This window comes from Salvelinus namaycush, chromosome 32 (genome assembly GCF_016432855.1).
Source record: "Salvelinus namaycush isolate Seneca chromosome 32, SaNama_1.0, whole genome shotgun sequence".
Classification (NCBI taxonomy): Eukaryota; Metazoa; Chordata; class Actinopteri; order Salmoniformes; family Salmonidae; genus Salvelinus; species Salvelinus namaycush.
The window spans coordinates 2,178,143-2,250,231 of NC_052338.1; the positions used below are offsets into that span (position 1 = coordinate 2,178,143).

General features: G+C 42.3%; 1 protein-coding gene and 1 non-coding gene across 2 annotated transcripts; one reads left to right on the forward strand and one right to left on the reverse strand.

The window, feature by feature from the left end:
* Positions 1-6,442: 6,442 nt before the first annotated feature.
* Positions 6,443-30,349, forward strand: LOC120026750 (ephrin-A3-like). The gene is made up of 5 exons (XM_038971470.1): positions 6,443-6,627; positions 15,926-16,236; positions 22,595-22,660; positions 25,694-25,768; positions 30,231-30,349. Exons 1-5 carry the CDS (start codon positions 6,443-6,445, stop codon positions 30,347-30,349), a joined length of 756 nt encoding a protein of 251 aa, XP_038827398.1.
* A 19,706-nt stretch (positions 30,350-50,055) lies between these two features.
* On the reverse strand, positions 50,056-50,124 carry trnaq-uug. The gene has a single exon. It is a non-coding gene; the product is annotated as a tRNA-Gln (tRNA).
* Positions 50,125-72,089: the final 21,965 nt, after the last annotated feature.

Below are 72,089 nucleotides of genomic sequence, written 5' to 3' on the forward strand. Positions count from 1 at the left end.
GTGTGTGTGTGCTCACTCACGTTTGCATGTGTGTTTTCCCCTTTGTCTCATTCTCACCTTGTCTTGTTTCCATAAACACCACCTTCACAGATGAAAACAACACCAGTTTTTAACCCAGAAGTGCAATATCAATCTGCAGTGTCTAAAAAAAATCCATATTTTTCTACTATGCTATGTTGTCCTTCGAAATATGTATGGTCCCATATTAGGCTACATTAAAGTGTTTATTCTGCCCATTGAAGGTGTTGATATAGTCTTACTGGTGTAGTCTTACTGGATGCATCCACTGTATGGTGGATTGAGAATGATGCCCTCAGCCACACCAAGCCCCTGACTGCATGGGGTGTTTTTGGTTAAGTGACTCTTTCAGCTGCACAGATTCAGAACCGAATCTAAGAAAAACTATATTAATTATGAAAAGGCACCAGCACATTGCTGAGCTGCAGTACCTACCACTCTGAGGAGAGGGGAGAGAGAGAGAGAGGGGAGAATGAGAAAGAGGGGGGAAGGGGGGTTGAGCGAGAGAGAGATGGGGAGGGAGGGAGTGGAAGAGAGACGGAGCTGGAGACACAGAAGGTGGGGGTGGGAGGGAGAGAGCTGTATCATCCCAAATATAGCCAGACAGATATGGCTATCCTATCTAAAGTGTTTGTGTTGTCTGGGCCACGGTACGCCAGGCCAGCACAGGTTGGGCCCCACAGCAAAGGCAGACGACACAGCCAAGGCTTTGTTGCAATTGTCTTCGATACCGAGGTGTGACAGCGCGCCAGGCAGGAATCTGCTGCCCACGACCATTCTAGCCACTTTCCAACAACTAGAGATGGGATGATACCTCTCTATCTCTGCTGGGCACTTGTCGTGGTCTATCATTTTTATCTTCTCTGTAATCTGCTGCTTCTCAGCTGATGTCACTAGGAATGTCTGAAATGGCAAAGCATACACATTCATTAATATGATCTCCATAGGCACAGGCTACACACTACAACATGGACTTAATACATTCAATTTTAAGATAGTACAAGATTATACATTGTGCTCTATGACCAGTGTTACAGGCTTTGGTTTTTCCATGTATGTTTTGAGGTTGGACTTTAGCACGTATAGCTCATTAGCACATAGGGCGCTCCTTGTTAGTCAGTATGTGCTCCACCTGTGTTGGTTTCCATCTCGTTAGTGGGAAGGTGTTTCACCTGTGCTGGCCCAGGTGATATTTAAGAGTGTCTGGCCCAATTTTTTATTTATTTTTTATTTAAACTTTATTTAGCCAGGTAGGCTAGTTGAGAACAAGTTCTCATTTGCAACTGCGACCTGGCCAAGATAAAGCAAAGCAGTTCGACACATACAACAACACAGAGTTACACATGGAATAAACAAACATACAGTCAATAATACAGTAGAAAAAGCCTATATACAGCATGTGCAAATGAGGTAGGATAAGGGAGGTAAGGCAATAAATAGGCTATGGTGGCGAAGTAATTACAATATACCAATTAAACACTGGAATGGTAGATGTGCAGAAGATAAATGTGCAAGTAGAGATACTGGGGTGCAAAGGAGCAAGATAAATAAATAAATACAGTATGGGGATGAGGTAGTTGGATGGGCTATTTACAGATGGGCTATGTACAGGTGCAGTGATCTGTGAGCTGCTCTGACAGCTGGTGCTTAAAGCTAGTGAGGGAGATATGAGTCTCCAGCTTCAGTGATTTTTGCAGTTCGTTCCAGTCATTGGCAGCGGAGAACTGGATGGAAAGGCGGCCAAAGGAGGAATTGGCTTTGGGGGTGACCAGTGAGATATACCTGCTGGAGCGCGTGCTACGGGTGGGTGCTGCTATGGTGACCAGTGAGCTGAGATAAGGCGGGGCTTTACCTAGCAGAGACTTGTAGATTATCTGGAGCCAGTGGGTTTGGCGACGAGTATGAAGCGAGGGGCAGCCAACGAGAGCGTACAGGTCCTGCTCCTGTTGTCTTGAGAGATGCGGATGGTCCACACCTTTAGTTGGCTCTCGCTAATTGATTTATAGAAAAACATCCATTTGTCTGATTTTCCCTGTTTTAGTTTTGCTAGACTTTTTGGTTTGCTTCCGGTCATTAAGTTTGGAACCCCTCCTATAACCCCACCTGTTTTGGTTGTTGTCAGTGACTCTTTGTTAGTTCCCCCTTCTGTTTGAGCGACATTATTTGGTTTTCTTGGTGGGGAACGTAACAACCAGTTCTGGAGTGGGATTTCAATGATGGTGGGTTCTGTGAATTTGGAAAGTATGAGATTGTTTATTATTATGCTGCACTTGGTTGAGCACACAAACTCAGCAAAAAAAGAAACGTCAACTGCGTTTATTTTCAGCAAACTTAACATGTGTAAACATTTGTATGAACATAACAAGATTCAACAACTGAGACATGAACTGAACAAGTTCCACAGACATGTGACTAACAGAAATTGAATAATGTGTCCCTGAACAAAGGGGGGTCAAAATCAAAATTAACAGTCAGTATATGGTGTGGCCACCAGCTGCATTAAGTACTGCAGTGCATCTCCTCCTCATGGACTACACCAGATTTGCCAGTTCTTGCTGTGAGATGTTACCCCACTCTTCCACCAAGGCACCTGCAAGTTCTCGGACATTTCTGGGGGGAATGGCCTTAGCCCTCACCCTCCGATGCAACAGGTCCGAGATGTGCTGAATGGGATTGAAATCCGGGCTCTTCGCTGGCCATGGCAGAACACTGACATTCCTGTCTTGCAGGAAATCACGCACCGAATGAGCAGTATGGCTGGTGGCATTGTCATGCTGGAGGGTCATGTCAGGATGAGCCTGCAGGAAGGGTACCACATGAGGGAGGAGGATGTCTTCCCTGTAACGCACAGCGTTAGTCCGATGATGCTGTGACACACCGCCCCAGACCATGACGGACCCTCCACCTACAAATCGATCCTGCTCCAGAGTACAGGCCTCAGGCTCATTCCTTAAGCGATAAACGCGAATCCGACCATCACCCCTGGTGAGACAAAACCGCGACTTTTCGGTGAAGAGCACTTTTGCCAGTCCTGTCTGGTCCAGCGACGTTGGGTTTGTGCCCATATGCGACGTTGTTGCCGGTGATGTCTGGTGAGGACCTGCCTTACAACAGGCCTACAAGCCCTCAGTCCAGTCTCTCTCAGCCTATTGCGGACAGTCTGAGCACTGATGGAGGAATTGCGCGTTCCTGGTGTAACTCGGGCAGTTGTTGTTGCCATCCTGTACCTGTCCCGCAGGTGTGATGTTCGGATGTACTGATCCTGTGCAGGTGTTGTTACATGTGGTCTGCCACTGCGAGGACGATCAGCTGTCCATCCTGTATCCCAGTAGCGCTGTCTTAGGCGTCTCACAGTACGGACATTGCAATTTATTGCCCTGGCCACATCTGCAGTCCTCATGCCTCCTTCCATCATGCCTAAGGCACGTTCACGCAGATGAGCAGGGACCCTGGGCATCTTTCTTTTGGGTTTTTTCAGAGTCAGTAGAATGGCCTCTTTGGTGTCCTACGTTTTCATAACTGTGACCTTAATTGCCCACTGTCTGTAAGCTGTTAGTGTCTTAACGACCGTTCCACAGGTGCATGTTCATTAATTGTTTATGGTTCATTGAACAAGCATGGGAAACAGAGTTTAAACTCTTTACAATGAAGGTCTGTGAAGTTATTTGGATTTGACAAATTATCTTTGAAAGAAAGGGTCCTGAAAAAGGGCTGTTTCTTTTTTTGCTGAGTTTACTTCCTCTGCCATGTAATTCCAGCTAATGCCCATCTTTGTCTTCTCAATATAGTTGGCAGTCCTTGACGAGCCAGCCAATGAACTGTTCATTGATTTTATTTGACAATTTAACATTTTTGGTTATTGTCTTGTCAAAACACGCTAATTTTAACACTTGTCAGGGATGACAGTCAATTACTTATTTACATTGTGGTCCCTTATTTACATTCATAAGAACCTTGAATCCATATTAGAAGAAAAATAGTCATCCTACAGCTTAAGTAAACTTGTAGACTGTCTTTGTCTGGGTATTACATAGACAGTCAGAATAAGGAACTTACTTTGGAGAAGAGCTTGACAAAGGTTCACTCACTTCAATGCTTTATCACAGAGAATACCTTGAACGTATGTATTCTCTCCTGTTAAGTAAGGTCTTTATGTACTTGCCGCCCAAGTCATGGCCCTGAGAGAGCCAGAGATAGAATAAACAGAGAGAGATACCAAATGTTCTTGTGCCAGTCAATTATTCAGGAAGCAAAATATGGTCCATCTTCCGCCGCTCTGCTCTTGCTGCTCTAAACCTGTATGGCACGGACTCACCTCATATCAGGATACAGATTTAGCCGATACTTGAATTTTCCTCAGCACTGCTCCAGTGTCCTCAGCACTGCTCCAGTGTCCACAGCACTGCTCCAGTGTCCACAGCACTGCTCCAGGCAGAAAGAGGCCTTCTCTGGAGCATACATAGTGTTTTTCTTTTCTGCTGTTTCTGTATGTGTATGTTGTAATTATTTTCACACGGTTTGCTTTATGGGATATACAGTGCCTTCAGAAAGTATTCACACCCCTGGCATACACACAATACCCCATAATGTCAAAGAGGAATTATGTTTTAAAAATGTTCTACAAGTTAATAGAAAATGAAAAGCTGAAATGTGTTCATTCAATAAGTATTCAACCCCTTTGTTATGGCAAAGGGTGTGATAGTGTATAACATGATTTTTGAATGACTACCTCATCTTGAAACCCCACATGTACAATTATCTGTAAGGGCCCTCAGTCCAGCAGTCAATTTCAAACACAGACTCAACCACAATGACCAAGGAGTTTTTCCAATGCCGCAAAGAAGGGCACCTATTGGTAGATGGGTCAAAATAAGACATTGAATATCCCTTTGAGCATGATGAAGTTATTAATTACATTTGATTGGTGTATCAATACACCCAGTCACTACAAAGATACAGACGTCCTTCCTAACTCAGTTGCCAGAGAGGAAGGAAACCGCTCTCAGGATTTCACCATTAAAACAGTTCCAGAGTTTAATGTCTGTGACAGGAGAAATCTGAGGATGGATCAAAAACATTGTAGTTACTCCACAATACTAACCTAATTGACAGAGTGAAAAGAAGGAAGCCTGTACAGAATACAAATATTCCAAAACATTCATCCTGTTTGTAACAAGGCACTAAAGTAATATTGCAAAGAAATGTACTTTATTTCCTGAATACAAAATGTTATGTTTGGGTCAAATCCAATACAACACATTACTGAGTACCACTCTCCATATATTCAAGCATAGTGGTGGCTGCATCATGTTATGGGTATGCTTGTAATTAAGGACTGGTGAGTTTCAGGACAAATATTAAACAAAATGGAGCTAAATTTGCATACCGTGGATTTGTGTGCGTGTGTGCGTGTGTGTGTGTGTGTGTGTGTGTGTGTGTGTGTGTGTGTGTGTGTGTGTGTGTGTGTGTGTGTGTGTGTGTGTGTACGTTTGCATAAATCACTGCAGTTACTCTGGCTCAGACATAAAAGTCCACCTTACTCTATTGGGCTTGCTGAGGTTGGCACTGTTGAAGGCCCAGACAATATGAGTAGCATTCTTTTCTCCTCTCTCTCTCCCTTTCTACTTCTCTCCAATTTCCTCTCTTCTGTTCTTTCCCTCTCTCTCTCTCTCTCTCTCTCTCTCTCTCTCTCTCTCTCTCTCTCTCTCTCTCTCTCTCTCTCTCTCTCTCTTCCTCTCTCCCTTTCTCTTGCTCTCTCATACTCTCTCTCATCATTCTCCCTCTCCATCCTCTCTCCCGCTCTCTGTGCGAACCCAAAGGAGAGGCTTAAAGAGTTAGGTTTGTGAAGCTAACACCCCACTGTAGCAGACTTCCTATGAGAGCTGCTGAGGCTCTCATACCCCACACTTCAAAGCTCAGACACTGCTCTTTGAAACCTTAGAAGTAGGTATGGTTCTGTTGTCTTATGGCTTCAGTGTGTTTCTTCCTGGGTTTACTTTTTTATTCCTCGGGCTGTTCGCTGGCAATCTTTGTTCTTCGATTTATGTGTTTGTCTGTTGACAATGTGTGTGTGTGTGTGTGTGTGTGTGTGTGTGTGTGTGTGTGTGTGTGTGTGTGTGTGTGTGTGTGTCTCACACAAGTCAAATGTAATGGAGTCTGTTGCACATGTTGTTAATGGTTGCCGTTCGTACAAGACCTGTACATAGCTAGACATGACTGCCTTGTCGACTTGATAGGTACTGAGGTGAGACCGGTAGCCTCACCGACAGCACACATTCACAGACATTCTCTTGTCATTGGAGGCTGGTTCGATGTTGACGATGATGTGTTTTCTTGTATACAAACTATGGCAGATATTGTTGTTGAGGCGGGACGCCAGAGGGAGGTGCTTATTTTGGAAGTGAGTTGCTCTTTTCACTCATACATGGAGCAGGCCTTTGCTGACAAGTTACTGAAATACCAGCCTCTCGTGTCACGCCTGAACAACCTCGGTTATCAGTGCAAGCTTGTGGTGCTGATATTCGGGAGTCTCGGCCATCTACATAGGCTGACGGTACATGGTCTTCAGATTGCAGTCCTGCATAAGACCGAGGCAAAGCAGTTAACAAGGTACTGCTCCGTGTCAGCAGTCATGGGCAGCCTAGCTCTGTGGAGAAGGAGGTGCTATCTGTATCCATAAGTGTCCAAATATCCGTGTCCTTAGAAATGTTGGAATCCTTCTCGAGTGTAATGTGATTTGTGGATTCAAGTAAAGTATTTCATATTTGTGTGTGTTTGCATGCGTGAGTGCTGCTAGAGTGCGTATGTGTGTCCTATTGTGCGCACGTGTCTGTGCGCGCATGCGTGTCCACATACCTCCTCCGGGAGTCCTCTTACTCCTTGGCTCTTCTACACCGTTGTCTCATCAATGTGGCCTGTAGCCTGAGAGGAGGCATGTCTACAAGATAAGCACTGTGTTCTCGTATGCCTTCGCCGCAACACATGTGCCTGACATTCCCACTGAGATGGGCACTGTGGAGAATTGACTGTGATGAGAGTCTCCATTCTCTGACAGAACCCATTTAGAGTGCGCTCTTTTTGTATTGGTATCAATACAGCTCTTCTGAGAGAACGAGGTATTAGATGAAGAAAGAGAGAGGGAGAATGAGATCTGCTTTTCATCAGGAGGCACTTTGAGAATGAATAAAGGTGAGCTGGAGGCCTTTTAATATCCACTCACAATTAGAGACTCACCTTCAGAGATGGGGTTGTGTCCCAAATGGCTCCCCATTCCTTACAGTGCACTACTTTTGACCAGAGCCCGGTTTCCCAAAGGCATCTTAAGGCTAAGTTCATTGTTAGAACATAGGATCCAATAGTGATGAACTTAGCCTTAAGATGCTTTTGGGAAACCGGGCCCTGGTCAAAAGTAGTGCACAGAATAGTGAATAGGGTGCCATTTGGGATGCTGGCACACTCTCATACTTCTGTTGATAGAACATAAGTTATTATAGGCTAGTAGTTCTGTACTTCTAAAGTACACTGTAAAGAATGTACTTCAAAGTCTGCCATTTATTTGTTGTTGTGTGACATCACCTGGTGGTCTTTCACTATCAGCTCTCCACCAATCAGAGAGCGGACAGTTTCCACCTGCTCCCTCTATTGGCTGTTTTGCCTGAGATAGACTGTCACATGCTGGAATCACTACAGTCATTGGACTGTATTCATTTAGTAGCTCCAATCTGCAGCCAGACCTTGCTCCACTATGGGGACCTGTTTCCCTAATGTGTGCAGTCAGACTGAATTACACAGACTGGTGGTGTGTGTGTGTGTGTGTGTGTGTGTGTGTAATGTGTAGAGTAGCACCCACCACCACTATTCTGAGTCATCTCTGAATCATCACTACAGTATACTCCAGTCAGATCCAGGGGTAATCCCAGACCTGAAAGGCTGTAGCATATAGCTCTTTTTTTCCCCCCACACCTCAGCATTTATTTTCAGCCTCCATTTTGGATCGGAACACTGTAAACCGTGCGCTAATTACAAGGCTAACCCAATCAGCGGAGGGAGGATTTGCTAGAGACTGTGTGTACTTTTACTTGGAGACGATGTAATGACTTTTGGTGCTAAGGTACGGGGAAAAGCAGCAGAGCCTGTCCCTGTCTCGTCCCGCAGCTAGAGGAGCCTGTCGGGCCTTTTATTAGTTAGACGATTGGAGAAATCAGAGGAAGAAACTGATTGTGCATCACTATGTTACCGGTACACTTATTCCATGATTGCACCTGTGTTTCAACTGTAAATCCTTAATGGTGACCTTGAGGGAGATGATTGAAGATGTCATGATGCTTGTATTGGGATTGAATGAAGGTTGTTTGATGGTCAGACTAAGAAACCAACCTGAATGTGAGCGGCATGTATTACTGAACAAAAATAGAAATGCAACATGCACCAATTTCAACGATTTTACTGAGTTACAGTTCATATAATAAAATCAGTCAATTGAAATAAATAAATAAATTAGGCCCTAATCTATGGATATCACAAGACTGGGAAGGGGCGCAGCCATGGGTGGGCCTGGGAGGGCATAGGCCCAGCCAATCAGAATTGAGTTTTTCCCCACAAAAGGCATTTATTACAGACAGAAATACTCCTCAGCTTCATCAGCTGTTCAGCTGTCCTGGTGGCTGGTCTCAGACGATCCCGCAGGTGAAGAAGCCGGATGTGGAGGTCCTGCGCTTGCACGGTTAGACGTGGTCAGCGGTTGTGAGGCTGTTTGGACTTATCATATTATCTTAATTTTCTTCAATATCTTGCAACATTTGCTCACTGCTGAATGCAAACCACACCAAAACATGGTCCTGTTCTGTTCTTTGATCATATTTTGGCAGGAATGGTATGGACGTACTGCCAAATTCTCTAAAAGGATGTTGGCTGCGGCTTATGGTAGAGAAATTAACATTAAATTCTCTGGCAACAGCTCTGGTGGACATTCCTGCTGTCAGCATGTCAACTGCACGCTCACTCAACTTGAGACATGTATGGCATTGTGTTGTATGACAAAACTGAACATTTTAAAGTGGCCTTTTATTGTCCCCAGCACAAGGTGCACTTGTGTATTGGTCATGCTGTTTAATCAGCTTCCTTTTATGCCACACCTGTCAGATGGATGGATTATCTTGGCAAAGGAGAAAGGCTCACTAACAGGGATGTAATCAAATTTATGCACAACATTTAAGAGAAATAAGCTTTTTGTGGGACATTTCTTTCATTTCTTGGATGTTTTATTTCAGCTCACTTTACATGTTGCCTTTATATGTTTGTACACTAACACTACTAATACTAACAGTCGATGCTGTTACTGTAACAGCAGGGACATGAATGTAACTATAATGAACCATGTAACATAATGAATCATGTAACGGTATTGACCATTTTATGTGTGCGATGGCAATCTCAGACTAAAGTATGAAGTGATTTATAGAGCAGCGGAATAATTTAGTGTGAGTCGTCAGGCTAGGCAGCAACGTGCATGTGAACAGCGTGTAGATCTAGAGATCAACTATTACTAACAGTCAATGCTTTAACTGTGATGGTATTGACAGTGATGTAAAGGTAATGACCATATTGTTTATACTCATCCACAATGAAGAGGTTTGGTTGGATATGATGGTCAGACAGCAGCCTGCATGTAAACAGCATGTAGATATACTATTACTAACAGTCAATGCTGTTACTCTAACAGTATTATTGTCTGTGATGTAATGGACATTTTGTTTATGCTCATTCACAATGGAGGTTGGTTTGGTTGGAAATTGGATTTTGTTTAGATCTTCCACTGCAGAACAGACCGCTAGTTTCTGTCCACTGTGGTCTCTCTCTTTTACAGTATCTTTGTTATTTATTGATAGCGGCTGTATTCTCAAAATGCTTGTTTTAGTGGTGCAAGGTACAGTGGTGCCCTCTTTGTCTTGGTCACTCCCCTCTCTCCCTCGCTCCCCCCTTGCTAGGCTGTCTTCACCAGCTTCTGCCGGCTGTACTAACGAGCAGTGCTTTCCCACTCATAGGAAAATGATGATGATACAGCAGAAACGACACAGAGACAATGCACAGCGGGAAGAGAGAGAGCGAGACAGGATGAGAAAGAAAGGCACCATCACTCTTTTTTCCCTGCACTACTACATATATGTGTATCCCTGGGGTACACTACATCTCTGTCTCTCTCTCTGCCTCACTTACTCTCCGTTTTATTCACTTGTGTTTTTCCTCTCTTTGTCCTGCTTAGATTCCCCTACTAGCCCTCCTCCTCTTCCTCCTTTTCTCCCTTTCTCTGTTGTTAAATCTTCCTCCCTTCTCCCCACCAGTCCTTGCCCCAACACCTAAAGTGTCATGGGTCACTAAGTGGACTGCTTATACACTGAACAAAAATATAAAATATGTAGGTTTCATGAGCTGGAATAAAAGATCCCCAGAAATGTTCCATATGCACGTAAAGATTATTTCTCTCAAATGTTGTGCACACATTTGTTTATATCCCTGTTAGTGAGCATTGCCAAGATAATCCATCCACCTGACAGGTGTGACATATCAAGAAGCTGATTAAATAGCATGGTCATTACACAGGTGCACCTTGTGCTGGGGGACAATAAAAGAACACTCTAAAATGTGCAGTTTTGTCACACAGGACAATGCCACAGATGTCTGTTTTGAGGGAGCTTCTAATTGGCATGCTGACTGCAGGAATATCCACCCGAGCTGTTGCCAGATAACTGAATGTAAATTTTTCTACCATAAACCGCCTCCGTCACTTAAGAGAATTTGTCAGTACATTCAACCGGCCTCACAACCGCAGACCACGTGTATGGCGTTGTGTGGGTGAGCGGTGGGGTGGTATGGGCAGGCATAAACTACGGACAACAAACACAATTGCATTTTATCGATTGAAATTTGAATGAATTGAGGCCCATTGTGAGGCCCATTTTATTTTATTTTTTTATCTGTGACCAACAGATGCATATCTGTACTCCCAGTCATGTGAAATCAGGGCCTATTGAATTTGTTTCAATTGACTGATATCCTCATATGAACTGTTACTCAGCAAAATCAATAAAATTGTTGCATTCATATTTTTGTTTTGTATATAAGTCTATGATTCAACACACCTACAAAGCATCCTCCTCCCTCCTCTGACTCTTTCTGTGCCTTTATGACAGAACTGTGATCTAACATTCTGTCCTTGTGTTATGTGTTATGCATAGAGTGTGCTACTAAAGCCTCGGTGTTCAACACTCACTCACTCACACACACACACACATGCACACATAATATACACACCCACTTGTAAATGCACACCCTCACTCATTCCTTTCCGCCTACTCTCTCAATGACAGAAGCTCCTTTCCCTATGTATTTATACCCCAGTTGCATCCAAGTTTCCCCGTCATCACATTCTCCATCATTCCTCTTCCTTTCCCTCTTTTACTATCTCTTACTCTAGTCTTCTCTCTCCCCTCCCCCCCTCTCTCCATCTCTTTCTCTCTCTTTCCCCTCTCTCGTTTTCTTCCCTCCCGTCTCTCCCACTCTCTCTAAATATAGTCCCTTTGAAGCATGGCTGTGTTTCTTTTTACAACACTGCGAGACAAAAATCTGTCATCCAACATCTGAGAGAGGAGTGGGGTACGAGCGATGAGATAAGATTGATGCCAGGGAAAGAACAGTGGTTAAGGGATATGATGTTCTTCTCTCTCTGCATGTGTGTAATGCAAACAAAGAGAAGGGAAAAGACAGAGGTATCGGTTGTGGTAGAGACAAATACCCAGAAAAGGAGCAATGTTACTACACTATAATGAGAGGGAGGGAGAGAGAGCGAGGTGATCCTCATTTTGTAATTGAATAATAATCTCCCTTGAGACCTGACCTAGTATTGTGTCTGTGCGTGCGTGCGTGCGTGCATGTGTGTGACCGTTCACTCATGTGTGCGTTTCCTCATTTTCTCTCTCTCTCTGTGTGTGTGTGTGTGTGTGTGTGTGTGTGTGTGTGTGTGTGTGTGTGTGTGTGTGTGTGTGTGTGTGTGTGTGTGTGTGTGTGTGTGTGTGTGTGTGTGTGTGTGTGTGTGTGTGTGTGTGTGTGTGTGTGTGAGAGAGAGATTGTAATTGAGAGAAAGAGTGCGAGAAAGAAGAGGGTGAGAGAGGAAACCCTAGGGCTGAATGCAACACAATACTGCCGCCTAATGTTACATAGTAGTAAATACCGCTCCAGTTGTTGCAGATTTTCCCTGCCATTTATCCTGACACAGCTAAGGATACCTCACATCTCATCAATTGTCCTTTCCATCCCTTCAAGATAAGCATAATAAGTTTGTATAATAATGCTTTGTACAATTATGATAATGAGTATACAGTTGAAGTCGGAAGTTTACATGCACCTTAGCCAAATACATTTAAACTCAGTTTTTCACAATTCCTGACATTTAATCCTAGTAACAATTCCCTGTCTTAGGTCAGTTAGGATCACCACTTCATTTTAAGAATGTGAAATGCCAGAATAATAGCAGAGAGAATTATTTATTTCAGCTTTTATTTCTTTCATCGCATTCCCAGTGGGTCAGAAGTTTACATACAATCAATTAGTATTTGGTAGCATTGCCTTTAAAATGTTTAACTTGGGTCAAACGTTTGGGGTAGCCTTCCACAAGCTTCCCACAATAAGTTGGGGGAATTTTGGCCCAATGCTCCTGACAGAGCTGGTGTAACTGAGTCATGTTTGTAAGGCCTCCTTGCCCGCAAACGCTTTTTCAGTTCTGCCAACAATTTTTTTATAGGATTGAGGTCAGGGCTTTGTGATGGCCACTCCAATACCTTGACTTTGTTGTCCTTAAGCCATTTTGCCACAACTTTGGAAGTATGCTTGGGGTCATTGTCCATGTGTAAGACCCATTTGCGACCAAGCTTTAACTTCCTGACTGATGTCTTGAGATGTTGCTTCAATATATCCACCTAATTTTCCTGCCTCATGATGCCATCTACTTTGTGAAGTGCACCAGTCCCTCCTGCAGCAAAGCATCCCCACAACATGATGCTGCCACCCCCGTGCTTCACAGTTTGGATGGTGTTCTTCGGCTTGCAAGCCTCCCCCTATTTCCACCAAACATAACAATGGTCATTATGGCCAAACAGCTCTATTTTTGTTTCATCAGACCAGAGGACATTTCTCCAAAAAGTATGATCTTTGTCCCCATGTGCAGTTGCAAACCGTAGTCTGGCTTTTTTATGCAGGTTTTGGAGCCGTGGCTTCTTCCTTGCTGAGCGGCCTTTCAGGTTATGTCAATATAGGACTCGCTTTACTGTGGATATAGATTATTTTGTACCTGTTTCCTCCAGCATCTTCACAGGGTCCTGTGATGTTGTTCTGGGATTGATTTGCACTTTTTGCACCAAAGTACGTTCATCTCTAGGAGACAGAACGCATCTCCTTCCTGAGCGGTATGACAGCTGCGTGGTCCCATGGTGTTTATACGTGTGTACTATTGTTTGTACAGATGAACGTGGTACCCTCATGACATAATTTTCTGCAATTTTCCAAGCTGTTTAAAGGCACAGTCAATTTAGTGTATGGTAACTTCTGACCCACTGGAATTGTGATACGGTGAAATAATCTGTCTGTAAACAATTGTTGGAAAAATGACTTGTGTCATGCACAAAGTAGATGTCCTAACCGACTTGCCAAAACTATAGTTTGTTAATAACTTCTTACGGCTGAAATCCCGCTAACGGGATCAATATGACAACAGCCAGTGGAAGTGCAGGGCGCCAAATTCAAACAACAGAAATCTCATAATTAAAATTCCTCAAGCATACAAGTATTTTACACCATTTTAAAGATAAACTTGTTGTTAATCCCACCACAGTGTCCGATTTCAAAAAGGCTTTACGACGAAAGCACACCAAACGATTATGTTAGGTCAGCAACTAGTCACAGAAAAACACAGGCATTTTTTCAGCCAAAGAGAGGAGTCACAAAAAGCAGAAATAGAGATAAAATTCATCACTAACCTTTGATGATCTTCATCAGATGACACTCATAGGACTTCATGTTACACAATACATGTATGTTTTGTTCGATAAAGTTCATATTTTTATCCAAAAATCTCAGTTTACATTGGCGCGTTATGGTCAGTAATATTTTGCTTCCAAAACATCCGGTGATTTTGCAGAGAGCCACATCAATTTACAGAAATACTCATCATAAATGTTGATGAAAATACAAGTGTTATACATGGAATTATAGATCCACTTCTCCTTAATGCAACCACTGTGTCAGATTTCAAAAAAACTTTACGGAAAAAGCACACCATGCAATAATCTGAGTATGGCGCTCAGACACAAAAACAAGCCATACAGGTACCCGCCATGTTATGGAGTCAACAGAAGTCAGAAATAGCATTATAAATATTCACTTACCTTTGATGATCTTCATCAGAATACACTCCCATGAATCCCAGTTCCACAATAAATGTTTGTTTTGTTCGATAAAGTCCATTTATGTCCAAATACCTCCTTTTTGTTCACGTGTTTAGGTCACAAAACCAAATTCATGAGGCGCGAGCACTAGGTCCAGACAAAAAGTCAAAAAGTTCCGTTACAGTTCGTAGAAACATGTCAAACGATGTATAGAATCAATCTTTAGGATGTTTTTAACATAAATCTTCAATAATGTTTCAACCGGAGAATTCCTTTGTCTTTAGAAATGGAATGGAACGCAGCTAACTCTCACGGGAGTGAGCGAGAATGAGCTGATGGCACTCTGCCAGACCTCTGGTTTTGAAACAGCTCTCATTCCCTCCTCCTTCACAGTAGAAGCCTCAAACAAGGTTCTAAAGACTGTTGACATCTATTGGAAGCCTTAGGAAGTGCAATTGGACCAAATTTCCACTCTATCTTGGATAGGCAAAGAGTTGAAAAACTACAAATCTCAGATTTCCCACTTCCTGGTTTGATTTTTGTCTCAGGTTTTTGCCTGCCATATGAGTTATGTTATACTCACAGACATCATTCAAACAGTTTTAGAAACTTCAAAGTGTTTTCTATCCAATATGAATAATAATATGCATATCTTAGCTTCTGGGCCTGAGTAGCAGGCAGTTTACTCTGGGCACCTTATTCATTCAAGCTACTCAATACTGCCCCCCAGCCATAAGAAGTTAACAAGAAATTTGTGGAGTGGTTGAAAATACGAGTTTTAATGAATCCAACCTAAGAGTATGTAAACTTCCAACTTCAACTGTACATGGTATGATTAACAACCATGTTATTGGGTAGGATGTTAAATCATGTCACCTCATTTCCTCACCTAAGGCTAAAGCGTTGACTGTATACGCACGCACGCACACACACACTTCACATCTCCCAACCCTAGACTGACCTTCGGTACCTGCTAACACACTGGTACACTGTGTTCGGTCGCCGTGGGTGCATGGGACTCTTCACATGTCAGTGTATCCCTCCTTCCTGTGGTAGAAGAGCTACATGTCTCCAATGGCATGATCTCCTTCCGCCTCACTGACCCAGACTATGTCATGCTCATGAGAATGACAGTAGGCTTGAAGGATTGGGTATTATTTTCTGCAGAAACCCTGGTTGGTTTTGGGACTGTGAATAGAGTGAGAACATTACTATTTGTAAAGTAGTCCCTTCCTGATAAGGGTTTTATACTATGCTGTTCCTCTCTTTTTCCTTCTTTTTGTCTTTATTTCTTCTTCCTCCATCTCCCTCCACCTTTCTCTCCTTTCTCTCCCCCTCCCTCCCCCACTCTCTCTCCCTCCCTCCCTCTCTGTCCTTCCCTCCATCCTGCTGTCTCCTCTCTCTCTCTCTCTCTCTCTCTCTCTCTCTCTCTCTCTCTCTCTCTCTCTCTCTCTCTCTCTCTCTCTCGCCAGTCTACGGAGGGAGGGCTACACGGTGCAGGTGGCGGTGAACGACTACCTGGACATCTACTGCCCACACTACAACACTACCGCCGCCAACCAGCGGGGGACACTGGAGCGCACTGTGGCCGAGCAGTACGTCCTCTACATGGTCAGCTACCGTGGCTACCGCACCTGCGACCCCCAGATGGGCTTCAAGCGCTGGGAGTGCAACCGGCCACACGCGCCCCACGCACCCATCAAATTCTCTGAGAAGTTCCAGCGCTACAGCGCCTTCTCCCTGGGCTACGAGTTCAACGTGGGTCACGAGTACTACTACATATGTGAGTGGAATATTTCTATTCTAAGTCTGTATAGAAGTCCACTACCGGTCAAAAGATTTAGAACACCGACTCATTCATTCTTTATTTTTTACATTGTAGAATAATAGTGAAGACATCAAAACTATGAAATAACACATATGGAATCATGTAGTAACCAGAAAAGTGTTAAACAAATCAAAATACACTGCTCAAAAAATAAAGGGAACACTTAAACAACACAATGTAACTCCAAGTCAATCACACTTCTGTGAAATCAAACTGTCCACTTAGGAAGCAACACTGATTGACAATAAATTTCACATGCTGTTGTGCAAATGGAATAGACAACAGGTGGAAATTATAGGCAATTAGCAAGACACCCCCAATAAAGGAGTGGTTCTGCAGGTGGTGACCACAGACCACTTCTCAGTTCCTATGCTTCCTGGCTGATGTTTTGGTCACTTTTGAATGCTGGCGGTGCTTTCACTCTAGTGGTAGCATGAGACGGAGTCTACAACCCACACAAGTGGCTCAGGTAGTGCAGCTCATCCAGGATGGCACATCAATGCGAGCTGTGGCAAGAAGGTTTGCTGTGTCTGTCAGCGTAGTGTCCAGAGCATGGAGGCGCTACCAGGAGACAGGCCAGTACATCAGGAGACGTGGAGGAGGCCGTAGGAGGGCAACAACCCAGCAGCAGGACCGCTACCTCCGCCTTTGTGCAAGGAGGAGCAGGAGGAGCATTGCCAGAGCCCTGCAAAACGACCTCCAGTTGGCCACAAATGTGCATGTGTCTGCTCAAACGGTCAGAAACAGACTCCATGAGGGTGGTATGAGGGCCCGACGTCCACAGGTGGGGGTTGTGCTTACAGCCCAACACCGTGCAGGACGTTTGGCATTTGCCAGAGAACGCCAAGATTGGCAAATTCGCCACTGGCGCCTGAGCACATGTGACAGACGTGACAGAGTCTGGAGACGCCGTGGAGAACGTTCTTCTGCCTGCAACATCCTCCAGCATGACCGGTTTGGCGGTGGGTCAGTCATGGTGTGGGGTGGCATTTCTTTGGGGGGCCGCACAGCCCTCCATGTGCTCGCCAGAGGTAGCCTGACTGCCATTAGGTACCGAGATGAGATCCTCAGACCCCTTGTGAGACCATATGCTGGTGCGGTTGGCCCTGGGTTCCTCCTAATGCAAGACAATGCTAGACCTCATGTGGCTGGAGTGTGTCAGCAGTTCCTGCAAGAGGAAGGCATTGATGCTATGGACTGGCCCGCCCGTTCCCCAGACCTGAATCCAATTGAGCACATCTGGGACATCATGTCTCGCTCCATGCACCAACGCCACGTTGCACCACAGACTGTCCAGGAGTTGGCGGATGCTTTAGTCCAGGTCTGGGAGGAGATCCCTCAGGAGACCATCCGCCACCTCATCAGGAGCATGCCCAGGCGTTGTAGGGAGGTCATACAGGCACGTGGAGGCCACACACACTACGGAGCCTCATTTTGACTTGTTTTAAGGACATTACATCAAAGTTGGATCAGCCTGTAGTGTGGTTTTCCACTTTAATTTTGAGTGTGACTCCAAATCCAGACCTCCATGGGTTGATAAATTTGATTTCCATTGATAATTTTTGTGTGATTTTGTTGTCAGCACATTCAACTATGTAAAGAAAAAAGTATTTAATAAGAATATTTCATTCATTCAGATCTAGGATGTGTTATTTTAGTGTTCCCTTTATTTTTTTGAGCAGTGTATATTTTATATTTCCCTTGATGACAGCTTTGCACACTCTTGGCATTCTCTTAACCTCTCTAGGGTACGTGAGACGGTAGCATCCCACCTCTTCAACAGCCAGTGAAACTGCAGGGCGCCAAATTCAAAACAACAGAAATCCCACAATTAAAATTCCTCAAACATACATGTATTTTACACCATTTTAAAGATACACTTGTTGTAAATCCAGCCACAGTGTCTTCATCAGATGACACTCATAGGACTTCATGTTACACAATACATGTATGTTTTGTTCGGTAAAGTTCATATTTATATCCAAAAATCTGAGTTTACATTGGCGCGTTACGTTCAGAAGTTCCAAAACATCCTTTGATTTTGCAGAGAGCCACATCAATTTACAGGAATACTCATAATAAACATTGCTAAAAGATACAACTGTTATGCATGGAATTTTAGATGCACTTCTCCTTAATGCAACTGCTGTGTCAGATTTCAAAAAAGCTTTACGGAAAAAGCAAACCATGCAATAATCTGAGTCGGCGCTCAGAGCCCAATCAAGACACAAATATATCCGCCATATTGTGCAGTCAACATAAGTCAGAAATAACATTATAAACATTCACTTACCTTTGATGATCTTTATCAGAATGCACTCCCAGGAATCCCAGTTCCACAATAAATGTTTGTTTTGTTCGATAATGTCCATCATTTATGTCCAAATTCCTCCTTGTTGTTCTACCCCAAAGAAGTTAACCTTTCTCGCCCCGGGGTTCCGCTAGCGGAACACCCACAACATTCCGCTGCCTTCGCAGAGCGCGAAATTCAAAAAATATTTTTTTGAAATATTTAACTTCCACACATTAACAAGTCCAATACAGCAAATGAAAGATAAACATCTTGTGAATCCAGCCAACATGTCCGATTTTTAAAATGTTTTACAGCGAAAACACAATATATATTTATGTTAGCTCACCACAATAGCCAAACACACAACGCTATTTATCCACCGCATAGGTAGCTTTCAAAAAACCGACAAAATATAGATATAATTAGTCACTAACCAAGAAACAACTTCATCAGATGACAGTCTTATAACATGTTACACAATACATTTATGTTTTGTTAGAAAAATGTGCATATTTGAGGTATAAATCATAGTTTTACATTGCAGCTACAATCACAAATAGCACCGACGCAGCCAGAATAATTACAGAGAGCAACGTGAAATACCTAAATACTCATCATAAAACATTTATGAAAAATACATGGTGTACAGCAAATGAAAGATAAACATCTTGTGAATCCAGCCAATATTTCCGATTTTTTTAAGTGTTTTACAGCGAAAACACAATATAGAAATATATTAGCTTACCACAATAGCCAAACACACAACCGCATTTATTCACCGCAAAGATAGCTTTAGCAAAAACAAGCAATAAATATAAAATAAATCACTAACCTTTGGACAACTTCATCAGATGACAGTCTTATAACATCATGTTACACAAAACATTTATGTTTTGTTCGAAAATGTGCATATTTAGAGCTGAAAACCGTGGTTATACATTGTGAAAATGTAGCAACTTTTTCCCAGAATGTCCAGATATATTTCTGACACTCACCTAATCTGACCAAATAACTCATCATAAACTTTACATAAAAATACTTGTTGTATGGCAAATGAAAGATACACTGGTTCTTAAGCAACCGCTGTGTTAGATTTTTTAAAATAACTTTAGTACGACATACAGCTTGCGTTATTGCGAGACAGCGCCCGCTAAAAGGGCGGAGAATAGGACTAAACATTTCACACACAAATACGAAATAACATCATAAATGTTTTCTTACTTTTGCTGAGCTTCCATCAGAATCTTGTACAAGGAGTCCTTGGTCTAGAATAAATCGTTGTTTGGTTTTAGAATGTCCTTTTCTCCTGTCGAATTAGCAACCTTAGCTAGCCAAGTGGCGCGAACATGTCCATCTTCTCTCGACGCAAACAACGAAAAACTCCAAAAGTCCCGATAAAACTCGGATAAAACTCGGTTGAAAAAACATACTTTACGATGATATTATCACATGTATCAAATAAAATCAGAGCCGGAGATATTAGCCGTGTATACCGAACGCTTTTCAGAAGGCAATCTGGGGTTCCTTCTCGCGCCTTCGAAGACAATGAAATTTCCAGACCTGTCACTCCAAAAGCTCTTGTTCGACCTCAGATCAAGCTAGACACCCCATTTCACCTCTCACTGCCTGTTGACATCTAGTGGAAGGCGTATGAAGTGCATGTATATCGATAGATATAAGCCAGTTGAATAGGCAGGCCCTGGAACAGGGCCTCGATTTCAGATTTTTCACTTCCTGTCTGGAAGTTTGCTGCAAAATGAGTTCTGTTTTACTCACAGATATAATTCAAACAGTTTTAGAAACTTGAGAGTGTTTTCTATCTATAGTAATAATAATATGCATATTGTACGATCTAGAATAGAGTACAAGGCCGTTTCATTTGGGCACGATTTTTTCCCAAAGTGAAAATAGCGCCCCCTACACACTAACAGGTTAACCTGCTTCATGAGGTGGTCACCTGGAATGCATTTCAATTAACAGGTGTGCCTTCTTAAAAGTTAATTTGTGGAATTTCTTTCCTTAATGCATTTGAGCTAATCAGTTGTGTTGTGACAAGGTAGGGGTGGTATACAGAAGATAGCCCTATTTGGTAAAAGACAAAGTCCATATTATGGCAAGAACAGCTCAAATAAGCAAAGAGAAACAACAGTCCATCATTACTTTAAGACATGAAGGTCAATACGGAAAATTTCAAGAACTTTTAAAGTTTCTTCAAGTGCAGTCGCAAAAACCATCAAGTGCTTTGATGAAACTGGCTCTCATGAGGACCGCCACAGGAATAGAAGACCCAGGGTTACCTCTGCTGCAGAGGATAAGTTCATTAGAGTTACCAACTTCAAAAATTGCAGCCCAAATAAATGCTTCACGGACTTCTAGTAACAGACACATCTCAACATCAACTGTTCAGAGGAGACAGTGTGAATCAGGCCTTCATGGTCAAATTGCTGCAAAGAAACCACTACTAAAGGACACCAATAATAAAAATAGACTTTCTTGGGCCAAGAAACACGAACAATGGACATTAGACCGGTGGAAATGTGTCCTTTGGTCTGGAGTCCAAATTTGAGATTTTTAGTTCCAACCGCCGTGTCTTTGTGAGATGCGGTGTGGGTGAACAAATGATCTCCGCATGTGTATTTCCCACCGTAATGCATGAAGGAGGAGGTGTGGGGGTGCGTTGCTGGTGACACTGTCTGTGATTTATTTAGAATTCAAGGCACACTTAACCAGCATGGCTTAACCAGCATTCTGCAGCGATACGCCATCCTATCTGGTTTGGTCTTAGTGGGACTATCATTTGTTTTTCAACAGGACAATGACCCAGCACATCTCCAGGCTGTGGAAGGGCTATTTTACCAAGGAGAGTGATGGAGTGCTGCATTTTTTTTAAAGCTTTATTTTACTTGGCAAGTCAGTTAAGAACAAATTATTATTTACAATGATGGCCAGTTGTGCGCTGCCCTATGGGACTCCCAATCACGGCCGGATGTGATACAGCCTGGATACGAACCAGGGACTGTATTCACACCTCTTGCACTGAGATGCAGTGTCCTAGACCGCATCAGATGACCTGGCCTCCACAATCCACCGACCTCGACCAAATTGAGATGGTTTGGAATGAGTCAGACCGCAGAGTGAAGGAAAAGCAGCCAAAAAGTGCTCAGCATATGTGGAAACTCCTTCAAGACTGTTTGAAAAGCATTCCAGGTGAAGCTGGTTGAGAAAATGCCAAGAGTGTGCAAAGCTGTCATCAAGGCAAATGGTGGCTACTTTGAAGAATCTAAAATCTATTTTAATTTGTTTAACACTTTTTTGGTTACTACATGATTCCATATGTGTTATTTCATAGTTTTGATGTCTTCACTATTATTCTACAATGTAGAAAATAGTAAAAAGAAAGGAAAACCCTTGAATTAGTAGGTGTTCTAAAACTTTTGACCGGTAGTGTATAATAATGATGTAATGATGATTGTACTACTACATCTGTAAGGAGCTGAGATACTCGTTCTCTACATAGTGTTATAGTCAAGTAATGACAACAGGTTGCATGGGCTATCTATATAGCTCTTTCCCAAGTGCAGGTACTTTACATCGTAAGTGGGAATTCGCTTCAGCTATTAGCAATGTGTAGCACTCACCCACATACCTTAGTAAGTTAGAGTTGGACTATAACAGCATTCAATTTGTGAGTCATTAAACTACTTTAGGTCATTTAACTCTTACACCACACTCCTAAATATACTTTGTTCTTTGAATAAACGTACCACTATACAGTAACTGTGTTAAACTGCTGTAATAAACTATAATGACCATTTCACTTTGGTTGCATCCCATTTGGCACCCTATTCCCTATGTACTGCACTTTTGTCCAGGGCATATATGTCAAAGTAGTGCAGTATGTAGGGAATATGGTGCCGTATGGGACAAAACCATATTGTGCCAAAAAAGCCAAAGCCATGTTAGTTCATAGACTGGCCTCTAGATGGCACATGGCTGACCTGTATCTGTGTTCTGTTGAAGCCACGCCCACCCATCACCACGGCCACAGCTGCCTGAGACTGAGAGTCTACGTCTGCTGCTCCACGGGTGGGTCTCGCTCTCTCGCTCTCTCGCTCTCTCTTTCTTTCTCTCTCTCTCTCTCTCTCTCTCTCTCTCTTTTTCTCTCTTTTTCTCTCTCTCTCTCTTTTTCTCTCTCTCTCTCTTTCTTTCTTTTTCTCTCCCTCTATCTCTCTCTCTCTCTCAGGTATACACACGCTCAGTCACATGCACACACAAAGTTGACACTGGAGACCTGAGGCTACAGGTTTTGACAGTGATTTCCCAGTGTTCTTATAGTGAGGTTATATATATCACTGTGTTCCAGGGTTGTATGATGATCTATGTTATTCTGTGTTCCAGGGCATTGGTAGTAATGTACAGTGTTATTCTGGGTCTCAGTGCTCTATAAGTGTTTGATAGGAAATCTCTCTTCTATCCTGATGTGCTCTCTCCCTCTGATGCTTTCCCCCTTTCTCAGCCGCTCTGCTCTCTCTCGTTCTCTCCCTCTCTCTATCCTCTCTCTCTGCCTCTCCCTTCAACTTCCCTCTCCCTCTCTCTCTCTCTCTCTCGGTTTCTCGCTCTCTCCTCTCCCCATCGCTCTGATAGTTGATTCTCTCTCTGATAGTGACATTCTGTGTAATTTTAACTCCAGTAGCCTCTCTCCCCTGCAGGCCTTTGATCAAAGCCCTGTGCCGAAAGCTCTCCCTACTTCTCTAACCTTGTCAGCATTAATACATCCCACACTCAGGCCAGTGTCAGCTTCTGTGTACACATCACCTTAACCTCCTCTCTGAGTGTCAGGGCTAATCTATTGAAGTGTCCACGTGTGTGTGTGTGTGTGTGTGTGTGTGTGTGTGTTTTGGGGTATAAAGTGGATATAAAGTGTGTGTGTGTCCGTGTGTTTTCCAATGTGTGTGATAGTGTTTACTTTACAAACGACAACCATTACTCTGCAAGGTCTGCTTAATAGCCTAGCTATCATCTGAACCCAATTGCTATCTGCTATTCTCATTCCACTTTATCTCTTCCCTATCCCTTTTGTTTTGAGACCATTTTTCTCTACAAATACTTACTATATGCTTTGTATCTTGTGCCATATGCTACATCCCTCTTTGCAGTGCAATAGAGTATGGATAAGCAATGTGCATTCTCATTTAAAATCTCACTGAGCTGATGTTAATGTAATGCCAAGTCTAGACTATCAGTGTGCGTAGTACTTTCCCTCTCAGTGAATATGCCTTCATCTTCTGCTCGATAGCTTCACCTCATAGTATATCTTTATGTACTGGACTGGAGTATCCTGGCATTCACACAAGATGTGTCCCAAATGGCACGTATTCCCTTTATAGTGCACTACTTCTGACCTAGGCCTATACGGTGTACTATAAACTGTAGCACTATATAAAGTGCATTCGGAGAGAATTCAGACCCTTTCCCTTATTGTAAAATGGATTAAATAAAACATTTTCCTCGTCAATCTACACACCATACCCCATAATGACAAAGTGAAAACAGGTTTTTAGATATTTTTGAAAATTTAATCAAAACAAAAACATATCTTATTTACCGTATTCTTATTTACCATATCTTATTTATTTATCGTATTCAGACCCATTGCTATGAGACTCAGGTGCATCCTGTTTCCATTGATCATCCTTGATGTTTCAACTTGATTGGAATCCACGTGGTAAATTCAATTAAATGGACTTGGAAAGGCACACATCTGTCTATGTAAGGTCCCACAGTTGACAGTGCATGTCAGAGCAAAAACCAAGCCATGAGGTCGAAGGAATTGTCCGTAGAGCTCCGAGACAGGATTGTGTTGAAGAACAGATCTGGGGAAGGATACTAAAAATGTCTGCCGCATTGAAGGTCCCCATGAACACAGTGGCCTCCATCATTCTTAAATGGAAGAAGTTTGAAACCACCAATACTCTTCCTAGAGCTGGCTGCCCAGTCAAACTGAGCAATCGGGGGAGAAGGGCCTTGGTATTTAACTGACTTGCCTAGTTAAATAAAATAAAAAATAAAAAACGCTCAGCGATTTCACCATGAGGCCAATGGGGACTTTAAAATAGTTACAAAGTTGAATGGCTGTGATAGGAGAAAACTGAGGATGGATCAACAACATTGTCGTTACTCCACTATACTAACCTAATTGACAGAATAAATAGAAGGAAGCTTGTACAGAATAAACATTTTGCAACAAGGTACTAAAGTAATACTGCAAAACATTTGGAAAAGCAATTAACTTTTTGTCCTGAATACAAAGTGTTGTGTTTGGGGCAAATCCAATATAACACATTACTGCTTACCACTCTCCATATTTTCAATCATAGTGGTGGCTGCATCATATTATGGGTATGCTTATAATCCTTAAGGACTGGGGAGGTTTTCAGGATAAAACATTAATTAAATGGAGCTAAGCACAGGCAAAATCCCAGAGGAAAACCTGGTTTAGTCTGCTTTCCACCAGACACTGGGAGATGAATTCACATTTCAGCAGGACAATAACCTAAAACACAAGGCCAAATCTACGTTGGAGTTGGCAATACCTCAAAATAGTTGTATATCAATGATCAACAACCAATGTGACAGAGCATGAAGAATTTTGAAAAGAATAATGGGAAAATGTTGCACAATCCAGGTGTGGAAAGCTCTTAGAGACTTACCCAGAAAGACTCACAACTGTAATCGCTGCCAAAGGTGAATCTAACATGTATTGACTTGAATACTTATCTAATCAAGATATATTAGTGTTTTTCATACATTTTTTACAAATGTATGAATTTTTCTTCCACTTTGACATTACAGAGTTTTGTGTAAGTTGTTTACAAAAAAATGACAATTAAATCCATTTTAATCCTACTTTGTAACACAATAAAATTGGGGAAAAGTAAAGTGGTGTGAATACTTTCTTAAGGCACTGTAAGTAGTGCACTATATAGGGAATAGGATGCCATTTGAGACGGAACCCGCTCTCTGGTCAAAAGTAGTGCACTTTATAAGGAAGTTTCTGTGTAAAATAAGTAGTGTGGGCATTTGAATGACTTTGCATATTTGTGTTCCTCTCTCTCTAAGTCTCCCATGGTGATGATTCCAGTCAGACTCCACCTGACTACACAGTCAGGCCCAATATCAAAATACACAACATTGGTGAGTGCTCTCAATTCTATCCTGATGTGCTCTCTCTGACGCTTTCCCCCGCTCTTGCTGCCCCCCCCCCTCTCTTTTTCTCTCAGTAATGGCATAATATTATTTATATGTGTTCTGAATACCACCTTGATAGGCACACACTCACACACATCATTATATTTATTTATTTATCTTTCTTTCTTTCTCTCTGTCACAAACCCATACAACCACACACACACACACACACACACACACACACACACACACACACACACACACACACACACACACACACACACACACACACACACACACTTGTTCAATGGTGGCCGGATGGCTCATGACCGAGTTTATGGAGGAAAATAAATAAAGTAAACGCACATAGTCCAAACAACCCAAATGCCTTGGGGCCTCCTGATGCATCTTTCTGTACTTTATGGATTAGTGGCATCAATAAAGAGGACACAATAGAAGTCATAACCCATAAACACTTGTGTAACCCTGATGGCCTCGCTGGCCATGTAGAAGTCATAGAAATCTGGTTGCAATTTCAGTTTAAGCACCAGAATGAACAAATTGATTGAAAAAAAGCATCATTTTTTTCAACATTTAAAAAAAAAAATGAAATCTGGTTGCAATTTCAGTTTAAGCACCAGAATTAACAAATTGATTGAAAAAAAAGCATAATTTTTTCAACATTTAAAAAAAAAAAAGGAAATCTGGTTGCAATTTCAGTTGAAGCACCAGAATTAACAAATTGATTGAAAAAAAGCATCATTTTTTTCAACATTTAAAAAAAAAAATCAAATCTGGTTGCAATTTCAGTTTAAGCACCGGAATTAACAAATTGATTGAAAAAAAGCATCATTTTTTTCAACATTTAAAAAAAATAGGACTGGTGGAGTTACACAACCGTTCAAAAGTTTGGGGTCACTTAGAAATGTCCTTGTTTTTGAAAGAAAAGTACATTTTTTGTTCATTAAAATAACATCAAATTGATCAGAAATACAGTGTAGCCATTGTTAATGTTGTAAATGACTATTGTAGTGTGAAGCGGCAGATTTTTAATGGAATATCTACATAGGCGTACAGAAGCCCATTATCAGCAACCATCACTCCTGCGTTCCAATGGCACGTTGTGTTAGCTAATCCAAGTTTATAATTTTAAACGGCTAATTGATCATTAGAAACCCCTATTGCAATTGTTATCACAGCTGAAAACTGTTGTTCTGATTAAAGAAGCAATACAACTGGCCTTCTTTAGACTGGTTGAGTATCTGGAGCATCAGCATTGTAGCATTTACCTGGAGCTAACTCTGCATATAGCACTACTGCGTGATTTGAAAAGTCATAGTCAATTGATCAATAACATAAGAATACTCTTAGAAAAAATGTTTGTCTTTAATTTACAATCTGTAGAAACTATGAGAATAGAAAGGTTCACAAATGTTGTGAAACATCATAGCACAGTGGAAAAATATATTGCAATTATAAATCAAAACTGGATGGCCTTCAGAGATATATGGAAGGGGTTGAGGGTAGCTAAAAACAACAAAAAAATATAACTAATGTAAAATATATTGTGTCCGTAAAATGTATATGGTATGTATAAGCTGGAAGTAGAAGCCTAAGTATTACTCCAATTAGGGGAGGGGTGGTAGGGGTTGCGAAAAATAATAAAGAAGGGGAATATATTAAAATATATATATATATATATTGAACAAAAATATAAACGCAACATGTAAAGTGTTGGTCCCATGTTAAAAGTTCACAGAAAATTCCATTAGCACAAAAAGCTAATTTCTCTCAAATGTGCATGAATGTGTTTACATCCCTGTTAGTGAAAATTTCTCCTTTGCCAACGTAATCCATCCACCTGAATGGTGTGGCAAATCAAGAAGCTGATTTAGCAGCATAATCATTGCACAGGTAATGTGCTGAGGACAATTAAAGGCCACTATAAAATGTGCAGTTTTGTCACACAACACAATGCCACAGATGTCTCAAGTTTTGAGGGAGCGTGTAAATGTCCACCAGAGCTGTTGCCAGATAATTTAATGTTAATTTCTCTACTATAAGCCACCTCCAACGTCGTTTTGGAGAACCGGCCTTACAAGCGCGTCGTGTGGGCTAGCAGTTTGCTGATGTCAATGTTGTGAACAGAGTGCCCCTTGGTGGCGGTGGGGGTTGTGGTATAGGCAGGCATAAGCTACGGACAACACAATTGCATTTTATCGATGTCAATAGAGATAACGTGACGAGATCCTGAGGCCCATTGTTGTGCCATTCATCCGCCACCATCACCTCATGTTTCAGCATAAAAATGCACGGCCCCATGTCGCAAGGATCTGTACTCATTTCCTGGAAGCTCAAAATGTCCCAGTTCTTCAATGGCCTGCATACTCAATGTACCATTTCCCGACAATATCTAGCAACTTCGCACAGCCATTGAAGAGGCGTGGGACAACATTCCACAAGCCACAATCAACAGCCTGATCAACTCTATGATAAGGAGATGTGCTGCGCTGCATGAGGCTAATGGTGGTCACACTAGATACTGACTGGTTTTCTGATCACGCCACAACCTTCTTTTTTTTTTAAAGTTATCTGTGACCAACAGATGCATATCTGTATTCCCAGGCATGTGAAATCCATAGATTAGGGCCTAATGAAATTATTTAATTTGACTGATTTCCTTATATGAATTTCTGCGTTTATATTTTTGTTCAGTATATATTTACAAACAAATATGTGGGGTATTGGAAGTGATGCAGAGAATTACATTGATAGAAGTCACAATCTATCTTCAATATTAAAGCTGATCTACCCTGTCATTTATACAATCATTTATACAATCTACTTTATACAATCAGGGACACTATTCCACATAATACAGTGTCAATATTCTCTAACTTTGCAGCATACTAACTTCCTGTTCAGGTTAACACTCACTTACAGTTTCTATGAAACAAACTCACTCAACGCCCCTCCCTGTCTGAGATAACATACTGATGAATACCTTGTCAGCTAATCTCATAGAGTTAAATAAAGAACTCATCTTTGTATTTGTGCAATTATGGCATCTGTGACAGCATGGGCATTGCTATTGAGGCTATCTTCAAGTAGTCAATGTTCTTTTTCTTTTGTGTTTGAAAGAAGTGTAAAGTTAATATTGTTGATTTACCACCACCTGCAGTGCTGGAGTCCTGAATCAAATCTTGTGTGTTTATTATTGAGACTAGATGGTGGTGATTTAGCTTAAAGCCATTAACTGACCATAGGCCATCCCATTTGAAGAAGACCATGCTCTGATCATTGGCTGATCGCTCAAAACCCATAGGAATCCCCACCCAGTTGACTGCTTTAAAATGGTAGAGGCCCTCAATGGCATGGTAAAATGGGTTATATCCATCTGGAGTCCTCTATCTAACTTTATGGGCTGTCAGCTGGAACAGTCTCAGTTTACCACATGTACTCAACTGGACTCAGCCCTATCACTTTACCATATTACTTTATTTGACCATGTCACTGGTGTAGATGTCAGGGTTGTGTCATCGTCGTAGCCGACAGACATGTTTCCTAATATTTATAAGAATGGTTTTGACGTGACAGACGCACAGACAAACCGGTCGAGTTGGATGCTGTTCTTTCTCTTGAGTCAACGGGAAAAAAAATCTGCCGCCAAGTGTCATTCGTCGTATCAGTGTCACATCTTGTGTGTGTGTCTCTCTTAGTTCGTTAACTCTTCAGTGTCTGTCCCCATAGGGGCCTATTTTTTCACCTTTATTTAACTAGTCAAGTCAATTAAGAACAAATTCTTATTTATAATGACGGCCTACCGGGGAACAGTGGGTTAACTGCCTTGTTCAGGGGCAGAACGACATACTTTTACCTTGTCAGCTCGGGGATTCGATCCAGCAACCATTCGGTTACTGGCCCAACGCTCTAACCACTAGGCTACCTGCCACCCCAAGCCACAATCTATCGCCTATAGGGAGGCTCAGGATTCTGGTCACACATCCCAAGCTTACTTTGAGAATGAGAGTTATTTTTTCCCTGTTCTCTCTTTCTCTTGCTCTCCAGCTAATGCAGGATTGTGCCTAATCAATGGGTTTGTTCTATGTTAATTTCATTTAATTGAAAATCCTGCTAGATGAAGTCGAATCATTAGAAGAAAAATATGCGTACATTTTAAAAGATGAACAACAAAGTGTGTTTATTCCTCCTCCCAAGAGGGAATACGGCATCATATGTAGCAGCACTGGTGATAATTGCCGATTTTTGTTACATTTCTCTGTTTGTTCTCTACATGTGGATGTGCATTATTTGTATGCATTGCACAACATCGGCTGTAGATTGATTGAGTTAATGTGTCATTTGATGGTTTCTCTCACTCTCTCTCTCTCGCACTCTCTCGGTCTGTCTCTGTCTGTCTCTCTCGCTCCCTCTGTCTCTCTCTCTCTCTCTTTCTCTCTCTCCACAGATGAATTTAACCCTGAAATTCCCAAACTGGAGAAGAGCGTCAGTGGCAGCAGCCGATCACGCGATCGCCTTCTGCTCACCGTGGCAACACTGCTCATCTCCGCCCTCCTGGTTTCCTAGCGACTGTGTCCTCGAGTGACATCACATGGATACCTGAACCACTTGGACTGAAGGGCTATGTATCCATTGACCCTGGGTTCAATTAGAAAGTGAGAGGGAACCAAGTAAAGGTCATACAATTCAACCAATCAAAAGCCAGAATTACAATCAATTTGACACTACCATAAAAACAGGACTTACTCTCAAATCGTACTCACTCAATTCTATCTTAACTCAACTGTAGTCACTGTTGATACACAGTTTGTGCGACATGGCATCTTTGGTTCATGCATTGTCGGGCATACACTACTTGCATATGTGCCACTGCATTTCATGCATTTGGTGTGCCACCACACAGACCAAAAGCAGAAAATGGCATTCAGACTTAGACATGATACTGCCAACATGCCTACGCTGCCTCTGGCTACACACACACAGTTAAAGTAGGACATGTGCAGTGGGATTTGTAATGGGAGTATGGCTGCCTGTCTATCTGCGAAGGAACTCGCATGACATTGTCTTCAGCTAGTCCCAATATGGAGGACCTTTGAGCTCTGTGGAGTAGGATGGACATAACTGGACTGGGCTCCACTGAGCCTGACCAATGGACTGTCCAATGGGCTTTGATGGACGGGACTCAACTGGACTTGGCGGTGCTGCAGCACTGTGGACCATGCTGGAATCTGCCAAGATCCACTGTGCTGTGCCATAAACTTGCAGCCATTTCTCGACACTGCTGCCATTCTACCGGCTGTTAACACATCTTTTACTGTCATAGATACGAGTTGGTCACACCGATGCCCAGGTGTTGATGGTGTTGACCGGAAGACAGAAATATGTTAAGAGAATCTCTATAAGGCTTTCGAGAGCCCTTATCCATCTCCTCTAGATGTTCTCTAACTGTGGCTTTGTGGTGCATAGAAAGGTCCAAAGCCCACATGTCAAGGACAAAATAGACGGTGCCCTTCAAGAACTGGTCCTAGATCTGTTTTCATATCTGCCTTCAAACCTTATTAACTGGAATAAAAGAGACTCTGCACCTGTGCTTTGAGGGCATTTCCAGAAGCACAGGTCTGTGTTTTTGCCTGATGCATCTACCCATAACACTTTGTCTGGGTTCCAGGTAGCAATCTTGTATCAATAGTCAACAGAATGGTTTCTATTGCCACAAATTACAATATTAAACATTTCATAACAACAAATACCCTACAAATCCAGACCTGATTATTATTATTTTGTCCCCATCACTTTCAAAGGTTACCGAATCAGGGCTGTTCATTATTGCAATCTCAGTCACTGTGGTAACTAACAAATACAGTAGTCACAGTGCCTGAGGAAACTGATTTGTGTCACAGATTGCTTTAGTCGCCATTTTGTAAACATGCGTGAATGTGCAAACAGACAGCAGTCCACAGATTTACTGTTTTATACTATAAAGTCTGACAATATTAGGATTGCATTTTCGATGACAATGCTGTATGGTTTATTAACATTTATTTACACATTTGTTTACATTATTTATTGATTTGCTTGTTTATTCGTGTACATTTCCAAGTATTTTTTTCATTAAGCTATTGTACCAAATTTTTTTTACTTTTTTATTTTTGCTAAAGCATTTGCTTCTGTTAAGTACAGTACATGGATGTATGCCAGTTAAGACTTTTGAGGAGAGGTGTAACTATTCTTCTCACATGTTATAAAGCATTACATTTAACCATAGCATTTATGCCAGCAGCACGGGGGAAATAAGAGGAGAGGTGATACTGGATAAAAACCATCACTCCTCCAGTGCTGCACTTAAAATTCTTGACACGAGAAATGACGATAGTGCATTGTAATATAACTTTATAGACATGCTGGTAGGGGCTGAATTCGTGTGTGTGTGTGTCAGAGAGAGTGAGAGAGAAAAGGCATATGCGTGCACATTATTGTGCGTATTTATGTATTAGGAGTGTGCTTGTCCGCGCTTTCGAGTATGTGTGCATTTTAGACTTTTCGTATTCGTTGAGGGACTTGTTTGTAGGATCTGAATATGCAGGAGTGTATGAGAGAGAGTATGTGCTTCAGTAATGTTAGTTTATGTTAGGGGCCGGGGGGGTTAAAAAAAGCATTTACTAATGTTGGAGACAACAACAAGAATTGTGTTTACCTTTGACAAGAATCCATTTAAAAACATGTAAATTGAACTAAGAATGACAATGATTAAAATGATGACAATAAAAATCATACTTTTAGAAAAAGTCTTTATACATCTATATCCTAAGTTAAATTTTTCAGTTGCTAAGTTGTTTTGTCAGGAACGTTCTTTCTAAGAATGATTTAGCCAGGCTCGTCACCCGTGATACAAGTCAGTATTCGATGTCCATCCATGTCTAAGGACGTCGGGAGATGACGTGGAAACCGGCCACTAGGAGCAGCAGTGAGTGTTGTTACCTTCAAGGAGGCTTTGGTTTTGCTAGGGCGGTTCCAAAGGTTGCATGTTCGAATCCAGCGATAGAAAGTTGTTTTTTTGTTTTAAGCCTATCCCTAACCTTAACCCTTACCTTAACCATTTGTAGTTAATGCCTAACCTTAAGAATTATGAGTTAATGCCTAAACTTAACCTTGGAATGATACGGAGAAGTTACTAAACACTTGACGTTTGAGAAACATGGATGAATGTCTAATTCTGACAAACTGTGAGAGCTTGTTGGATTTAGCACGACCTTTCAGTCTCCATTTATGTTTCTTTTTCTTCTTTAATCTTCTATCTCACCTCCACCTTACCTTGCCCTAAACTTTCTCTTTCTCTTACAGTTTGTGTGTTTATCTTCGATTTCTGTTTTGGTCCTTGTCTTTTCCTGTTAAGATCTTGCTCCCCCATTCCCTCTCTCATATACTCATTTGAACTATTTCCATCCTACATACTGACACGCACAACCCACTCATCCACACTAACACCTTCATCACATGGCCTGTGCTTACAGTAATATATCTCCACTTGAGAGCACAAACTTAGCACCCATAAAACATAATGACAACGTGGGGAAAACCAACCTACTACTCCATCTCTCTGTCTCTCTCTCCATCCCCCATTCTCTCGCTCTGCTCATCACAAAACACCTGCAAGCCATTCATGTCTCCACACATCTATCTCCCTCAGTCTTTCTCCCCGTCCCTCCTCCCCTCGCTCCCTGTGCCCCTGTCAGTTTCTCTCTAATCTTGGTACGCTAACCGGAGAAGTCTACAAAAGGGACTGACACATACAGTTGAAGTCGGAAGTTTACATACACTTAGGTTGGAGTCATTAAAACTTGTTTTTCAACCACTCCACAAATTTCTTGTTAACAAACTATAGTTTTGGCAAGTCAGTTAGGACATCTACTTTGTGCATGACACAAGTAATTTTTCCAACAATTGTTTACAGACAGATTATTTCACTTTTAGTTCACTGTATCACAATTCCAGTGGGTCAGAAGTTTACATACACTAAGTTGACTGTGCCTTTAAACAGCTTGGAAAATTCCAGAAAATGATGTCATGGCTTTAGATGCTTCTGATAGGCTAATTGATGTAATTTGAGTCAATTAGAGGTGTACCTGTATGTATTTCAAGGCCTACCTTAAAACTCAGTGCCTCTTTGCTTGACATCATGGGAAAATCAAAAGATATCAGCTAAGACCTCAGAAAAAAATTGTTGCCCTCCACAAGTCTGGTTCATCCTTGGGAGCAATTTCCGAACGCCTGAAGGTACCACGTTCATCTGTACAAACAATAGTATGCAAGTATAAACACCATAGGACCACGCAGCCATCATACCGCTCAGGAAGGAGACGCGTTCAGTCTCCTAGAGATGAACGTACTTTGGTGCGAAAAGTGAAAATCAATCCCAGAACAACAGCAGAGGACCTTGTGAAGATGCTGGAGAAAACGGGTACAAAATTATCTATATCCACAGTAAAAACGAGTCCTATATCGACATAACCTGAAAGGCCGCTCAGCAAGGAAGAAGCCACTGCTCCAAAACTGGCATAAAAAAGCCAGACTACGGTTTGCAACTGCACATGGGGACAAAGATCATACTTTTTGGAGAAATGTCCTCTGGTCTGATGAAACAAAAATAGGGCTGTTTGGCCATAATGACCATCGTTATGTTTGGAGGAAAAAGGGGGAGCCTTGCAAGCCGAAGAACACCATCCCAACCATGAAGCACGGGGGTGGCAGCATCATGTTGTGGGGGTGCTTTGCTGCAGGAGGGACTGGTGCCCTTCACAAAATAGATGGCGTCATGAGGAAAGAATATTATGTGGATATATTGAAGCAACATCTCAAGACATCAGTCATGAAGTTAAAGCTTGGTCGTAAATGGGTCTTCCAAATGGACAATGACACCAAGCCTACTTCCAAAGTTGTGGCAAAATGGCTTAAGGACAACAAAGTCAAGGTATTGGAGTGGCCATCACAAAGCCCTGACCTCAATCATATAGAAAATTTGTTGGCAGAACCGAAAAAGCGTGTGCGAGCAAGGAGGCCTACAAACCTGACTCAGTTACACCAGCAATGTCAGCCGGAATGGGCCAAAATTTACCCAACTTATTGTGGGAAGCTTGTGGAAGGCTACCCGAAACGTTTGACCCAAGTTTAACAATTTAAAGACAATGCTACCAAATACTAATTGAGTGTATGTAAACTTACACTCAACTTGTGATGAAAGAAATAAAAGCTGAAATAAATCATTCTCTCTACTATTATTCTGACATTTCACATTCTTAAAACACAGTGGGGATCCTAACTGACCTAAGACAGGGAATTTCTGCTAGGATTAAATGTCAGGAATTGTGAAAAACTGAGTTTAAATGTATTTGGCTAAGGTGTATGTAAACTTCCGACTTCAACTGTATATCAGATGCAGTAATGTCCACATCAGAGAGAAAAGAGGGCAAGTTAGATTTCTCTTTCATGTTTTACGTCACTGTTTCCCAATCCAGGTCCTGGGGACCCAAAATGGTGCATGTTTGTTTTTTCCCTAGGACTACTGTAACACACCTGATTCAACTAAATGCTTGATGATAAGTTTATTCATTGAATCAAGTGTTACTTAGTGCTAAGTGCACCCCTTTGTGTCCTCAGGATGAGGATTGGGAATGATTGTGCTTCCTGCTTTCTTTCTCTCTTCTCTCTCTCTCTCTCTCTCCTGCTTTTCACTCCAATGACAAAGCTGTTTAGCTGGAGGTGAAAGAGGTGCAGAGGAACATTAACTGGTGTCTCGTTGCAATTATAGATATTAAAACCTGATTATATCTGACATTTATGGGTTTAATTGAAAGATAGATAGTTGTCACCTTGGCTCTCTGCATGCACAGGCTTAGTCAGTCTCCTTTAGACTTGTACATTAATTTAATACTTACATTTTGCATGATTTATTTATGTTTTCTGGGGGTAGAGGTAGGATGTACTGTAGCTCTTTTGGCTCTTTGGGCTAAACTGGTTATAAGATAAATCATCACTTCAAGAATAAATGCCTCATCTTACCATCCAAAGGGAATGTATGCACTCGTATCCCCCGTGGACCGGTTCGTACATAAAACATTCCCCATTCAGGCTGCAAAGGTGTCGATTTCCTCCTTAACTCAATTTAATAGTGAGAAGGCGGAGAAAAAAACATGGAAACTATCCATGCTATCTTTATGAAACAATATTTTCCTCCACCATGCTAGCGTCGAAATGCTAGTCCTGGATGTTGTGTATCGTGTTCAGCCAGTCAAGTTGCAACAGTCTGTTGTTTACCCTTGGTCTGAACGCTGTACGCAATGTCAGGAAGTAGCATTAGCCAAAGAAAGTGTGCATAATTTCTCTGTTTTTTCACCCACCTTTTTGCCATTAAATCTAATTAAAGAGGACATTGATGCCTTTGCAGCCTGAATGGAGACGTACAAAAACCGGTCCACGTGGGATACGAGTGTATAGCCGGCTGCATACATTCCCTTTGGACGGTAAAATGAAGCGACTCAATATCGCCATCTGCGTGTAAGTAACATGATAGCTCATGTGTGTGCCACCATCAGTTATTGCTTATCATTAGCCTGAGGATTGCATGTTTGGAGAATGTTGGAAATGATGATTAATGTTAGTTTGATTTTTCAAAAAAGCTTACCAAGGGAGTGCTATAGCCTAATCCATTGACATTCTCCTCCTTAAAAAAATCGTATTCCATTAGTGAAGGGAGATAACCTTTAGGTGATTTGGACACATTTTATTGTTTTCTGAGTCATTTATTGTGAGATAAGCCATCTGTAACCTAGCCTACTGGGTGCATGGCGGACGCCGGGTAGAATTCCCTAGACAACCTGCACCGTCTGGTCCCGACAATGGAACAGATGCCGACTCTAGTTCCACTGAGAACTTGTAAGAACGTATGACATCAATGAAGAATCTCGTCAGCATGCTTCAAAATGGGGATGGTCGGATGGAAGGCTGGTTCCAGCTGTAGGTAGGCCTGTTGTTTATTTGGCAACTGCTCAAATGTATTTAATTTTTATAACAGGAAGAATTTGCTAATTATTCATAGATGGTTAACCAAATAGCCCTAGGCTACTGTATCACTGTTGTGACAATATATTGTCAACTGGACAGAATTTAGAACCTAACTGTCAAAAATCAGCTTCCATCATCCCTCTCATTTCTTTTCCATTTTACATGTTGGCCTAGGCTACGCCACTCATGCTTCCCACCCATAGTCCGGCAGGAAGCATGAGTCGCTTATCAAAGCAAACATCCGTCTACATGACAAACACTGAGGTAAACCATATAATGTTTTGGCTGTTCAACCTCGAGCCTCAATCTTAAACCATACCAGTAGGCTATTATAGAGAGTGACAACACACTCCATTTCAAAAGCACTTTCAAAACAGAAAAAGGACACTTGCTAATTCTTGAGTCTTTTCACCCAATACATGTTTAGGAATGGTGGGGGTTATCATGTTTTTCATGCTTTGTCTCATGCTTGTCTCCTTGTTAGCTAGTTCACACACATGGTCACAGACTGAGGTGAGGCCTGACCCTTTGGACAGATACCAATCCTCTGAGTGGCACAGTTCAGGATGAATGGATGGTGGAGGCAGTGGACTACAAGAACAGCTGACATGGCAGAAGCAGCCAGGTAAGCATGGCATCTGAACAGCTGTTGCTAAACTTAGGGCTTTATTTGTAGAGCTAGGTTCTTAAAGGAAATGCTGCTGTAAAGTCTGGAAGCTCGGAGCGGGGGAAATATCAATGTGTATCTTAATTAGAAAGGCGTTAAGCTCAATTCCTCGAGGGCTGTTGTGCGCATTAATTTGGGCTCCTGACAATCCTCTCTGGATCAGTTGATCCCAATGTGTTGAAAAGCGGTAAGACATCACAGAATATCAAATGGAACTACTGTCACCAGCCACTAACTACAGTTTGCTATGATTAACACTGTCCATCATGTTCGAAATCAACATATAAAACAGTGAATCTCCTTAAGTCTCTGTATAAACGAGAGTGGGGGCTTTTCACACATTCACAACTCATCAAATCCGATGTCTCTTCAGCTCTCTGAAAACAGGGATAATTGATCATTAAAGGGTCTCTCACATGGATCACCTTTTTAAAATATAATAGATAATATGTCCCCATTTGTGTGGCCAAGGCACCTTACAAATTAAAGACAAACACATTTCAACATTGCTGAAAGACCCCTATTTTCTCTCATAATAATAACTCATCATAAGAAAATACTTCCCCCTTGTGAATATATAAATGAAAGTAAGTATGCTTTATCCCATGCTTTATTTAAACATGTATTGATTGATTGGCTGATTGATTGGATAGGATCGCCTGAACATTTAAAAGTGTGTTTTGTGCCTCTAGCTTGACTGGTTCAAGAGTCACTGTTGGTGAGTTATATTATGCTAATTTCTGTACATTTATATAGCTATAGTTGATAAATGTTTTTAAGAATTTGAAGTTAGGATAGCCTGAACACGTGAAAGTTAGTTTGGTGTCTCTAGCTTGAACGGTTCAAGAGTTTTACTGTTGGTGAGTTCTTTTATTCACATTTATTGAAATATGTATAGTTATAGTTGATCAAAGTCTTTAGTCTTTAGATTTAGATGCACTATTGTAAAGTGGCTCTTCCACTGGATATCATAAGGTGAATGCACCAATTTGTAAGTCGCTCTGGATAAGAGCGTCTGCTAAATGACTTAAATGTAAATGTTTAAGAATGTGAAGTTAGAATAGCATGAACATGTGAAAGTAGAATTAGTGTCTCTCGCTTGAACGGTTAAAGGGTTATTGTTGGTGGGTTGTATTATGCTAATGTATGCACATTTATATAGTTATAGTTTTTAAAGATTTTGAAATTAGGATAGGCTGAATGTTTTAAAGTTCGTTTTGTAGATTAGTTGGCCAGGGAGCAGGACCATGTTGAAAGGCTAACACTGTATTGCTATATCTCTCTTTCAAATTATGTATATTTAAAATGGGTATAGTTCAAAAAGTATCAAAAATCCTTCGACAAGCACTCTGAGTTGGGCCATTCTGAACATCTCAACGTTGGTTTGGAGTTGATAGCTGAAAGGGTGAAAGAGGATTCAAGTCTATGGCCCTTTTTTGACCATTAAAACAGATGTTGATCTCATTTAAATATTGTTATAGTTTAAAAAGTATAAATTCTATTTAAAAAAAATTCTCAATGAAATCTAAGTTGGGGTAGTCTGGACATTTGGAAGTTGGTTTCATTGAATAGCTTAAATCGTTGAAGCTCTAGAGTGGGCAGAATACAATAATAATAACTAGAAAAGTACATTTACTGAAGAAAATGTGGTGCGCTTGCTAGCTTGTTTAAAGTATTTATGGTTTTGAAAATCTTAATGTTGTTTTAATGTTTTTAGCTGAAATCGTTAAGAGCGGTAGCATAATTTTTTCCCCTGTGTTCTTATTTTTGGCATTGAATCCATGACGTTTTATACACATTTATGCTAATTACCACTGTAGTCAAAAAGTATGAATAGTATCAAAAATCCTTTGTCAAGCAATCTAAGTTGGGCCATTCTGAACATTTCAACTTTTTGAAAGTATTATGTTTATCCTTAACCTGTGATTCCTCGTCTGGTCTCTTCTCTGCACCTGGGTCCAACCTCACCACGTCACAATCACTTCTTCTTTTTATAAGAAACATTAATGTGTTGAAAATCCCAAATTGTTTGCAAAGTCAATTCACACACAGCTCTGACCCCACACACTTACCCCACCAGACATGCCACCATGGGTCTTTTCAGAGTCCACAAAAGAGTACAGTATTATGTAGAACCATCATTGCGTGGAACTCCGTTCCATCTCATATTGCTCAAATAAACAGCAAACCTGGTTTCAAAAAACAGATTAATCAACACCTCATGGCACAACGCCTCTCCCCCATTTGACCTAGATAGTTTGTGTGTATGTATTGATATTTAGGCTACGTGTGCCTTTTTAAAAATGCATGTAGTTCTGTCCTTGAGCTGTTCTTCTCCATTGATGTTCTGTATTATGTCATGTTTCATGTTTTCTGTGGACCCCAGGAAGAGTAGCTCCCGATTTTGCAACAGCTAATGGGGATCTTAATAAAAAACCAAAATACCAATGTCTTCACAATTATTCTAGAATGTAGAAAATAAGTTAGGATAGCTCGAACGTGAGAGTTGGTTTGGTGTCTCTAGCTTGAACGGTTCAAGAGTTACTGTTGGTGAGTCAATTTGTGCTAATTGATACCACTTTTTTATAGTTATAGTTGATAAAAGTTTTTAAGAATTTGAATTTAGGATAACCTGAACATGATGAAGTTGGTTTGGTTCTCTAGATTGAACAGTTCAAGAGTTACTGTTGGTGAGTTATATTATGCAAATGTCTGCCAATTTATATAGTTAGGCGACGTGTTCCCAGTTTGGGAACATTTCTAAAGGTACAAACTGCCTTCCCGGCGGGCCCGGGGGAGCAAATCAAGTGCACTATAGGCCTACCACTGACCAATTGGATGCCTCAGATTTCAGTGTCTGCAGTAACGTAGCATGTGTAAAAGAAAGCTACAGCAAAGTTGATACTGTGAAATGTCTACATTTTTAAAACCATGACTAGAGAGAGACTGTCAACAAATACAGCAAAGAGCTGCTGTTTTTATGAGTGAGTTCATGTTTTAATTCAGCGCTGTCAAAACCTTTTATGTAAACCATAAAATGCGCGTTCTTCCTACTTGCACTCACGCTAAAACCAGCACTGCAGCTGTGATGAATGAGTATAGGAAAGTGTTTCGATAGGCTTGTGTTATTGTGATTATTAACAGCTTGGGTAATTTTAACATCAAGGAATCTTTCACTTTCTCTGGTCATAGGAGTAACAACATTAATTTGTGCATGAGGCAGAAATAATGCGGTCTGACTCGAGTTTCGCAATCAGCTTGAAGACGGTATCCCTTTTTGGTCAGTGTCAGATGCAGACTCTATCAGCCCAGTAAAAATTTTAAAAACAAATTATTAAAATGTATGCTCTCTCAGCTGTGCCTCACAAGTAATACAACAACTGCTTTATTACCGGTGTGATCATATCCTAGCTCAAATGTTGAAATATAATTTTAAAAAATGGGCTGAGAAGAACAACATTGCACTGGCAGGGCAGTTCAAGCAAAGTTAATATGCGGTGATAATGTTTTGGGCTTATATCCTACTGCACAAACCTCATTACTACAGTACTATCTATTTTTAATAGGTTAATGTTGCATAGGCTTATGTTTTTTAAGTAATGTTTTTAAAACACTCAGTAATCTTTACTCAAAAAGGTTGATGACCACTGTTTTAGAGTATTTGGTACAAGTTGGTCTTGTATCTTAATTAACCAAGGAGCAGGACCATTTTGAATAGCAACCACTGTATTCCTATGGTTCTTATTCAAACCCATGTTCATTTATGCACATTTTAAATGGTTATAGTTCCAAAAGTATGCATAGAGTAACTTTTTTTTTTGACAAGCCATATCATTTCGACCAGTCTGAACCTCTTAACATTGGTTTGGTGATGATAGCTTAAACGGAGTAGGAGTAGATATGTCTAGAATTGTTTATTTTTTACCATTCAAGTCTGTGGAGTCTTTTTTTGCCATTAAAATGCATTGGGAGCTCATTTAAATATTGTTATAGTTCAAAAAAGTAAGTTGGGGCAGTCTAGACATTGGGAAGTTGGTTTCGTGTTAATACCTTAAATCGTTTAAGGTATAGAATGACCTAAAAAAATCGAATAATAATATGAGTACGTAAGAAATATATAGTGCTTTGCTTTGCAAGCATACCTAAAAATTTAATAAAAACATTGTTTGTGTAACAGCCAGTGCAAAATACATTATTTTTTTGTATCATTCCTTCTTTTTTTTTACTCAGACTACAATATATCTATTTTTATTCTTCTCACTCCAGCTGTAAATCAATTATTAGAAGTCTGTCCATCTGTCACCTTGTGTCTATCTCTCTCAATCACTCTCTCTGTCTCTCTCTCTTTCTCTCTGTCGTGTTCTCTATCTCTCACACAAATTTTCTCCATTTCTCTTCCTGTCAGTCTGTTGTTTACTCAAATTGATTTAGAATCTCTCCTTATTCACGTTGGTTTTACACAGTCTGTCCCCTTTAACCTTTGCCTATTTACTTCCCCTGCTTTTCAGTATGCACTGCCCCCACTCACTCTGTCTGCTCAAACGGTCAGAAACAGACTCCATGAGGGTGGTAATGAGGGCCCGACGTCCACAGGTGGGGGTTGTGCTTACAGCCCAACACCGTGCAGGACGTTTGGCATTTGCCAGAGAACACCAAGATTGGCAAATTCGCCACTGGCGCCCTGTGCTCTTCACAGATGAAAGCAGGTTCACACTGAGCACATGTGACAGACGTGACAGAGTCTGGAGACGCCGTGGAGAACGTTCTGCTGCCTGCAACATCCTCCAGCATGACCGGTTTGGCGGTGGGTCAGTCATGGTGTGGGTTGGCATTTCTTTGTGGGGCCGCACAGCCCTCCATGTGCTCGCCAGAGGTAGCCTGACTGCCATTAGGTACCGAGATGAGATCCTCAGAGCCCTTGTGAGACCATATGCTGACACATGCACATTTGTGGCCTGCTGGAGGTCATTTTGCAGGGCTCTGGCAGTGCTCCTCCTTGCACAAAGGCAGAGGTAGCGGTCCTGCTGCTGGGTTGTTACCCTCCTACGGCCTCCTCCACGTCTCCTGATGTACTGGCCTGTCTCCTGGTAGCGCCTCCATGCTCTGGACACTACGCTGACAGACACAGCAAACCTTCTTGCCACAGCTCGCATTGATGTGCCATCCTGGATGAGCTGCACTACCTGAGCCACTTGTGTGGGTTGTAGACTCCGTCTCATGCTACCACTAGAGTGAAAGCACCGCCAGCATTCAAAAGTGACCAAAACATCAGCCAGGAAGCATAGGAACTGAGAAGTGGTCTGTGATCACCACCTGCAGAATCACTCCTTTATTGGGGGTGTCTTGCTAATTGCCTATAATTTCCACCTTTTGTCTATTCCATTTGCACAACAGCATGTGAAATTTATTGTCAATCAGTGTTGCTTCCTAAGTGGACAGTTTGATTTCACAGAAGTGTGATTGACTTGGAGTTACATTGTGTTGTTTAAGTGTTCCCTGTATTTTTTTTGGAGCAGTGTATAATCAAATCGAAACTGGAAAAATTTAGATTCCTCATCTGTAGTGTGTGCCCGTAGGACTCTGGTCAAAAGTAGTGCACTATATAGGAAATAGGGTGTCATTTGGGATGTAGACAACATATAGCACATACTGAGAGTTTTATATAAAACCAAGCCTATAGCACAGATCGTGGTATTAATGGTCAAGACTGGTTACAGATGAGTTGCTAATGCAGATGGAGAAGTAGATCGAAAATGCAGGATTAGACCCACATGGTCAAATGGGCAAACCCATATCGGAGTGTCTGACTGTGACATCCCAAGTGGCACCCTAGTCCCTATATAGTGCACTACTTTTGACCAGGGCCAATAGGGCTTTGGTCATAAGTAGTGGACTATATAAGGAATAGTGTGCTATTTGGGACACAAAATGAGTATCTGGGCTCTATTCAGTCTGGATTGCTGAAGCGTTCTGGATTGTGCAATAGAAATGTAAAGGTCATTTCCGATTGAGCCAACATATACAGCGTTTACCGTGAATGCAGTCTCCGCTAATGCGGGAACATTGCCTTTAAATGTCAATCACGTTGTAAAGCTTAACTTCCACGATACGGATTGAATAGCGAGAGCCTTTTGTCTGTGTCCTGGATTGGCTTTGCATCCATTAGTAAACATGGTGATGGCAGGACAGAGGCCATGCCCTCTATTGGTGTTATATCCATATATGTACCCATTCAAATGATCTCAAATAATCTCTCCATTAGGTTTATTCTCCCTCCCTCACACACACTCAGTGTTCCATGTATGTGGTCTATTAATTCCATGGTCATAATAGGAGATTTAACAAGCCTAGATATTGACGGCTGTCCGTCCCTATGTAGCCCTATTGACAGGAGGGAGGGCCTCTGAGTGTGTATGTGCGTGCGTGCAGTTCAGATTGTTGTCCTCACTGAACCAATTCATTTTGCAGCAATCGCAATGCATACAAATGAAATCACATGTTATGTGTGTGCATGTGTGTTCTTAGACTCTCTCCATTGCATCATTCATACCCTAGGGCCCCAAACAAGGATATCACACCTGTGTAATGCGCTAAAGTGCCATTTGTTCTGGTATTGAACAGTGGGCACGTACTCATTCTGTGATGGCAGCTAGCTATCCTCACCTGCCCTCACATAGCAAGGTCAAAACCTCCTGACTTTATAAATGAAAGCCTGGATGTAATCAGTACCATTACGAGACCTTGGCTGTCTTTTTTTCAATATGGCCCATGTCCCAAATAGAAACCTCTTCCCTATATAGTGCTCTGCTTTTGACCAGGGCTCATAGAGCTCTGGTCAAACAGTGCACTATGTAGGTAATAGGGTGCCATTTGCGAGGACATCTGGCCCTTGTCCAGACTAGCCTAAGCCCACTTACTGTAGTAGACCAACACATTATGAAATAGGATTGTACTGTATATTGGGAGTGGGATAAATACAAAAGCGCTCATCTGTGCTATAGATAGATTGTCTCATAAATGGATATTGAAAAAAAGAGATGACAGACAAACAGACAGACATATCCACTCACAGACAGACAGAGATAGAGAGACGGACAGACGCAGACAAAAGCCGGACAGGAAATTATATATTGGTGTGTGTGTGTGTGTGTGTGTGTGTGTGTGTGTGTGTGTGTGTGTGTGTGTGTGTGTGTGTGTGTGTGTGTGTGTGTGTGTGTGTGTGTGTGTGTGTGTGTGTGTGTTATATACATGAGTGAGTGCGTGCATGTATGTGTTGGTGCATGCGTACATGTATGTGTGTCATGCTCAGGGCGCGGTATGTTATCCAACTGCAGTGCATGTAAACAAGTCTCAACATGGGTTACCTGACAACTCAGGTACACAATCCCAATACACTCCAAAACAAAACACAGACAATACTATCACACACAATAAAAAAAGGGTCAGAGTGATCAAACAACCGGAAAATGTCCCAAATGGCATCCTATTCCCTTTTGACCAGAACCTTGGTGACCAAGGTTATTATTAGTACAGGTGTTGTGCATGGGCGCTATTCAAAGCTAGCTTAGACCTCACACCGTGAACTCACCTTCCCAAAGACCTGAAGTTCTTCAGGAATTTTGTGGATATTATTGACATGGACTTTTAAGTATTGTTGTGGGTAAGGGACAGATTCTGGGTTTGGACTGGTAAAGTTTATGCTACACCGGAAAATTAGGGAGATGTCTGCTCTCTAATGGCAATAGTCAGTGTAGTGAGCATTCAAATAGTTGAGTGTTTCCCAATCCTAGTCCTGGGGACCCAAAGGGTTGCACATTTTTCGTAGGGCCTGTTGTCCGGACCTCTGGCAGTCTCTATGGGGGTACCACAGGGTTCAATTCTCGGGCCGACTCTCTTCTCTGTATACATCAATGATGTCGCTCTTGCTGCTGTTCATTCTCTGATCCATCTCTACACAGACGACACCATTCTGTATACTTCTGGCCCTTCTTTGGACACTGTGTTAACTTACCTCCAGATGAGCTTCAATGCCATACAACTCTCCTTCCGTGTCCTCCAAATGCTCTTAAGCGCAAGTACAACTAAGTGCATGCTCTTCAACCGATCGCTGCCTGCACCTGCCCGCCCGTCCAGCATCACTACTCTGGACAGTTCTGACTTAGTATATGTGGACAACTACAAATACCTAGGTGTCTGGTTAGACTGTAAACTCTCCTTCCAGACTCACATTAAGCATCTCCAATCCAAAATTAAATCTAGAATTGGCTTCCTATTCCGCAACAAAGCATCCTTCACTCAATGCTGCCAAACATACCCTCGTAAAACTGACCATCCTACCCATCCTTAACCTTGGCGATGTCATAAAAAAAATTGCCTCCAAAACTCTACTCAGCAAATTGGATGCAGTCTATCACAGTGCCATCCGTTTTGTCACCAAAGCCCCATATACTACCCACAACTGCGACCTGTATGGTCTCGATGGCTGGCCCTCGCTTCCAATTTGTCGCCATACCCACTGGCTCTAGGTCATCTATAAGTCTTTGCTAGGTAAATCCCTGCCTTATCTCAGCTCACTGGTTACCATAGCAGCACCCACCCGTAGCACGCGCTCCAGCAGATATATTTCACTGGTCACCCCCAAAGCCAATTCCTCCTTTGGCCACCTTTCCTTCCAGTTCTCTGCTGCCAATGACTGGAACGAACTGCAAAAATCACTGAAGCTGGAGACTCATATCTCCCTCACTAACTTTAAGTACCAGCTGTCAGAGCAGCTCAGAGATCACTGCACCTGTACATAGCCCATCTGTAAATAGCCCATCCAACTACCTCATCTCCATACTGTTATTTATTTATTTTGCTCCTTTGCACCCCAGTATCTCTACGTGCACATTCATCTTCTGCACATCTATCACTCCAGTGTTTAATTGCTATGTTGTAATTATTTTGCCACTATGGCCTATTTATTGCCTTACATCCCTTATCCTACCTCATTTGCACATGCTGTATATAGGCTTTTTTCTACTGTATTATTGACTGTATGTTTGTTTATTCCATGTGTAACTCTGTGTTGTTGTTTGTGTCGAACTGCTTTGCTTAATCTTGGCCAGGTTGCAGTTGTAACTGAGAACTTGTTCTCAACTGGCCTACCTGGTTAAATAAAGGTGAAATATTTTTTTTTTAAATTGTTCTAGCACTTTAAACCTTGATTCCACTAATCAAAATGGATTAGTTAAATATCAAGTGTGTGCTAGGGCAAAACAACATAATAAAATTGATAGGCATCAGTCTGGTAGGCTTTTGCAAAAAGATATCGATGATGAACCGTGACGCATAAGTCAATACATTGCATTCAATGCGAAAATATAAAACAGTTGGTGATAAAGCTGCAATGGGTAAATTGGTGAAAGATTCAGGCAGATTCTAATCCTCCCTCTCTCTTCTCTCTTTCCCTCTCTTTCCCTCACTCTCTCTCTCACTACCTCCTCTATATCCCCATCCTCTTCCTCTCCTTTCTTTCACCCTTCCGCCCTCTCCCCATCTCTCTCCCTGCTCTCTTATCTCTCTCTCCCCCTTCTCGCTCTCCTTCTTTCCATCTATCCCTCATCTTTCTCCCTCTCCCTTCTTTCCCCCTTCCGCCCTCTCCCCATCTCTCTCCCTGCTCTCTCACATCTCTCTCCCCTTTCTCTCTCTCCTTCTTTCCATCCATCCCTCCTCTCATCTCTCTCTCCCACCTCCTCCTCCTCTCTCCTCTCTCCCACCTCCACAGACAGGATATTGACGCATAGATTGTCTGTTGACTCTCTCCTCGCTCCCCTCCCTCCTCTCACTCCCCTCTCTCCCGTTTCTCCCCCTTTCTCACACTCCTCTCATCTCTCTCTCCCTCCTCTTTCCCACCTCTACCTCTCTCTCTCCCACCTCCACAGACAGGATATTGACTCATAGATATGCATCAAGGGCATTGATGCATAAGTCAATGCATTGCATTCTAGGCAAAAAAAAAGTTGCAGATAAAGCTGCAATGGGTAAATTGGTGAAAGACTCAGACACACGCACGCAGGCAGACAGACAGACTCTTACCTTACTTCATTTTTATGTGTTCAAAAAGTATGACTTCAAATGCAAATTCAATTTAATATACTGCAAAATCTGAATGATTATTTGTGAGTAAAAACAAAACAAAGGGAAGTTGGGTTTAATGTACTCCATTTTCATAATATTGTCTATCAACTTAAGAACTGTTATGTTCTTGCAATAACTTGCCATGTGGCTCTGTTTTTTGGGGGGGATTGTGGTAATTTAAACTTTTCTGACTTTATGATACTTTTACACATTGCTTGAAGAAAGACAATTGCATTTCTATATTAGTATTAAGAAGCGTGTTGTGCCAAGGCAAATGCAGCAACATACAATGCTTGCAGCTCTACCTCCACTTAGGCTACTGGTAGTGGATTAAGCTAATAATCAACATAAAACTATGTTAAACAATAAGAAACGTTCAATGACATTAACTAATCAAAACGAGGAAGTAGATCTAATGAATATTAATAGGTTTGGAATGGATTAAATGAAGTTGAATCTAAGCCATTTTTTAGATGCTGGACTTGTTTATCAAACACCTAAAGTTAAGTATATTATACATAAGAATACCTCAGGTTGGAAATACAAAAAAACTTGATGCAAATAGTTACATTTTCTTTAAGTAGAACTAGCACTATATTTTTTTACAGTGTAGGATTAGTCCTCCCTGTGCTCTTAAGCTCAGAGCTAATGATTTCTAATGGAAGAGAGGTCAGAGGTTGATTGCTTGTGCCCTGTCCTGTGGACTGCATAATATGCTCCCTTTCCCGGCCAATGTGAATACAGTTCCCTTCTAGTCTGTCTGTGTGTGTTGACCTCTAAGTGTACACTGTCACACAGGACAAATGGAGAGGGCATATGTGCAAACATCCTTACTTACGTATATGCCCATGTATGCGAGCACCAGTGGAGGTTCCTCAGAAGAGAACCATCCTACTCAGTGAATTTCAAAAAAATAGTGATACATTAAAAAATATATCCTTTTTAGATAAAACTATACTAAATATATTCACGTCACCAAATAATAGATTAAAACACACTGTTTTGCAATGGTCTACAGTAGCCTCAACAGCACTCTGTAGGGTAGCACCATGGTGTAGCCAGAGGACAGCTAGCTTCTGTCCTCCTCTCGGTACATTGACTTCAATACAAACCTAGGAGGCTCATGGTTCTCACCCCCTTCCATAAACTTACACAGTAATTATGATGACTTCAGGAGGACGTCCTCCAACCTGTCAGAGCTCTTGCCAGCATGAACTGACATGTTTTCCACCCAATCAAAGGATCAGAGAATTCATCTAGTACTGAAAGCATAAACTACAGCCAGCTAGCACTACAGTGCATAAAATGTGGTGAGTAATTGACATAAAAGAGGTACTAAGGCAATAGTTGAACAGTTTGGAACAAATGCATTTCTTAAAAAATTAAGGAGAAGCAGCAGATAGATAGAGAGAGTTATATTTCGAGATCTATATTTAGTTGTATTTTTTTATTACTTACTTAGCTAGCTAATGCAGCTAGCTAATTTAGCCTACTCAACCTCCCGGCTCAAACAGAGAGGAATGCTATTTATGTTAGCGAGCTGGCTAAAGCTATCCAACACTGGAACTCTACCAGGTCAAGGTAAGCAATTTAAAAATGTTATTGCCACTGGGGCCTGCCGGTGATAAACTGCTTGCTGTACACTGTACTGCGTGATTGGAGTGGGTTTACTAACACGTTAGTTCTAGTGCCTATGTTGTCTATGATGTTAGCTAATATGGTGACAACGATGTGTAGTGGTTAGCGGTTATGGTGTGAAGGTTTGGCTTGGAACGTTTTTTTTTGCCTGGTCACAGAAGCTGTTTTGTTGTGCACTGAAGTCCACAAGCTAAGGGAAAGGTGAGAGGAGGCGAGCACATAGATGCAAGAAGGAATTATACAATGAGCAAAGTGACGATGCCATTTGTATGTGGCTGCTATGGAAGTGAACTGTGTGTGCGGGTGATCAGGGGTGGATTCATTCTGCCGATTCTGTTGAAAAATGTGTCTTAAATGTGAGTGAACGAAACGGGGAGAAACCTACCTGAATTTGTCTAATAGAAACTCTTGTTTGCAACTGTTGGACTAATGATTAAACCCTAGATCAGCTAGATGCAGCCACGAGGGTGAAGGCCGGAATTGAATGTGTTACTGTCTGTCACCTTGATTACTCCAATTTGTCTCTTGACCTGTGTATTATGTTATTTGTAGGCTAGGTTGTAGCAATTCATGATGGGAAAGAGAACATTTTTGTTTCATGTAGTAGCTTAAACCTATCAATGTTACATTGAGCTGGGTGAATGGAATATGAATGACATCCAATATGCTGTAATAGAAATAAAGCCATAATCATTAAAAAAATGGTCCTCCCTAATCTTAAACAGCACAACAGCCATTTTTACATTTAACCCCAATCAATTTACAGCAGTGAGTGCATCCATTTTCATACTGGTCCCCATGGGAATCGAACCCACAACCCTGGCGTTCAAAGCGCCATGCTCTACCAACTGAGCCACCCTTAAGCACTTCATAGAACGTATATTCACACTAGGTCATCCCAGGTCTCTGCAAGTGTAACCTAACTTAGCAGGCATAAAATAAATGCCTGAAACTAGATCCCTTACATACTGGTCTTGAGTATGTAGGGTTTGTGCATGAGTGCGTGCGTGCATGCATGTGTGTATACGTGTCATGCTCAAGGCGCGGTATGTTAATCCACCTGCAGTGCATGTTAACAAGTCTCAACATGGGTTACCTGACATCTCAGTTACACAATCCCAATACACTCCTGGCAGGGGAGGTTCTCTTCTGCACTGTTCATCCAATCCAATAAATGTGGAGGAAATGTTAAGATGCAGTGTCGCATTATTAACATCCATCACAGGCTCCCCTGAAAACTGGAACATCCGGATGCTGGGGACTCAGCAGAGGCTACTGCAAGTGTAATGGGATTTAATGGGCAGACATTTTGTTTCATCAACTCATAACTGCAGTTCATTCTGTAAGGTCAGGTTAATATGAACTGGCTTCACCTCGGGTATATATAACAGCTACAGTATTGCACAACATTAATATGTGGAATACAGGCTTAGAGCACGCATTAGATGTTCTTTTGCTATTAAGTGCATTATATGTATTCTTAGTTTTCGTCATATGTTAAGTCCCTTTGGGTTTGATCGCTGTGCTTTTGATGTCTGGGGAGATGTGAACGTACAGCAACGGTCTTTCTCTAATTGCTGTTTCTTACAGCAATGGTATTTCGCTAATAAGAGCCCCCACACACACACACACACACACACTCACTCACACTCACCCCCCCCTACCTGAGGATCTGACTTTTTCAGACATGTATTTTCTGTGTTTGAGAGGTACAAAACCCACGTGTCACTTAAATCTCGTTGGATTGATTGCTTTCATTTTACCCCTGTGGCTCTTTCATACTCTTTCTTGTGCCTGTTTTTTTTCCCATTAACGTTACGACCGCGGAAATGATTCTAATGACCTGTCAAACACACCCCGGTAATGGCTGAAATGGGCTCAATGGGATACATTGGCTTTCCGTTTAATATATAAGAATGCTAAAGCTTCGTCTGGGATTTAATGCACCATCTCCACACACACAGTTGAAGTCGGAAGTTTACATACACTTAGGTTGGAGTCATTAAAACTTGTTTTTCAACCACTCCCCAAATTTCATGTTAACAAACTATAGTTTTGGCAAGTCGGTTAGGACATCTACTTTGTGCATGACACAAGTAATTTTTCCAACAATTGTTTACAGACAGATTATTTCACTTATAATTCACTGTATCACAATTCCAGTGGGTCAGAAGTTTACATACACTACGTTGACTGTGCCTTTAAACAGCTTGGAAAATTCCAGAAAATGATGTCATGGCTTTTGAAGCTTCAGATAGGCTAATTGACATGATTTGAGTCAATTGGAGGTGTACCTGTGGATGTATTTCAAGGCCTACCTTCAAACTCAGTGCCTCTTTGCTTGACATCATGGGAAAAGCTAAAGAAATCAGCCAAGACCTCAGAAAAACAATTGTAGACCTCCATAAGTCTGGTTCATCCTTGGGAGCAATTTCCAAATGCCTGAAGGTACCACGTTCATCTGTACAAACAATAGTACGCAAGTATAAACACCATGGGACCACGCAGCTGTCATACCGCTCAGGAAGGAGACGCGTTCTGTCTCCTAGAGATGAACGTACTATGGTGCGAAAAGTGCAAATCAATCCCAGAACAACAGCAAATGCCCTTGTGAAGATGCTGGAGGAAACAGGTACACAAGTATCTATATCCACAGTAAAACGAGTCCTAAATCAACATAACCTGAAAGGCTGCTCGGCAAGGAAAAAGCCACTGCTCCAAAACCACCATAAAAAGCCAGACTACAGTTTGCAACTGCACATGGGGACAAAGATCATACTTTTTGGAGAAATGTCCTCTGGTCTGATGAAACAAAAATAGAACTGTTTGGCCATAATGACCATCTTTATGTTTGGAGGAAATAGGGGGAGGCTTGCAAGCCAAAGAACACCATCCCAACCGTGAAGCATGGGGGTGGCAGCATCATGTTGTGGGGGTGCTTTGCTGCAGGAGGGACTGGTGCACTTTACAAAATAGATGGCATCATGAGGAAAGAAAATTATGTGGATATATTGAAGCAACATCTCAAGACATCATTCAGGAAGTTAAAGCTTGGTCGCAAATGGGTCTTCCAAGTGGACAATGACCCCAAGCATACTTCCAAAGTTGTGGCAAAATGGCTTAAGGACAACAAAGTCAAGGTGTTGGAGGGGCCATCACAAAGCCCTGACCTCAATCATATAGAAAATGTGTGGGCAGAACTGAAAAAACGTGTGCGAGCAAGAAGGCCAACAAGCCTGACTCAGTTACAGCAGCTCTGTCAGGAAGAATATGGGCCAAAATTCACCCAATTTATTGTGGGAAGCTTGTGGAAGGCTACCCAAAACATTTTACCCAAGTTAAATAATTTAAAGGCAATGCTACCAAATACTAATTGAGTGTATGCAAACTTCTGACCCACTGGGAATGTGATGAAATAAATAATTCTCTCTACGAATATTCTGACATTTCACATTCTTAAAATAAAGTGGTGATCCTAACTGACCTAAAACAGGGAATTTTTACTGGATTAAATGTCAGGAATTGTGAAAAACTGAGTTTAAATGTATTTTGCTAAGGTGTATGTAAACTTCTGATTTCAACTGTACATCACAAGAAAGAGAAGAAAGATAACTTTATATTGATGGGAGTTCATTTTTTGTGTAATTTAAAAAAGTAACAATTCAATAAAGTTGAAATAGCTGAAATGAAAGTAACTTAAAAAATTAACACTTGGATTATAGTGAAATTATGTCTGATCTCGCAAACAATGTAAAGTATGTTTAAATCAGTGGAGGCTCCTCGGAGGAGGAAGGGGAGGACCATCCTCCTCCATGAATTTCATAAAAGCATGAACTGACATGTTGTCCACCCAATCAAAGGATCAGAGAATGAATCTAGTACTGAAAGCATAAGCTACAGCTAGCTAGCACTGCAGGGCATAAAATGTGGTGAATAGTTGAAAGACAATAGTTGAACAGTTTTGAACAAATTATTTTCTTTAAAAATTAAGGAGAAGCAAGAGAGCGAGAGAACTAGCTATATTTGGTATTTTTTCACTTTCAATAAGCTTTTCACTTTCACTAACTGCTAAACTGCTTGCTGACTGTACACTGTACTGCATGATTGTAGCGGGTTTACTAACACGTTAGTTCTAGTAGCTATGTTGACTATGACGTTAGTTAATATGGTGACAACGATGTAGGCTGTGTGTGACGGTTAGCAGTTATGATTTGAAGGTTTGGCTTGGAACGTTTTTTTTTTTTTGCTTGGTCACAAGGAAAGGAAAAAGTCGAGAGGAGGAGAGCGCATAGATGGGAGAGGGAATTATACAATGCAAAATGATCATGCTTTTTTGTATGTGGCTGCACTGAAAGTTAACTGTGTTTGCGTGAGATCAGGGGTGTATCCATTCCGCCGATTCTGTTGAAAAACGTTTCTTAAAAGTGAGCCAACGAAACCGGGAGAAACCTACCTGAATTTGTCCGATAGAAACTCTCGTTTGCAACTGTTGGACTGATGATTACACCCCAGATCAGCTAGATGCAGGCAAGAGTGTGCAAGGCGGTATTGAATGTGTCATAGTCTGTCTCCTTGATTACGAAAAAATGTATCTCTAAAAAAATGTATCTCGACCTCTGCACCTACGTTGTAAAATGTAATTCCTAGGCTAGATGGTAGCAACCTCATGATGGGTATAGGGAACATTTGAGTATCATGTAGTAAGTAGCCTTAACCTATCGATGTTACATTGAGCTGGGTGAATGGAATATTAATGACAGTCATCCAATATGCTGTAATAAAAATAAGGCCTTGCTCATAAAAAATATATATTGTCCTTCCTCATCTTAAACGTCACTGACCACCAATGATTTAGATAGGTGTAATCTAGAGCCAAGCCTGTTGACTTGTTGGAAATATGCAAGAGAACGTGACAACAAAAGTAATTAATTAGGCAGTCTAGACAGTGCAGGTGAGTGCATGTAGGGTAGATGGAGCAAGTGTTTTGGGGTTGCAGCCTTGTTCCTCCCATTTATGTTAATGTATCCATATATGCAAATACTCCCAGTGTATTTATGCAAATGAAGCACATTTCATTTTCTTTATTTTAACACACACACACACACACCAACAAAATACCTGATACAATAAGATAGTATTTATTTATATTTGAGGGCATTCTAAATCAGAAAAGTGATATTTGAAAATAAATCAAATACCTGAATTCCCACAAATCCCTGAACTGTCTGTGCCAGTAAAACGTTTTATGTTCTATAATTCAGTCAATATCTGATGGATTATACAAATTCAAAACGTTTGGAGCATCTTCATCCATTGTCCAACTATTGCATATATTAGTTGTTTTTTAAAACCTTTTAACAATTTTGAATACCATTGCTACACACACACGCACACACGCACACACTGTAGTACATGTCAAATTCCAGTCACACACATGCTGCTTTCTATGCACAAACAAATTTGTTTTGAAGTGCTCCCTTTCTTTCCCGCTGCTAGGCAGCCCCGAAGTCACAAAGCGTAGTATGCATATTCATGGCTGTCACTTGCATTATCACGTCTGTCACTTGCAGTCGCATATCCACACAGACATCAGGCAAAGTGCAGTGGAATATGCACACTGACAAACAATAGTACATAATGCATAGTGGTACGAATACACTGGAGGTAATGCAGTCAAATGATGGATCGAGACAATAATATGTGCATAGTGCCATCAGTGAATATCAAAGTGCCTGTTTAAAAAATGGATAGCTGAACCTGAGAGACAATACATTTTGGGAACAGTTCCCTCAATCTCAATTTAACACCTGCTCACACACACACACACACACACACACACACACACACACACACACACACACACACACACACACACACACACACACACACACACACACACACACACACACACACACACACACACTACAACCACACAATGGAGCAGGGTATGCAGTACTGTGTACAGAGCAGGGTTCAGTTGGGGCTGCTGTGAGGTAGAGCGTGGGGCCTCTCTAGGGCTGGGGGTCTTTGTTCCTCATTCATGTGCTCTGCTCTCCTCTGATGATGGACGTATTGTCCCAGCCTACACTGGACCTGCACCATTCAGCCACACTGATAAAGCCCCCTTTCACACAGCAAGCCAGAGAGGGAGGGAGAAAGGCAGAGATTGCGAGAGAAAAGGCAGCGATGGGAGAGTGGAAAAGGGAAATAGATGGGAAAGGGAAAATCGAGAGAAGCAGAGATGATTACAGACAGAGGGTGAGAGCCCAAAAACGTTATGGAAAAGTGAGAAAGGTTAAAGGGAATGATTTTGCAAGTGGCAAAGATGAAAGGAGAGAGAAAGAAGTGATGCGATGTGAGAAAGGTTTAATGCTAAGTTGAAAGAAATGAAAAAAGAAGGTTAAAGATTGAAGCAGAGAGGAAATAAATGGAAGGTAGTCCAAAGTTGTGATAAAGGGAAATGACAAGAGAAACAGAGAAAAGGACAGCTACTTAGCATTAAAACTGTGCTCATGGGAGTTTGACTTACTCAAACATGTCTATCAGAGACTGATTCAAGATCAGCGCTCAGTAGAAAATACAAATCTAGTGGTAACATTTTACCTTTATTTAACTAGGCAAGTCAGTTGAGAACAAATTCTTATTTTCGATGACAGCCTAGGAACAGTGGGTTAACTGCCTTGTTCAGGGGCAGAATGACAGATTTGTACCTTGTCAGCTCGGGATTTGAACTTGCAACCGTTCGGTTACTAGCCCAACAGACATGCTCAAATTTGTTGGGTACCCTTACAGCTCATTGAAATAATGCTTAATTCCTCCTGAAATGTGATGAAATTAAAAGCTATTTTATCATGTATACTTGCCACCTTTGGTACGTCATAGAATAAAGCAAAGAAGCTGTGAAAAGAGATTCATTATTGCTTCTTCTACAAAGATATTATCACATTTGTTGGTACCCCTTAGAAAAGATAATAAATCATTGGATTATAGTGATATTTCAAACTAATTAGTTTCTTTAATTAGTATCACACGTCTCTAATCTTATAATCAGTCATTCAGCCTATTTAAATGGAGAAAAGTATTCACTGTGCTGTTTGGTATCATTGTGTGCACCACACTGAACATGGACCAGAGAAAGCAAAGGAGAGATTTGTCTGAGGAGATCAGAAAGAAAATAATAGACAAGCGTGGTAAAGTTAAAGGCTACAAGACCATCTTCAAGCAGCTTGATGTTCCTGTGACAACAGTTGCAAATGTTATTAAGAAGTTTAAGGTCCATGGAACTATAGCCAACCTCCCTGGGCGCGGCCACAAGAGGAAAATCAACCCCAGATTGAACAGAAGGATAGTGCGAATGGTAGAAAAAGAACCAAGGATAACTGCCAAAGAGATAGAAGTTGAACTCCAAGGTGAAGATACATCAGTTTCTGATCGCACCACTCGTCGCTTTTTGAGCGAAAGTGGGCTCAATGGAAGAAGACCCTTTTGAAAGAAAAACATAAAAAAGCCAGACTAGAATTTGCTAAAAAAAAAAGCATATTGACAACCACAATCCTTCTGGGAGAATGTCCTTTGGACAGATGAGTCAAAACTGGAGCTTTTGCCAAGTCACATCAGCTCTATGTTCACAGACAAAGAAATTAAGCTTTCAAAGAAAGAACATCATACCTACAGTGAAACATGGAGGAGGCTCAGGTATGTTTTGGGGCTGCTTGCTGCGCCTGGCACAGGGTGCCTTGAATCTGTGCAGGGCACAATGAAATCTATAGACTATCAAGGCATTCTGGAGTGAAACGTACTGCCCAGTGTCAGAAAGCTCTGTCTCAGTCGCAGGTCATGGGTCCTCCAACAGGATACTGGGTTAGGGTTAGGATCAATATACACACAGCTAAAAGCACCCAAGAATGGATAACAACAAAACATTGGATTATTCTGAAGTGGCCTTCCATGTGTCCTGATCTGAATCCTATCGAACATCTATGGAAAGAGCTGAAACTTGCAGTCTGGAGAAGGCACCCATCAAACCTGAGACAGCTGGAGCAGTGTGCTCAGGAAGAGTGGGCCAAACTACCTGTTAACAGGTGAAGAAGTCTCATTGAGAGCTACAGAAAACATTTGATAGGAGTGATTGCCTCTACAGGTTGTGCAACAAAATATTAGGTTAAGGGTCCCATTGTTTTTGTCCATGCCATTTTCATTTGTTTTATTATTTACAATAGTATGTTGAATAAAAAACTAAAAGCACAGTCTGATTTCTATTAAATATGGAACAAACAATGGTGGATGCCAATTACTTTTGACAGTTTCAAGTTATTTCTGAGAAAATTGTGCATTCTTAGTTTTTTGTGGAGCGGTACCAACAAATTTGAGCACGTCCGTATACTCTTGGAGTCAGGAAGCAGGTGCAGAAGATGAGTTTAATGTTGAGAGAAGGCAGATAAACAAAACAGGAGTGTACTGAAAGTGACCAAAACCAATACTGCCTGATGACTGAGGCTACTGAGGGCTAAATAAAGGGAGGGTCGTCAAGGTGATGATGAGTTCCAGGTGTGCATAATGAAGGTGCCAGGACCGGTGGTTAATAGACCGGCGACGTTGAGCGCTGGAGAGGGGAACTAGGCGTGACACGCATTCAACATGTCCCGTACAAAATACTGCCTTGGGCGCTCTTGAATATTTGTACACCTTAGTGTTTTATGCAACCTTTAACATGCTCTTTGGAAAACCAAACTGTATAAAAGCCTAACAAAAAAAGCACTGATTTTGAACTCCTAAACTTGAGGAGAGCTTTTTGCTGGCCCCTAATGAGCATTGGGATCAAGCCTCTGACTCGGGATGCTCCTGGCACTCGCTCAACCAAACACTACTTATATTATCAGGCAAATTATTTATTTATAGTGTGTAACCAAACATGTTTTTTCGGAGAGGAGGAGGAGAAAGAATGAGAATGGGGGAGAAGTGTGGTGTTTCTTGCCTGCAAGTACCATTGGGAGCCTGAGGGCCAGCCCGCCCATTAGGCAGGATTAGCCAGCCATCTATGGTGGCAGCTTGACAAAGACAGCATTTTTTAAGCTAAACTGACCAAGACGCAGCTCAAACAACACATCAAATCTCACATAATTCTGCCCCAAAACAATGCCAATTTCTCTCAACCAGTAGTAGCATATGGAATTTTTAGGTGAGCTCTGATGCCGCCCTGTGATAAGCAGTGCCCACTTTGTCAAAGGCAGTGGCGCAAAATATTTTGCTTGTCCATTCCCAGCGTGCCTTTCCAGGATGCTGTTGGAGCATATGGTATTTTTTATATTTTTGATTCACCTTTATTTAACCAGGTAGGCTAGTTGAGAACAAGTTCTCATTTACAACTGCGACCTGGCCAAGATAAAGCAAAGCAGTTCGACACATACAAGAAAGAAGAAAGAGTATGTGGCCTTTTCTGTAGCCTGTAGGCTGGAGATAAAATGTATGGCAATGTAATGAGACGGACGCTTTTTACATCATGCACGTTTTTCCAATCAAATACCCTAACCTAATTGGTGCCTAATCAAATAAAAAATTTGCTGACATGATAACAAATGCCATATCATAACAACAGGACAGGTCAAAGTAAAATGGACAATCAGACTACTCACAACTGCTGTCCAGGAGTTTCATCCCGTGGGCAAAATGTTAATGATTGGTGGTTTCAAGTTTGTATCAAGCTGATAATAGCAAAAAAAGAAAATAGTTCTGCATTTCCCTGTGTATAAACACATTGAAAATAGGCTAAGGATAACTCCTGATAAAGTTGGGTAGCTTATATTCAGAACTTAAATAGTCAAATTGATTAGTCACAGGAATCAGGACTAATAAAGCCAATGCAACTGCCTGTTTTAAAAACAGTAGGCCTACCACATGGATGACCATTCACAAAATTCCATTGCTGGCTGACACCGCGTGCCGATATCTTTTTTTTTGTCCTGTCCGGATGTCTTTTTTTGTTTGTTTTAGAAACGGTGGATCTACCATATGGATGCACATTCATAAAATTCCATTGCAGACCGGCACTGTAGGCTACACGCCAGTAAGCATGGACCCACTGCGACGTCTTTTGGAGAAAACGTTTTTTGGTGCAGTCCGGACCAGCCTTGATTTGGCCCAAACATAGAAGTCAATGTTTGGTTCAGATTTTGTCGGGTCTATAAATGACCTCTTTTTAACTTTCATTCAGAAACGAAAATGAACCTGATTTCAACGTCCAGAAAATACGTATTTTCAACTTTATTCAGAACCGAAAATTAAACTAACTTCAACGAAAATATGTCTATTTTAGATGTCTTTTCAATGTAATTTTGCTTACTGGGACTATTCTAGATTTGCGGGATATAGGAGGGCGGCAATTTTTTGGCCTCGCCTAAGGCGGCAGAACATCCAGGACTGGGCTAGCCTGAGGGAATGCTGTTGAGAATGTCACACAGTGTTTGGTCATTCCTACATGGTTTGGCCTTGAGGCCATCTCTCTCCACAGGATTAGGAGGCAAAGCTGTACAGACTCGTAATGGTTGTGTGTTTCCACGGCCTGACACAGACACACACACAGTACACAGTGGCCTCTACCATAGGTTAGCGCCATAGACCAGGGGAAGAGAGAGGTCAGCTGGTCATTCTGAGGCTAATGAGTCACCAGTCCTCTTTTCATATGGAAAAGAGAACGCGGAAATAGGACCTGAAAGGATTCATAAGAGGATTTGTCTGATTAGAAAACGAACTTCCCACATCCATCATATCTTTCAAAGAAACACACTTCCACAAACACCCACCCACACATTTTACAAAAAAAGTGTTTAGATTATGTATTCAAAAATATCCTTGATGATTTCGGATCATCGTGCAAGAAGAGTAAGTGGTCATAGCTAAGCTCCCCTGGGTGAGGGGCTTGTCTGAAACTGTCCCTGTTAATGTGCTACTGTTTGAGCTTAAAGTGGAACTGACAGCGTGTTAACTGCTTTGCATATATGAAACAAACAATCATATCAGTGCAAAATATAAAATTATCAGTTTATGGTACAAAACCTACTTTATAAGAGGTTTTAAAAATAGGTTATATTTAACTCAACATTCCATGATGTACACTAATGCATTGTTTGCAGAATAGATGGATGCCATTCAATTCATGATTAATATAATTCACCAATACATTTCTTGATAGTCCAACAACTATTGATATACATTTGTAAATCACAGCTGGCCTGGTACATTGTTTGCTGCCTCCATTCGGGATGCACTGTTCAGTTTCCATGACTCAATATTTTGGACAAAAAATGACAAATGTAACTCAGGCTGGGAATGTGAATACAATCAAACTAGCAAGGGCAATGATCACAAGTCAGTCATAACGTGGATAATAGGCTAGCGTATCTATTTATGTAGCAAGCTAAAAACACGGAGCCTAACGTTAGCTTGAGTGACTGACTTTTTCCCCTCATACTGTTTTTCGGTGGCTATATATAGCTAGAAATGCAGGTGTCATTTGGTTAGCTAGCAAGAACTTGAACAACTGTTATCCAGTTAGCATATCTCTGTAACGCTCGTCTAATGCCTCCTCCTCGGACGAGGAGGAGGAGTAAGGGTCGGACCTAAATGCAGCGTAGGTTGAATCCATAATGATTTATTATAACAAGACGAAACACGATGAACACTTGAATAAACTCAAAACAACAAAACAACGTAGACAGACCTGAACATGTGAACTTACATAAACACGAAGAACGCACGAACAGGAACAGACTACATACACGAATGAAAACGAAACAGTCCCGTGTGGTGCGACATACACAGGCACGGAAGACAATCACCCACAAACAAACAGTGAGAACAGCCTACCTTAATATGATTCTCAATCAGAGGAAACGTCAAACACCTGCCTCTAATTGAGAACCATATCAGGCAACACATTTAACCCAACATAGAAACACATAACATAGAATGCCCACCCCAACTCACGCCCTGACCAACTAAACACATACAAAAACAAAGGAAAACAGGTCAGGAACGTGACAGAACCCCCCCCTCAAGGTGCGAACTCCGGGCGCACCACCTAAAGTCTAGGGGAGGGTCTGGGTGGGCATCTGTCCACGGTGGCGGCTCCGGCTCCGGACGTGGTCCCCACCCCACCATAGTCAAACCCCGCTTCCGTAGCCTCCTCCAAATGGCCACCCTCCAAATTAACCCCACTGGATTGAGGGGCAGCACCGGACTAAGGGGCAACACCGGAATGAGGGGAAACACCGGAATGAGGGGCTGCTCCGGACTGAGGGGCTGCTCATGGCTGGCTGACGGCTCTGGCTGCTCATGGCTGGCGGACGGCTCTGGCTGCTCATGGTTGGCGGACGGCTCTGGCTGCTCATGGTTGGAGGACGGCTCTGGCTGCTCATGGCTGGCGGACGGCTCTGGCTGCTCATGGCTGGCGGACGGCTCTGGCTGCTCATGGCTGGCGGACGGCTCTGGCTGCTCATGGCTGGCGGACGGCTCTGGCTGCTCATGGCTGGCGGACGGCTCTGGCTGCTCATGGCTGGCGGACGGCTCTGGCTGCTCATGGCTGGCGGACGGCTCTGGCTGCTCATGGCTGGCGGACGGCTCTGGCTGCTCATGGCTGGCGGACGGCTCTGGCTGCTCATGGCTGGCGGACGGCTCTGGCTGCTCATGGCTGGCGGAAGGCTCTGGCTGCTCATGGCTGGCGGAAGGCTCTGGCTGCTCATGGCTGGCGGAAGGCTCTGGCTGCTCATGGCTGGCGGAAGGCTCTGGCGGCTCCTGTCTGGCGGACGGCTCTAGCGGCTCCTGTCTGGCGGACGGCTCTAGCGGCTCCTGTCTGGCGGACGGCTCTAGCGGCTCCTGTCTGGCGGACAGCTCTAGCGGCTCCTGTCTGGCGGACGGCTCTGAAGGCTCAGTACAGACGGGCGGCTTTGCAGGCTCAGTACAGACGGGCAGTTCATGCGGCGCTTGGCAGACGGACAGTTCAGACGGCGTTGGGCAGACGGGCAGTTCAGGCGCCGTTGGGCAGACGGGCAGTTCAGGCGCCGTTGGGCAGACGGGCAGTTCAGGCGCCGCTGGGCAGACGGCAGACTCTGGCCGGCTGAGGCGCACTGTAGGCCTAGTGCGTGGTGCCGGAACTGGAGGTACCGGGCTAAGGACACGCACCTTCAGGCTAGTGCGGGGAGCAGCAACAGGACGCACAGGACTCTGGAGGCGCACAGGAGGCTTAGTGCGTGGTGTAGGCACTGGTGGTAATGGGCAGGAGACACGCACCATAGGGCTAGTGCGTGGAGGAGGAGCAGGGCTCTGGAGACGCACAGGAGGCTTGGTGCGTGGTGCCGGCACTGGTGGTACTGGGCTGGGGCGGGGACGTGGCGCCGGATATACCGGACCATGCAGGCGTACTGGCTCCCTTGAGCACCGAGCCTGCCCAACCTTACCTGGTTGTATGCTCCCCGTAGCCCGCCCAATGTGGGGAGGTGGAATAACCCGCACTGGGCTGTGTATGCGAACCGGGGACACCATGCGTAAGGCTGGTGCCATGTATGCCGGCCCGAGGAGACGCACTGGTGGCCAGATGCGTTGGGCCGGCTTCATGACATCCGGCTCAATACTCAATCTAGCCCTGCCTGTGCGGGGAGGTGGAATAACCCGCACCGGGCTATGCACACGTACAGGAGACACCGTGCGCTCTACCGCATAACATGGTGTCTGCCCGTACTCTCCACGGTAAGCTCGGGGAGTTGGCGCAGGTCTCCTACCTGACTTCGCCACACTCCCTTGTAGCCCCCCCCCCCAAGACATTTTTAGGCTTGACTCACCGGTTTCCAGCCTCGCTTCCGTGCTGCCTCCTCATACCACCGCCTCTCGGCTTTAGCTGCCTCCAGCTCTTCACGAGGGCGGCGATATTCTCCTGGCTGTGCCCATGGACCTTTTACGTCCAATATTTCCTCCCATGTCCATGAATCCTGCGATCGCTGTTGCTCTCTCCCACGCCGCTTGGTCCTAGGTTGGTGGGTGATTCTGTAACGCTCGTCTAATGCCTCCTCCTCGGACGAGGAGGAGGAGTAAGGGTCGGACCAAAATGCAGCGTAGGTTGAATCCATAATGATTTATTATAACAAGACGAAACACGATGAACACTTGAATAAACTCAAAACAACAAAACAACGTAGACAGACCTGAACATGTGAACTTACATAAACACGAAGAACGCACGAACAGGAACAGACTACATACACGAACGAAAACGAAACAGTCCCGTGTGGTGCGACATACACAGACACGGAAGACAATCACCCACAAACAAACAGTGAGAACAGCCTACCGTAATATGGTTCTCAATCAGAGGAAACGTCAAACACCTGCCTCTAATTGAGAACCATATCAGGCAACACATTTAACCCAACATAGAAACACATAACATAGAATGCCCACCCCAACTCACGCCCTGACCAACTAAACACATACAAAAACAAAGGAAAACAGGTCAGGAACGTGACAATCTCTTACGTTCGCAAATTCACTGTGGCTATCTACTCTGATTTCAGAGCACACTCGTCTGATTGTGCCAGAGCGCAGAATAACTGATGAATTTACGAACATGAAACACCGGCTGAATATGAACAGTGTCAGTAAACGTAGACAAAAAAGGTTTTAGTTAATCACGAACACTCTAGATAGAGCGTAAACATCTTAGCTAACCAGCTCTGCTAGGGTAAGTAAAAGGGTCAGAGTGAGGTGTTCTCCCAATTATGCCTGGAAGTAGCTAGGTAGCAAGCTAGCATACTTTAGCCAGTTAGCTTGGGTGCTTGGTTGCAGGCAAACTGCAGAAGAACGAGTAGGCAACAATTCCCCATTGTTTATCAGTGCAATATTGACAGCCGACTGGCTGAAACAGTTTGAGAGGGTTTTATCTAATGTTCCTTCATTAGATTTCAGCTTATCTTTCTCTGGTTAGCATCAGTTGTTGATCTTGTTGATGTGCATAACTGAGGGAGAGAGAGCCTACCATTTCATGGTTGTTTAATAAATGTATTTTATTTTATTTCACCTTTATTTAACCAGGTAGGCTAGTTGAGAACAAGTTCTCATTTGACCTGGCCAAGATTAGTCAAAGCAGTTCGACACATTCAACAACACAGAGTTACACATGGAATAAACAAACATACAGTCAATAATACACTAGAAAAAGTCTATATGTAGTATGTGCAAATGAGGTAGGATAAGGGAGGTAAGGCAATAAATAGGTCACGGTGGCGAAGTAATTACAATATAGCAATTAAACACTGGAATGGTAGATGTGCAGAAGATGAATGTGCAAGTAGAGATACTGGGGTGCAAAGGAGCAAGATAAATAAATAAATACAGTATGGGGATGAGGTAGTTGGATGGGCTATTTACAGATGGGCTATGTACAGGTGCCCTGATCTGTGCGCTGCTCTGACAGCTGGTGCTTAAAGCTAGTGAGGGAGATTTGAGTCTTCAGCTTCAGGGATTTTTGCAGTTCGTTCCAGTCATTGGCAGCAGAGAACTGGAAGGAAGGCGGCCAAAGGAAGAATTGGCTTTGGGGGTGACCAGTGAGATATACCTGCTGGAGCGCGTGCTACGGGTGGGTGCTGCTATGGTGACCAGTGAGCTGAGATAAGGCGGGGCTTTACCAAGCAGAGACTTATGGATGGCCAGTGGGTTTGGTGACGAGTATGAAGTGAGGGCCAGCCAACGAGAGCGTACAGGTTGCAGTGGTGGGTAGTATATGGGGCTTTGGTGACAAAACGGATGGCACTGTGATAGACTGCATCCAATTTGTTGAGTAGAGTGTTGGAGGCTATTTTGTAAATGACATCGCCGAAGTCGAGGATCGGTAGGATGGTCAGTTTTACGAGGGTATGTTTGGCAGCATGAGTGAAGGATGCTTTGTTGCGAAATAGGAAGCCGATTCTAGATTTAATTTTGGATTGGAGATGCTTAATAATGTGAGTCTGGAAGGAGAGTTTACAGTCTAACCAGACACCTAGGTATTTGTAGTTGTCCACATATTCTAAGTCAGAACTGTCCAGAGTAGTGATGCTGGACGGGCGAGCAGGTGCAGGCAGCGATCGGTTGAAGAGCATGCATTTAGTTGTACTTGCGTTTAAGAGCAGTTGGAGGCCACGGAAGGAGAGTTGTATGGCATTGAAGCTCGTCTGGAGGTTAGTTAACACAGTGTCCAAAGAAGGGCCAGAGGTATACAGAATGGTGTCGTCTGCGTAGAGGTGGATCAGAGAATCACCAGCAGCAAGAGTGACATCATTGATGTATACAGAGAAGAGAGTCGGCCCGAGAATTGAACCCTGTGGCACCCCAATAGAGACTGCCAGAGGTCCGGACTGCAGTCCCTCCAATTTGACACACTGAACTCTATCAGAGAAGTAGTCGGTGAACCAGGCGAGGCAATCATTTGAGAAACCAAGGATGTTGAGTCAATAGGACTGTAAAGTTCCCAAATGTAAGAGGACTCCCGTGGTATTGACATATTTTCAGAAATCCATTAAGGTGTATATTGTGGCTTTTGGCAAATGCATTCGAATGATCTAAAGTCACGTTGTTGCAAGTGCCTGTAAACTCAGAGTCCAATTCAAAGTGAATGATGGTAGGCCTGTGTGGCAAATGGCTTGTTTGCATGAAGGCCTAGTGTAGCTCTAATTGGCTATGGTGCACCGGTCTGCGTAGACACCGGTCCTTTGATGAGAGATGTTTTTAATAGGTTTTATTTAATGCAGTGTCTATTAATTGTCCAAACCCACAGCTACTTTCCCACTACAGTGTATATTGCTATAGAATTTTCACAAATGCCTTAGTATACGTATTTTCCAAACATTCTAAGAATTTATATTTACCATATCTTAGTGCTCGCTTGTTAGATAATTTTGTAAAAAGTGTCATTTTTCCTGGGGGTGTATATAAAAAGATTTTAATAAGATTTCATGTTGCTAAAATGCTGTCAGTTCCACTTTAATGCATCACATATTACTGCTAATGTTTGGGTACATGGATAAACCGTTTAGGTAAAAATGTAAAGCAGGGGAGAGTACTTGAGAAGACAAAGTTATTGAAGCAAAACTGAATTCACATTTAGGTCAACACAATAAACAGATACTCCCAAGGATTTCTAGAATGATCAACACAGTGGATAACCAGGGGTGCGTCCCAAATGGCACCCTATTTCCAATACAGTGCACTACTTTTGACCAGGGCCAATAGTGTGCCATTGAGGATGCAACCCAGGTCTCTTGACTTTAAGACTCTCGTTTGGCTTTGTAGTTCACCTTCTTGAAAGAAAAGCTATCAAATGCAACCAATGTCCTTTTTCATGTGGAACTCAAACAACTCTGATGGAAAAGGAAAAGTGACCTTTGTGCAAAGTTTACAGTATTCAGTGATGACAAGCTTTGATGATTTTTTTGGGGGGTGTATTAGGAACGCTCTGAGCCATCTCTGGGATGTCCAGTTTACGGGTACCCACTGACAACCCCCATAAACAGTATAGACCTACATATGTATACGTAATTGCGCATAAGGTCATTCAGTCAACCAAAATAGATTTAACGGGTATTCAGGACAGAACTAAGGGATTATACAGAGATAATAAACAGAAGCATTTGTACTTACTCACAAACTCGTAATACCAAAAAATAAAATGCATGCACAAACGCACTCTATCATAATCCCACACAAACACTCTTAGCAGGCGTAAAATACATATCTGAGCGGCGTTTCCTTCCTTCTGGTCCTGATGAGAGAAAATAAACTATCCGGGGAGGTTTGCTTCTCCACTGTTCAACCAATCCAGTAAATGTGGAGGAGGAGTTAAGATGGAGTGCAGCTTTGTTAACGCCCAAAAGCAGAAGTCCCATCACAGGCTCTCTTCCATTTCCCCTGAAAACCAGATGCATCTGATTTTGTGCGACTCAGCTGAGGGTGCACAATAGTAAACATATACGCACACACAGAGAGAAGTGGAAGGGAAGTCATGTTTGTGAACGGCGAGTAGAGAGTATCGAAAGATCCATACGTTATATGATGCTAATTACTGTATAGGTGGAAGAGTGTTTTTAAAGGAGACATGGATTCATTCATGATATCTACAGCACAGAGCAACAGGCTGCGGGACAAAACAACTGAGAGACAAATGGGAATGAGGGAGGGGACAGTGTGGTACAGAGATAGATGCAATGAAAATGAACAGAAGAATGCATATTTTAGAATGCAAAGGACAAGAAACGCAAGAGAATAAGACGTAGTGAGAAAGGAACGGGGAAGGTATAGAACGAGACTAGTAGGGAGGCAGAGGGAGAAGGACTGCGCAGGAGGGGTAGGTTAAGTACAAATTCTGAACCACACAAGCCAACCACACACTGAAAGACTGTAATTTGGACATTCCCAGAATAGAGAGTAAATGAGGATGGGAGGAGGGACAGAATAACATATAACATAAACTCTTTAGCAGCACGCAATGCGCACAACAACATACGCCCCTGGACATACATTCCCAAACACACACACAAATGGTACAGTAGGTGTGAAGAACATGCTCCCCACATGCCAGTGTACAAGCACTCACACACACAAATTCAGAGATGTTGATAAGATGTCGCTCAGGCCTTGGCTTTATCTTTAAATCTACTGTACATTACAATACAATCTGTGTTGTCAGCAAAACATCGGGAGGTTATATTTTGCTTAATAAACACACAGCATGTGTATGGCTCAGCAGTTTTTTTTTTCAAGGGTTAAGATTCAGCTTTGTTATCTTGGAGACAACAGGGAGATTTACAGATGTCGGATCTTAAAGGGGAATTTCACCCTTGGGGAATCTGGCCATGTTTTCATCATGTCTGAGGCAGTGAGATGTGTTTCACACATAATTACCCAGGAGGAAGGCAGGTCAGGGCTTTGCTCGCTGAATGATACACCCTATGGCGGCTTTCGGTCTATTGATGGTGGTGGTGGGGTGAGATCTAAAAATGAATGTAGTCCTGCTTTGTGGCATCTCTCGAAGTCTATGTTATACTGATCTCACTATACGTTTTTGTGGGTGTATATATGGTTGTCCTTGTTTGACAGAGCCATTGGACGTCTTTCATCGATGTTCCTATCTGTGGTTTCGTTGCTAAATATACAAGCAGACACATTTTCTTCCAGTCTCTGAAAGACTACAACTTGTGTTGGGAGGTGCTTCGTGCTCTGGCCCCCGTCCCTCCCCCAAGGAGGCAGACACTAACAACAATCCGATTGGGCAAAACTGAAAGAACTGACCAGACGCAATGGCCAGACGCAAGTGATTCCTCTCACCAACACAAATTTGACAATGGAGCATCTGTTAGTTACATGGTGACATTCAACCAAACATGTTTCAACCGGAATATAGCGTAGAGAATTCGAAACAAAGAGTTGGATTTAGCTAAAGTTAGAAGCTCAGCTACAGCCGATGCCAGCACCAAAAGGGCAGATAACAAATATGGTGCCTAGCTAAGTTATTTTCCTGCCAGACACCTAGTTAGTAAACCCATATTGTGTATTGCTGGTTAACATACTGTACTAACGTTACTGTGTTAATCAAATTATTTTTCTGTTTGCTAACTTAGCTAGCTAGATAGTATCTCGATTGTAAAACCTCTTCTCTTTTTAATTGTAGATGTGGCTAGCTACTAAACAGCAAGGTATAATGTTACAACTAGCCACCTAAAGCTAGGTTTACCAGCAAAAGTTAGCACATGACTGGAGTTGCCTAGCTAGTTAGTCTGGCACCTGCTAACTTCTTATGCGCCACACCTCACATTTGTAACCTGTTAGCAAACATGTGACATTAGCAACTGTAAATAATTTTACTAGCTAGCTATGTAACATAATTGACAAGGGTTGACATTGGTTATGATCATGACTGTGAATGCATTTCAATCTCTCAAAATTATAGGCATGACGCAAGGTAGGATTCCAACAAGATGTAAATAACAATTATTGCATATCCAGCAAGCTAGCTAGCTAAGTTTACTAGCAAACAATGAGGAGAAACAATAATACAACAATTTACTGTTGTAAATCTCTAAAACTGAAGCTGGTTTTACTATAAAATTATTTGCCTAAGCATGCCTGATAGACATGGCTGTACTGTCTCAGATACTGTCTTCCTACCTACCTAGGCTCATTTGTACAGTCTGGTTACTGTGCAAAGGTTGAGAGTTATGCCATATTTCTTTCCATTAGGCTAGATATTGTTGTACATTTTAACCTCTGTACCTGTGCACGTGTATGCATATTCAAATAGTCTACTCTACTGTTGATGTTATGCTGGCACGGTTCAATTGTTGTTCAAACTGTACAATAGAGTATAATTTTAGTTTTTTGTCTTAAAGACAATATCGTGTGGTGCCTGGGCTTTTTCCTGGAGTGGATTCTAGATACAGAAACCGAATTCCTTTGCCTGCGGGTGTCATTGTAGCAGAACTGCATCCCGTGAACTGTATCCCTCTCGAGGGATTAGACATTATGCTGAATTTCAAGCAGACGACACATTAGGAGCTGAATGGCAATTTCATCATGACCACCATCTTCTGATCACCAGTTATCTTAGCTACAGATTGTTACACCAGATAAAATGGGATTTAACCAGATATTTTTGGTATCCATTACGGGGAGTTACAGGAGAGATACTGTTTGGTGTAGCACAGAGAATTTTCAACCAACCTTAGCGATGCTGCCTTCGCCCTAGATTCGGGGAAACCGGAGTCTCATAAAATGTCCGTGACCAGTAACAGGGGGTAAGTTTGAATTGAGAAAATGCACCGTTATTAAAATAAACTTAATCCAATCATATGTGTGGCACCATTGTGTCTTTTAAGTCTTCTCAGTCATCGAGACAGGTCTCTCTCATCATCACATGCAGCACTTTGGGGTGAACACCCACCTGTCTCGATGAATGAAAGAAGACTTGAAATAGACAAGATGTCGGCAAAAATCTTTGGGTTAATCACATTATCTGGTGTAACAATTTGTAGCTACAGTTCTCTGCACTTCTGTGTCTCTACACCTGAGACACACTCGGACACACTGAACAGTGCTACACTGTTCATAGTGGTTTTTACCATATAACATTTTTGTTGAATACCCAGTTCTCTTCAGTTAGCGTTGAATAGTGTAAACTCCCCTGTATTTTAGAATTTGACAAATAAACAAACATTCTTTGGACATCTGAATGTCTGCCATATGTTTGATGCTACAGAGCCCCGTACAGCTTCTGTGAATCCATAAGGGCAGGCAAATTTCAAAGATTGCTAGAAAATATCCACATTTATTTTATGGATAAGATGGCGCCGACAGAGAGGGCCGCTTCGCTTCTAGTCCTTAGGAAACTTTGCAGTATTTCGTTTTTTTAATGTATTATTTCTGCCTTCAGGTCAGACTTCGGAGACGCGCACACCACCCACCGCTTCCGAGTATATTACTCACTAATGTCCAGTCTCTAGATAACAAGGTAGACGAAATTAGGGCAAGGGTTGCTTTCTAGAGAGACATCAGGGATTGTAACATACTCTGTTTCACGGAAACATGGCTCTCTCGGGATATGAGTCGGTACAGCCACCAGGATTATTTGTGCGTCGCGCCGACAGAAATAAACATCCCTCCGGGAAGAAGAAGGGCGGGGGTGTATGTTTCATGATTAACAACTCATGGTGTAATTTTAACAACATACAGGAACTCAAGTAATTTTGTTCACCTGACCTAGAATTTCTCTCAATCAAATGCCAACTGTATTATCTCCCAAGAAAAGTATTGTTGGTTATTGTTACAGCCGTGTATATCCCCCCTCAAGCTGATACCACGACGGCCCTCAAGGAAATTCACTGGACTTTATCCAAACTGGAAACCATATATCCGGAGGCTGCATTTATTGTAGCTGGGGATTTTAACAAAGCAAATTTGAGAACAAGGCTACCTAAATTCTATCAGCATATTGATTGTAGTACTCGTGCTGGAAAATCTCTGGATCACTGCTACTCCGGGATGCATACAAGGCCCTCCCCCGCCCTCCTTTTGGCAAATCTGACCATGACTCCATTTTGCTCCTCCCTTCCTATAGGCAGAAACTCAAACAGGATGTACCCGTGATGAGGACTATTCAACGCTGGTCTGACCAATCGGAATCCACGCTTCAAGATTGTTTTGATCACGAGGACTGGGACATGTTCTGGGTAGCCTCAGAGAATAATATCGATTATCGATTCGGTGAGTTTATAAGGAAGTGTATAAGAGACCCACTGTGACTTTTCACCAGAAACCATGGATGGATGGCGGCATTCGCGCAAAACAAAGCGCGAACCAACGCATTTAAGCATGGAAAGTTCACTGGGAATATGGCCAAATACAAACAGTGTAGTTATTCCCTCTGCAAGGCAATGAAACAAGTGAAATGTCAATATAGAAACAATGTGGAGTCGTAATTCAACGGCTCAGACACAAGACCTATGTGGCATGGTCTACAGACAATCACCTACTACAAAAAGAAAACCAGCTACATCACGGACACCGACGTCTTGCTTCCAGACAAACTAAACACCTCTTTGCCCGCTTTGAGGATAATACAGTGCCACCGACAAGGCCCGCTACCAAGGACTGTGGGCTCTCCTTCTCCGTGGCCAACGTGCGTAAGACATTTAAACCCTCGCAAGGCTGCCGGCCCAGATGGCATCCCTAGCTGCGTCCTTAGAGCATGCGCAGACCAGCTGGCTGGTGTGTTTACGGACATATTAAATCTCTCCCTATCCTAGGCTGCTG

Bases quoted from the DNA above. Each gene is read 5' to 3' on its own strand.
- LOC120026750 (XM_038971470.1), top strand. From the start codon at position 6,443: ATGGAGCAGGCCTTTGCTGACAAGTTACTGAAATACCAGCCTCTCGTG. The intron at 16,237-22,594 runs GTGAGTGGAATA...GTTCTGTTGAAG, and splicing joins TCACGAGTACTACTACATAT to CCACGCCCACCCATCACCAC. The intron at 25,769-30,230 runs GTGAGTGCTCTC...CTCTCTCCACAG, and splicing joins TATCAAAATACACAACATTG to ATGAATTTAACCCTGAAATT.